Source organism: Neophocaena asiaeorientalis, unplaced genomic scaffold, assembly GCF_003031525.2.
Source record: "Neophocaena asiaeorientalis asiaeorientalis breed wild unplaced genomic scaffold, Neophocaena_asiaeorientalis_V1.1 scaffold118, whole genome shotgun sequence".
NCBI classification, from domain to species: Eukaryota; Metazoa; Chordata; class Mammalia; order Artiodactyla; family Phocoenidae; genus Neophocaena; species Neophocaena asiaeorientalis.
Genome location: NW_020175528.1, coordinates 6,426,255 through 6,498,343, shown reverse-complemented (window position 1 = coordinate 6,498,343; position 72,089 = coordinate 6,426,255). Strand labels below are relative to the sequence as shown.

Below are 72,089 nucleotides of genomic sequence, written 5' to 3'. Positions count from 1 at the left end.
AGCTTCCAGAGAATGCCAAGATGTAAATCTTTTGGCAGGATGGAATACTTCAATGATTCAAACAGCAAATGGGACAGTGGAGAGGGCTGAGGAGGCATCAAGGATCACCACATTGGTGGCAGATTTTAGTTCCTGCCCTTCATAAATTTGTGGACATTACAAAAACACAAAAACGAAACCAAACAAGCCTGCACATCTATTAGCCTCACAAGGGCTGGAAGCAGTGAAATCTCACTGTTAAAAAGTTAAAACATCATAATGAAGCTTTTCAAGATGAATTTTGAAGCAAAAAGCATGAAAATATCCAGATTTTACATAATCTTAGGCGATATGCTACATTCAAATTCAGCTATGCTCTAAGCACTTCTATTTCCCTACATTTATTTACACTTGTCCCCCCCAAGCACATTTTCATATTTTTCTGCCTATCCAAACAGGCCTGTCATCTTTTTAATGCCAAAATTGCTTCTGCCTCAAAATTCTTTTCTGATTTTTGTTCAGTTTATATTACTTTCTTCATTCTCTTTGTGTCAAAATATAACGTTATTATGGAAGTTAGCATGTTCTATTGTACATTAGAGGTATTTATCTTCTGTTTATGAGTCATCATTTTTATTTTTAATTTTTTTCATTTTTTCATTTCTCTTTTTTTATTGAAGTATAGTTGACATACAAGATTACATTAGTTCCAGGAGTGCTACATAGTGATTTTACATTTATATACATTACCAATTTATCACCATGATAAGTCTAGTAACCATCTGTCACCATGCAAAGTTATTGCAGTATTATTGACTATATTCCCTATCCTGTGTATTATATCCCTGTGACATATTTATAACTGTAAGTTTGTACCTATTAACCCCCTTAACCTGTTTATCCCAACCCCCGATCTGCTCCTCTCTGGCAACTACCCATTTATGCTCTGTATCTATGTGTTTGTTTGTTTTTGAGTTTGTTTTTAGATTCTACATATAAGTGAAACCATAGGGTATGTATATTTATAGTCTTAGTATAATAGCTTCTAGGTTCATCAGTGTTGTCACAAATGGCAAGATTTCTTTTTTTTTTATGGCTAATATTCCATTGTATAAATATGCCCTATCTTCTTTATCAATTCATCCATCAATGGACATTTAAGTTGCTTCCATGTCTTGGCTATTGTAAATAGTGCTACAATGAACATAGAGGTGCATATATTTTTTGAATTAGTGTTTTCATTTTATTCAGATAAATCCAGAAGTAGAATTGTTAGATTGTACAGAAGTTCTATCTTTCATTGTTTGAAGAATCTCCATATGCTTTCCATAGGGGCTACACCAATTTATAATCCCACCAACAGTGCATGAGGGATTCCTTTTCTCCACGTCCTCGCCAACATGTTTTTTCCTGTACTGTTCATAATAACCATTCTAACAGGTGTGAGGTGATTTCTCATTGTGGTTTTAACTTGCATTTCCCCAATGATTAGTGACATTGAGCATCTTTTTGAGCATCTTTTCATGTATCTGTTGGTCATCTGTATGTATTCCTTGGAAATTCAAGTCCTCTGCTTGTTTTTTAATCAAGATTGTTTGGGGGATTTTTTGATATTGAAATGTGTGAGTTCTTTATATATTTTGGATATTAACCCCCGATCAGATATATCATTTGCAAATATCTTTTCCCATTTAGTAGGTTGCCTTTTCATTTTGTTGGTTTCCTCCTCTCTGCAAAGGCTTTCTAGCTTGATTTAGTCCCACTTAATTTTGCTCTTGTTGCCCTTGTCTGAGGAGACAGATCAAAAAAATATTACTAAGACTGACGTCAGAGAACATACTGCCGATTTTTTCTTCTAGGAGTTTTATGGTTCCAGGGCTTACATTTGACTCTTTAATATACATTTTGAGTTAATTTTTGTATATGGTACAAGAAAGTAGTCAACTTTCATTCTTTTGCATGTAGCTATACGGTTTTCCCAAAATTATTTATTGAAGAGACTGTCTTTTCCCCACTGTACATTCTTCAATCCTTTGTTGTAAATTAATTGACCATACAAATATGGGTTTATTTCTGGGCTCTCTATTCTGTTCCATTGATCCACATGTCTGTTTACTGTGCCAGTACCAAACAGTTTTTGATTAGTATAGCTTTGTAGTATATTTTGAAATCAGGGGCCGTGATAACTCTAGCTTTGTTCTTTCTTAAGAGTGCTTTGGCTGTTTGGGGTCTTTTGTGGTTTCATACAAATTTTGGTATTATTTGATCCAGTTCCTTGAAGAATGCCATTGGTATTTTGATAGAGATCATGTTGAATCTGTAGAATGCTTTGGGTAGTATGGACATTTTAACAATATCAATTCGTCCAATCCATAAGCATGGTATATCATTGCATTTTTTGTATCATCTTCAGTTTTGTTCATCAGTTTCTTATAGTTTTCAGAGTATAGGTCTCTCATTTTCTTTTTTTTTTATGGCTAATATTCCATTGTATAAATATGCCCTATCTTCTTTATCAATTCATCCATCAATGGACATTTAAGTTGCTTCCATGTCTTGGCTATTGTAAATAGTGCTACAATGAACATAGAGGTGCATATATTTTTTGAATTAGTGTTTTCATTTTATTCAGATAAATCCAGAAGTAGAATTGTTAGATTGTACAGAAGTTCTATCTTTCATTGTTTGAAGAATCTCCATATGCTTTCCATAGGGGCTACACCAATTTATAATCCCACCAACAGTGCATGAGGGATTCCTTTTCTCCACGTCCTCGCCAACATGTTTTTTCCTGTACTGTTCATAATAACCATTCTAACAGGTGTGAGGTGATTTCTCATTGTGGTTTTAACTTGCATTTCCCCAATGATTAGTGACATTGAGCATCTTTTTGAGCATCTTTTCATGTATCTGTTGGTCATCTGTATGTATTCCTTGGAAATTCAAGTCCTCTGCTTGTTTTTTAATCAAGATTGTTTGGGGGATTTTTTGATATTGAAATGTGTGAGTTCTTTATATATTTTGGATATTAACCCCCGATCAGATATATCATTTGCAAATATCTTTTCCCATTTAGTAGGTTGCCTTTTCATTTTGTTGGTTTCCTCCTCTCTGCAAAGGCTTTCTAGCTTGATTTAGTCCCACTTAATTTTGCTCTTGTTGCCCTTGTCTGAGGAGACAGATCAAAAAAATATTACTAAGACTGACGTCAGAGAACATACTGCCGATTTTTTCTTCTAGGAGTTTTATGGTTCCAGGGCTTACATTTGACTCTTTAATATACATTTTGAGTTAATTTTTGTATATGGTACAAGAAAGTAGTCAACTTTCATTCTTTTGCATGTAGCTATACGGTTTTCCCAAAATTATTTATTGAAGAGACTGTCTTTTCCCCACTGTACATTCTTCAATCCTTTGTTGTAAATTAATTGACCATACAAATATGGGTTTATTTCTGGGCTCTCTATTCTGTTCCATTGATCCACATGTCTGTTTACTGTGCCAGTACCAAACAGTTTTTGATTAGTATAGCTTTGTAGTATATTTTGAAATCAGGGGCCGTGATAACTCTAGCTTTGTTCTTTCTTAAGAGTGCTTTGGCTGTTTGGGGTCTTTTGTGGTTTCATACAAATTTTGGTATTATTTGATCCAGTTCCTTGAAGAATGCCATTGGTATTTTGATAGAGATCATGTTGAATCTGTAGAATGCTTTGGGTAGTATGGACATTTTAACAATATCAATTCGTCCAATCCATAAGCATGGTATATCATTGCATTTTTTGTATCATCTTCAGTTTTGTTCATCAGTTTCTTATAGTTTTCAGAGTATAGGTCTCTCATTTCCTTGGTTAAATTTATTTCCAGTATTTTATTCTTTTGGATGAAATCGTGACTGGGGCTGTTTTCTTAATTTATCTTTCTCATAGTTTGTTATTAGTGTATAGAAACACAGCAGATTTCTGTATAATGACTTTGTGTCCTGAAACTTCACTAATTCATTTATTAGTTCTAACAGATTTTTGGTAGCATCTTTAGGATTTTCTATATATAGTATCATGTCATTTGCAAAGAGTGACAGTTTTACCTCTTTTCAATTTGTATTCCTTTTATTTCTTTTTCTTGTCTGATCTCTGGCTAGGACTTCCAGTACTATGTTGAATAAAAGTGGCAAGAGTAAACATCCTTGTTTTGTTCCTGGTTTTAGGGAAACTGCTTTCAGCTCTTCACCACTGAGTATGATATTGGCTGTGGGTTTGTCATATATATGGCCTTTATTTGTTGAGATATGTTCCCTCTATACCCACTTTATTGAGAGTTTTTATCATAAATGATGTTGAATTTTGTCAAATACTTTTTCTGCATCTATTGAAATAATCATATGATTTTTAGTCTTCATTTTGTTAATGTGGTATATCACACTGACTGATTTGCAGATGTTGAACCATCTTTGCATCCCTGTAATAAATCCCACTTGATCATGGTGTATTATCCTTTTAATGTATTGTTGAATTCTGTTTGCTAATATTTTGTTAAGGATTTTTGCATCTATGTTCATCAAGGATATTGGCCTGTAAATTTCTTTTATTGTAGTGTCTTTATCTGGTTTGGGCATCAAGGTAAAGCTTGCCTCACATAATAAGTTTGGAAGTGTTCCTACCTCTTTCTTATTTTGGAATAGTTTGAGAAGATAGTTGTTAACTCTTCTTTAAATGTTTGGTAGAATTTTCCTGTGAAGCCATCTGGTCTTGGATTTTTGTTTGTGGGAAGTTTTTTTTTTTATTACTGATTCTATTTCATTGCTAGTGATCAGTCTGTTTAGATTTTCTATTTCTTCTTGATTTGGTCTTGGAAGATTATATGTTTCTAAGAGTTTATTCATTTCTTCTAGATTGTCCAATCTGTTGGAATATAATTGTTCATAGTAATCTCTTATGATTCTTTGAATTTCTGTGGTGTTGGTTGTAACTTCTCCTGTTTTATTTCTGATTTTATTTATTTGGGCCTCTTTCCTTTTTTTTCCTGATGAACGTGGCTAAAGGTTTATCAATTTTGTTTATCTATTCAAGGAACCAGCTCTTGGTCTCATTGATCTATTCTGTTGTTATTTTAATCTCTAGTTCATTTACTTCCTCTCCAATCTTTATTATTTCCATACTTCTACTAACTTTGGACTTTGTTAGTTCTTCTTTTTTCAGTTCCCTTAGGTGTAAGGTAAGATTGCTTGTTTGAGATTTTTGTTTCCTGAGATAGGACTATATTGCTACAAACTTCCCCCTTAGAAGTGCTTTTGTTGCATCCCATTAATTTTGGAACATTATTTTTTTTCATTTTTATTTACCTCAAGGTATTTTTTTATTTCCTCTTGGATTTCTTTGTTGACTCATTGGTTGTTTATTAGCAAATCATTTAGTCTACACACATTTGTCATTTTTTCCAGTTTTCTTCTTGTAATTGATTTCTGGTTTTACAAGATTGTGGTCAGAAAAGATTCTTGATGTGATTTCAATTTTCTTAAATTTATTGAGACTTGTTTTGTGGCCTAACATCTGATCTATCCTGGAGGATGTGCCATGTCCACTTGAAAAGAATGCGTGCTCTGCTGTTTTTGAGTGGAATGTTTTGTATATATCTACTAAGTCAATCTGGTCTAATATGTCCTTTAAGGACAATGTTTCCTTACTGATTTTCTCTCTGCATGATCCATTATTTGATGTAAGTAGGGAGTCAGACTCCCCTAACATTATTGTATTACTGTCATTTTCTCTCTTTCGGTCTGTTAATATTTGCTCTATATATTTAGGAGCTTCTATGTTGGCTGCATATATATTTACAAGTGTTATATTATTCTCTTGTGATTTAATACCTTTATTTAGTGCTATGTTTGTATTTCTTTCTCTTTTTTTGTGTGTAGCTATCATAGATTTGGTTTGTGGTTATAATGAGGTTTATATATAGCAACCTATATATATAGCATACATATATCTACTTTAAGTTGATGGTTGCTTACATTTAAGCGCATTCTAAAAGCATTACACTTTTACTGCTCCCCCCATGTTTTATGTTTATGATGTCATATTTTACATCTTTTTATTTTGTGTATTCCTTAATTATTTTAAATATAGACGATTTTTACTACTTTTGTCTTTTAATCTTCATAGAAGCTTTATAGGTAGTTGATTGACTACCTTTACTATATGTTTGCCTTTACCAGTGAGTTTTTTCCTTTCAGTTTTCTCCTTTCTAGTTATGGTCTTTTCTTTTCCATCTAAAGAAATCCCTTTAACATTTCTTTTAAGTCCAGTTTAGGGATGATGAACTCCTTTAGCCTTTGCTTGCCTGGGAAACACTTTATCTCTCCTTTGATTCTAAATAATAACCTTGCTGTGTAGCATATTATTGGCTGTAAATTTTTCCTTTCAGTACTTTGAATATATCATCTCACTCCCTTCTGACCTGAGACGTTTCTGCTAAAAAATCAGCTGATAGTCTTATGAGGGTTCCCCTGTATATAACTAATTGTTTTTCTCTTGCTGCTTTTGAGATCCTCTTTTTAACTTTTGACATTTTAATCATAATGTGTCTTGGTGTGGGTCTCTTTGGGTTCATCTTGTTTGAGATGTTCCGTGCTTCCTGGACTTGGATGTCTGCTTCCTTCAACCAATTAGGGAAGTTTTCAACAATAATTTCTTCAAATAGTTTTTCTGTCATTTTCTCTCTTGCTTCTCCTTCTGGGAGCTCTATAATGCAAACGTTTAGTACTCTTAATGTTGTTCCACAGGTCCCTTAAACTATCCTTATTTAAAATTTTTTTTAAATTTTTTGCTATTTTGATAAATGATTTCCTACCTTGTCATCCAGATCACTGATCCATTTTTCTGCATTCTCTAATGTGCTTTTGATTGCCTCCAGTGTATTTTTCTTTTCAGTTATTGTATTCTCTCATTCTAATTGGTTACTTTTTATATTTTATACCTCTTTGTTGAAGTTTTCACTGAGTTTATCCATTTTTCCCCTGAGTTTGGTGGCATTTTTATGACTATTTGAACACTTTATCTGGTAAATTGCTTGCCTCCATTTCATTTAGTTCTTTTTCTGAGGTTTTATTATTTTGTTTAGAAGTTATTCCTTTGTCTCATTTTGCCTCTCTGTCTTTGTTTCTATGTATTAGGTATATCAACTACATCTTGGAAGAGTGGCCTTAAGTAGGGACCCAATGATACACTTGACACACTTCCCCCTGCTCACCAGATCCAGGTGCCCCAGGGGTGCCCCCCATGTAGGCTGTATGGGCCTCTTGTGATTGGGTTACAATTGCTGCAGGCACATTGTTAGGCAGGGCTGACCCCTGGCTCAGTTGGATGTGTGGCTCAGCCATGACTACTGTTAATGTCCTAGTGGACAGGTCTGATCCCCAGCCCAGCTGTCTGTGAGACCTAGCTGTGAGTGTTGTGGGCATGCTGGTGTGTAGGGCTGGCTCCCCAGAGCAGAAACCTCTTTAGTGGGGTGCCAGTGCAGGCCAAGCTCAGCTACTGAGTTGGTGAGGCTACTTCCTCTGGAGGGATCCTGCTCCTTGCTGGGTGGGGCAGGAAGGGAGCCATTTCAGAGGGGGCCAGCCAGGGCAGGCAGGTTGCACAGGGCTGATCCTCAGGGGAATGTCAGGGTGGGGTGCATGGTATTATCTGTGTTCATAGAGAATGATAAAAATGGCTCTTGTCAGCACCAGGACAGATAGGTGAAAGGAGAGTTTAAAAAAAAAAAAAAAAGGAAGAAGGAACCTGCCAGTGCTTTCGTCCTTGGAGAAAATTCCCATCAGACCTCTCCCATACACACCCTAAAATTAGTCAGTGAGTTTCCTTCTTGCATGACCCAGCAGTTTTCAAGCTGCTGCCTCAGCACTAGGACTCAGAGTGAGTTTGTATGTGAGTTTTCCTAGAGTGGAGCCTCACTTTCCCACAGCCCTCTGGCTTTCCTGAATATAAGCACCACTGGTTTTCAAAGTGAGGTGTTTCGGGCTTCCCTGGTGGCGCAGTGGTTGAGAGTCCGCCTGCCGATGCAGGGGACACGGGTTCGTTAACAAAAAAAAAAAAAAAAAAAAAAAAAAAAGTGAGGTGTTTTGGGGGTTCATCTTCCAGTACAGGTTCCCTGGACTGGGGAGCCCAACATGGGGCTTGGACCCCTTGCTCCACAGGGGGTACCTCCACGGTTGTTATATCACTCCCACTTACAGGTCACCACACTGCTGGTATGGATTCTGAGTAGACTGTGTTTCTGCCTCTCTTATCCTTCTTGATGTGGCCTTTTAAAAATATCCTTAGTTGTGGAAAATCTGTTCTACTAATCTTCAGAATGTGCTCAGAGATAGTTTCTCTCTAAGTGGTTGTAGTTTTGGTGTGTCCATGGGAGGAGGTTAACTCAGGATCTTCCTACTCCACCATCTTGGTCTGGATCCTCTGTGATTCATCTTCTTTCCTAGACTATGAGCTCCTTGTTGGAAGGGTCTGCCTCTGAACCATTTTTGTACCTATCCTCAGTGATACCAAGAACACTGCCTTGCATATAGTTAATTTCAATAAGTATTTTTTTTCTTGTGGTGGAATAACTGAAAAATTTAAACAGATAAATCTTCATTCTCAGACCTGACTACAAATCATCTTCAAATTTTCAGAATGGAAAGTGTGCCAACATTTCATGTAAATGAAGAACAAGAGTTTTATTTAACTACATGCTCAAGTAACTACTAAAAAGTCAGAATCTTACTAAGATGATTTGACAGAAGTACAATGTCTATAACAAAGGTGGTAGCTATGGCACTGTGTCAATAATCCTCTCTCTTGGGTTTTATAAACACTACAGTAATGTATTTCAAACTTCAAGAACACTGGAGGACATTTGAAATAGAATGATTAAAAAGATGAAGATGAGGGGTTCCAGTTCAAGGTAATGATGTAGGAGACCCTTGAACTTATGTTCTCCTACACACACACCAAATCTACAGCTATAAATGTGAAAACTCCCTCTGAAAGAAATACAGAAACTAGGTGAGTGACTCTTACATATCAGGCAAACAAGAAAATACCCAAATCAAAACAGGCAGGAGATACTGAGACACATAAACCTGACCCGCATCCTGGCTACACACAACTGGGAGGGAACTCACAACTCCTTGTATCTTCTTGAGTAGCAAAGTGTTTGACCCCACATCTGATACCCCACCTTTTAATACTTTCACCAGAGAGATGGGTCCCCAAAACATCCAGCTTTGAAAGCCAATGTGGCTTTCATGCACGATACCCACATGGCTATAGCAAACACAGAGAAAGATCTTAAAATGTTAGTGTGGACTCACTGTGGTTATAACCCTAGGGCCCAGAGCAGAGACAGCAGACTAAAACACAACCACTCTTTTCATGAAAGAGGCCTATTTTCTTATCTTAATAGCTATAGCCTGAGGAGCAGACTTCTATTTTAGCACATATAAACAGACTAACTGCAATACTCTCCAGAGACCAGGAGGAAAGCAGCCCCTTCTTCATGCTGTCTCTCCACCTTGCTCCAGGTTGCTGATATGTCTCAGAGAAGCTCGTGTATGTGTCTGAAGCCCTGGTTTTTGTCTATACTTACATCAGGAAAAACAGACTTTAAGCCAAGGACTGTAATAAGAGACAAAGAAGGTCATTATATAAAGATAAAAGGTCAATTCAACAAGAGGATATAACATTTGCAAATATTTGTGCACCTAACATAGTAGCAGCTAAATATATAAAGCAAATATTAGCAGACCTAAGGAGAAAAGTAGACAGGAATACAATAATAGTAGGAGACTTCAATACCCCGCTTTCATCAATGGATAGATCATCCAGATAGAAAACCAGTGAGGAAACACTGGACTTAAATGACATGCTAGACCAGCAGGACTTAACATTTACAGAATATCCCACCCAAAAGCAGCTGAATATACATTCTTCTCAAATGCACAAGGAGCATTCTCCACAATAGATCATGTCAGGCCATGAAACAAGTCTTAATAAATTTAAGAAGACTGAAATCATATCAAGCAACTTTTCTAACTACAAGGGTATGAAACTAGAAATGAATGAAAAGAAGAAAACTGGAAAATTCACAAATATGTGACGATTAAACAACATGTTACTAAATAACCAATATATCAAAGAAGAAATCAAAAAAGAAATCAAAAAATATCTTGAGACAAATTAAAAAGGAAATACAGCATTCCAAAGCTTATTGGATGCAGCAAAAGCACTTCTAAATGGAAAGTTTAGCCTACATTAAAAAATGAGAAAGATCTGAAATAAATAACACAACTTTACACCTCAAGGAACTAGGAAAAGCAGCACAAACTAAGTACAAAATTAGTATAAGGAAGGAAATAAGAAAGATCAGAGTGGAAATAAATGAAATAGAGACTAAAAAAATCAAAATGATTAATGGAATTAACAGCTGGTTTTTGAAAAGATACAAAATAGACAAACTTTTAGCTAGACTCACCAAAAAACAAGAGAGGACTCAAATAAGTAAAATCAGAAATCATAAGAGGATACTATGAACATTTATAGACCCCCAAATTGTATAACCTAGAAGAAATGGAAAAACCCTAGAAACATACAACCTACCAAGAAAGAATCATGAAGAAACAGAAAATCTGAACAGATCAATAACAAGAAAGTAGACTGAATCAGTGATCAAAACTTCCTAACAAACAAAAGCCCAGAATCAGCTGGCTTCACTGATGAAATCCACCAAACATTTAAAGAATTAATAACAATACTTCTCACACTCTTCACCCCCAAAAAAGAATAGAAGGAAATACTTCCAAACTCGTTTTATGAGGCCAGCATCATCCTCATACCAAAGCCAGACAATGACACCACAAGAAGAAAAAAGTACAGGCCAATATACCTGAGGTACATGGATGCAAAAATATTCAACAAAATATTAGCCAAACCAAATTCAACAGCACATTGAAAGGATCATACACCATGACCAAGTGGAATCCATCCCTGAGATGCAAGGATGTTTCAATATATGCAAATCAATCAAGGTGACAGAACACCTTAACAGGATAAGGGATGAAAATCAGGATCATCTCAGTTGATGCAGAAAAATCATTTGACAAAAATCAACATCCTTCGATGGTAAAAGCTTTTGACAATTTAGGTATAGCAAGAACTTACTTCAACTCAGTAAAGGCCATTTATGACAAGCCTACAGGTAACATCATATGTAAAGGTGAAAAACTGAAAGCTTTTCTTCTAAGATCTAGAAAAATAGAAGGATGCCCACTCTCACCACTTTTATTCAACACAGCATTGGAAGTTAGCCAGAATAAGTAGGCAAGCAAAAGAAATAAAGGGCATCCAAACTGGAAAGGAAGAATAAAACTGTCTCTACTTGCAGGTGATATGATATACATAGAAAAAACCCCAGAGACTTCACCAAAAACATTTTTAAAACCAATAAACCAATGCATTAGAGTTGCAGGTTACAAAATCAATATACAAAAATCAGTTGTTTCTATACACTAATAATAAACTATCAGGAGGAGAAATTAAAAAGGCAATCCCATTCACAATTGTGTCAAAAAATAATACGTTTAGAAAAGAATAAGTTTAACCAAGGAGGTGAAAGATCTGTACATTGAAACTATAAGACAGTGATAAAAGAAATTGAAGAAGACACAAATAAATGGAAAAATAATCCATGCTCATGGATTGGACAAATTAATATTATTAGAAAGTTTATACTACCCAAAGTAATCTACAGATTCAAAATTCCAATGGCATTTTTCACAAAAATAAAACAAACAATCCTATAATTTGTATGGAACCAAAAAGACCCCGAAGAGCCAAAGTAATTTTGAGAAAGATAAATAAAGCTTTCTCAAGGCTTTATGAGAGGAGTTATGCTTCATACTGTATTACAAATATATAATAATCAAGCTAAGGTGGTATTGGTATAAAAATAGACACAATTGATCAGTGGAGCAGAATAAAGAGCCCAGAAATAAACTCATGGATGATCTATTCATTCACAACAAAGGAGCCAACAATACACAATGGGCAAAGGATAGTCTTTTCAATAAATGATGTTGAAAAGACTGCACAGCCACCTGCAAAAGAATGAAATTGAACCCCTGTGTTATACCATTCACAAAAATCAACTCACAATAAATTAAATGCTTGAATGTAAGACCTGAAACAATAAAACTTCTGGAAGAAAACAGTAAACTCCTTGACATTAATCTTGGTGGTGATTTTTTTAGATTTGACACCAAAAGCAAAGGCAACAAGAGCAAGATTCAGCAAGTATGACTACACTAAAGTAAAAAAGTTTCTGTACAGGAAAAGAAACCATTGATAAAATGAAAAGGAAACCTACAGAATGGGAGAAAATATTTTCAAATCATATATCTGGTAAGGGGTTAATATCCAATATATATAAAGAACTCTTACAACTCAATAGCTAAATAAATAAATAAACCAATTAAAAAATGTGCAGAGGATTGGAACAGACATTGTTCCAAAGAAGAATTTCAAATGGTCAACAAGTAAATGAAAAGGTGTTGAACATCATTAATCATCAGGAAATGTAAATCAAAACTAAAATGAGCTATACCTTAACATTCTGTTAGAATGGTTATCATCAAACAGAGAAGAGATAACAAATGTTGGCAAGGATATGGAGAAAAGGAAACCCTTGTGCACTGTTGGTGAAAGTGTAAAATGGTGCAGCTACTACAGAAAAGAGTATGGAGATTTTCAACAAAATGAAAAATAGAACTACCATATGATCCAGCAATTCCACTTCTGTGCATTTATCCTAAAGAAAATTACTGTCTGAAAAACGTAACTTCTCTCCCATGTTCACTGCAGTATTATTTACAATAGCCAAGACATGGAAGCAACCTAAGTGTCCATAGATGGATGGATAAAGAAAATGTGGTATTTATATGCAATGGAATACTATTCAGCCATAAAAAGGAAGGAATTCCTGTCATTTGCAACAACATGGATGGACCTTGAGGGCATTATACTAAGTGAAATAAGTCAGACTAGAAAGACAAACACTATGATCTCACTTATATGTGGAATCTAAAACAAAAACAAAACCTCTAAACTCATACATACAGAGAAAAGATTGGTGGTTGCTAGTAGGGGATGAAGGTGTCAAAATAGGTCAAAGTGGTGAAAAGGTACAAACTTCCCTTGGGATGTAATGTACAGCATGGTGACTATAGCTAACAATACTGTATTGTATATTTGAAAGCTACCAAGAGAGTAAATGTTCAAAGTTCTCATCACAAGGAAAAAAAAGTTTGTAACTATGTGTAGTGATGGATGTTACTAAACTTATTGTGGTAACCATTTTGCACTATATACATATATCAAATGAACATGTTGTACACCTAAACTAATACAATGCTATATATCAGTTATACCTGAAAAAAAAAAAAGATGAAGATTGTGGAGATCATGCTCTATGAAGAATGATTAGTGGTATATAGTCTCAGGAAGGGAAAATGTGAGTGCTGAACTATGGAAGTGGGAATAAGCTTACTCTGAATTGCTCTGTAATACCCTGGATTTCTCACCTGCAAAACTTATGTAACAATTGTATATTTCTCATAGGGTTGTTGTGAAGATTAAGTAAGTCATTGCATATTAAACACTTAGAATAGTTCCTGGAAAATAGTAAGCACTATAAAAATGTTAGTTACTACTATTGTTATTATTCCTCCAAGAGTTGAACAAGGACCAATGATACAAATAGACAAATTTTCCTCTGTATAAGAAAGAGCGTCGTGATCATTAGAATTTTCTAACCTCTCAAAATAGTAAAATAGTTCAACATTCAACTTAAATGCCTTTAAGTCAGAAACTTAGAGTATTTCAGTCTTGGGAAGAAGTCAGACTGCATAACCTCCCAGACTCTATGTAGGGACTACTGATGGGCTGAACAAGGCTTTAGCCATAAATGACAAGTATTTTGGAAAGGCGCTCTGCACATGTTTGCAAGACGTTAAGGAACATTCTGCATCCTCTTCCCATGGCATTTGGATGGAATTATTTATTCATTCACAGTCAGTAAAGTCTCACATCAGTCAGTATATGTGCATGGTGAGATTTATGACCATACATACAGAACTCTAAAATTAGGATTCTTTAGACATAAAGAACAATGAGGGTATGGGTTCAGGAGAAAGCCACAGGAAAGAAGTCAGGCATTGACAAAGTGCCCACTTCACAATGGTGTCCAAAATACACTTTTTTTTTTATAGAGGCTAATCAAGGATGCTAGTTGGTGAATATGTCATTGAAAGCCTAATGTCCCTAACCTGACTATAGTGTTATCATCCATAGGAGAAAGCCAAGAGCAAACAATGATGTTTTATTTCCACCTAGAAAATCCATAAAGGCTTATATAGGACTGGCTATGCGTTGTTGTACTTCATTTTGTGTGTGTATATATTTGGGTAAGTATGAAGAACTATGCAGAGAATATGTCAATTTTCATATAAAAATAATTATCTTATATTAAAAGAAATGACATCAGAGACACCAGGATTCTACACAGCAGTAAGAAAGTGAGCCCAAATAATTCTTCATAAAGGAAAAGTCCATGTCATAGGCTCAGCAGTTACACTAAAGCTATTAATTTGAACTTAAGTTTTCATAAATTCTACTGTCTCAAACTAATAAATCACTTGCACATGGAAAGATGTCAAACAAGTTCTCTCTCATCCTACATTTGGCAAACACCACAACTTCTTAACCCAATTGTTGGTCTCAACCTGTAACACCTGTAAATTTTCACCTAATTAAACATCTACTATATGTTGAATGATGGGGCAGGATTCTTGATTTCAAAAAAATAAAACCTACTCTGGATAGTTGAAACATAAAATAAATGTATTAAAGGATATTAGTTTGCAGGTTCTTGGGGAAGGGCCAGAGAGTCTGGCATGCAGTAAGAAACAATGCCCAAACGCTTCGAGGAATTCTCCAGAACGCAGGACTCGTGTGGAATTGCAGAAGGAGAAAAGTAGGAATGAAGAAATTAGGAATTCATGAAAAAGATGAAAAGGTGTAGCAGATTTGTTAGAGAGCACACTGAAGTATCAACATATGGAAAATGCAAGCTCTTACAAAATATTCTTCTTCCACATTTTTCATTCCTAAACTCAACTGATACGACTGGTGCCTTTGGGGATAATTAAGTTGGGGAAAAAATGTGGACACACAACAGTGAAAGCAACATGTAAAGAGAAGCCACAGCTCCAAGAATGCAGATACAGCTACACTATGAGAGTATCTGAAGACTTCAAGTTTTGATTCAATCAAGTTAATTAGAAATGGCTGTGAACACAGGGTCCATAAAACAAATTATGGTGGTTACTGGAGTTCAAATGATCCCAGCTATATAGAGACTGGAGAATTGCTGTCATTCGACTGAGAAACTGGCAAAGCCTGCTGCGAACAAGTACTCAGAGCTTGGGGCTTGAGACGTTTAGGACCAGACTGAGTAAATGCCCTAGTAATACAGATGATAAGTAATATGGATGTTGTCATATAACAATGAAGATGAGGGAAGTCTTGTCATGATTACCTTCCATTATTAGTTTCCCAGTTTTCTACAGAAGCTATTTAACGCAAAAGATAAATCAATTTTAGGATAAAATTAAAATACTAGGTTTCTGTTTTGTTCCACCAGGAGACGTGAGTCTTGTTATGTGATATTTGCTGAAAACAGGGATAAATTCATTTTTATATAGAGAAAACAACATTCTTTCAAAAAATAGCATTAGCTCTTAACTTTGAGGAGACTAGGCAGAGACTGAGAGGGGGGAGGAATGAAACAGAACATGATTTGTACTTTAATTTGGAAGAAAGCTGGAAATGCTGAAAAGCTCTTTCTAATGTCCTAAAATAGGTCCCTGTCCTTATTCCTATCCAACACCCTCCAAACTATTAAATTAATGACTCTGAAGTTTAACCCTAACCTCAAAGAACGCAAAATAGGACAATATTTATAACCACCACACTCTGGATCTCCTTTGAAGCAGGAAGACTGCAGAGAATCGTATTCTTACCTTTTTTTTCTGCAAAAAGCTTTACTGTTTCCATTTGGTCCACAGCTTGGGGGAGGGCTCCTGGGTGTTAGAAAAGCTGCCTAGTGCCTGCAGTGAGAGGCTCAGGCAGAAGCCCTGACACGAAGGGAGAGCAGAGGAGCCCCTCAAAGGCCGCTGGGCTCTGGAGGCTCTAGTCGTGCTTGAGGGTGAGCCTTTGGAAGAAGAGATACTCGCTCACCCCTGCCTGGGGCCGCCAGCCTGCAGAGGGAGGTCAAGTGATTGCCATCTTCTTGATGAGTTTCACCTGCTCATCCAGAAAGTGGTTCTGCAGGAAGTCACAGAGATATAGGGGTCTATGCAGGCAGAATGCAGGGCATGCAGAACCCAAACAGCCTGGTTCAGGTTCTTTTCCAAGGCCACTGTGGCTTCCATGGTGTCCAGGGCTTTACCTCACTTACTGTGAATGGCTTCTGCATGTCCCAGAAGTGAGTGTGGCCTCCACGCTGGTTTTGCATCTTCAAGAGATGCTGGGCGACCTCAAGCTTCTCCTTGGCCAACTCGAGGAAGAGGTGAGTGGCCCAAGCCCTGTGGAGCCACAATATCTCCATCGAAATCGAAGCCCTGAGAGAAATTTTGTTAATGAGGAATGGTATCCGAAGCTACTGCTATTGTCCTGCAGGAAAACAAAGGCACAGCTCCACTCATCCATTTTTAGCTACCAAGCGTATTTCTTCATGAGGAAGCAGAAAGGCATGTCTATCACCCTTTCTTGGCCAAGCACAAGCCTCATCTTGCAGGATTGTATATCCCTCAAAGAGAGTAGCAGCACCAAAGGACAGCTTGTTGGGAGGTATAGGCAGCACCTTCATCTCCATTAACTCTGTCTAAACTGCAGTGAAGGAAAGCAGTGTGTGTGTCTGGCAATGCAGCTTTGAAACAAGTCACAGCCTAGTTCCTCCCTCCACGCTCCTATCACAGAGACATTCTGCAACTTCTGCCTACCACTCCCACCCCAACTTCTCGCCCATGAACTCTACTGTACAAAGTCTACAGCGTGTGGTTTTGTCCTTATTAAATGCTGCCTGCTGTTGTTTGACGTCTTCTCCCCTAAATGGCTACACGTGGAGGGCAGAGGACTTGCTCTCAACACTTTTGTATCTGACCCAGAGCCCAGTGCAGTAGGTAAGCCACCATGCTTGCTGGACTTCCCACCAGTGCCCATCTTCTCCATTTCTACCTTCCACCACTTGCTTTTGGTCTACAACAGCAGCTTGCTGGCAAAATGCTCACTTCCAGCAAGGCTGTTTCAACCCAAGTTGGAGAGGTTTGATCTGAGGAACAGAAAGACCTACCTGAGGGGAAAACTTGATCAAGAAAATGTTAATGACCAGCTGAGTCGCATCACACAGCGTTGCATTGTGACAGCATGAGGGATCCTACTGGGGGACCTGCAGAAATAATCTTTATATTTGAAGGCACTGTGGGAAGGAAGGTAAGTGAGCTGAGGAGGTACCCTGAGTTTGGGACAAGCTGGCCCTTTAAAGGCCATGAAAGGCCAATCAGAAAGGCTCAGAATCACCAGAGGTTGAAATCAAACCATCCCCTCCAAACTGGAGTTCCCTGAGGGCATCTCAGAAGAAAGGTTGCATTAGGAGGTTTGGAGAGGGAGCAAAGGTGCTAATGAAGCATAAACTGGTTGCTTTCTGCAGAGCCTTCTGGGTAGCAGGCCACCCTCTCCCCCTTTCCTACCCATTTATTTATTTATATTCTTAATTAATGGAAATTTCAAACCCCATTAGTTCAGGAGGAGTCAGTAATAAACAGTTGGGGTGTTAGGTAGGCAGCACTACTGGGGAAGGGCAGAGGCTCTTCTTCCTGTTCCTAGATTCTGGTCACATGGCTAGCTTGGGCTGGGGAGAGAAGATCCATTTTCTGGTTCTATGCAGGAGGGCTGGAGCCTGTTTTGATGGGCCACTGACCTCCACAGTATCTGAGTTTCTTTTTTTTTTTTTCTTATTGAAGTATAGTTGATTTTCAATATTATATTAGTTTCAGGTGTACAACATAGTGAATCAATATCCTTATAGGTTATACTCCATTTAACATTATTACAAAACAGTGGCTATATTTCCCTATGCTGTACAATATATCCTTGTTGCGTATCTATTTTTAAAAAATAGCATTTGTGGTAACTGATGACTGTATGTTTTTGTTAAAGTATTTTTTAATAAAAGTAGTTATATGGATGGAGAAAGTAATTATTAGAAAAGGAAAACAGTTTATCTTATAGTCTAAGTGCCAAGAAGTCTATGGGAAAAAGGAAAGTCCTATTGTCCACTGCCCAATTTCCTGAGTACACAATAGTGTCTGCTGAAGCCAAACTTTGTTACATGAGAAAAAAATAGGAGTCCTATATTTGGAAGTAATTTGAATTTTCCATTAATAACATAAATAATCAAGTAACATGTTACCATTTAAGAGAATTATAACTTAGATCCTCTCACTTGGTAAAGTTTCCCAGGAAGAAATTTTAGAAAATTACAAAAATCTATAGAAAAGTATCATACATGACTGTAAAACACTAGAAACATACATGTCTTTTAAAGTTAAGAATAAAATACGGATGCACCTGGGCTTCCCTGGTGGTGCAGTGGTTGAGAATCTGCCTGCTAATGCAGTGGACACGGGCTCGAGCCCTGGTCTGGGAGGATCCCACATGCCGCGGAGCAACTGGGCCCGTGAGCCACAACTACTGAGCCTGCGCGTCTGGAGCCTGTGTTCCGCAACAAGAGAGGCCGTGATAGTGAGAGGCCCGTGCACCGCGATGAAGAGTGGCCCCCGCTTGCCACAACTAGAGAAAGCCCTCGCACAGAAACGAAGACCCAACACAGCAAAAATAATTTAATTAATTAATAAACTCCTACCCCCAACATCCTCTTTAAAAAAATATATATATAGATGCACCTTCAATTACTGATGCTATCCAACAATGTCTTTGAAGTTCTAGCCAATGAATAAGGCATGAAAAAAGTAAACTTATGAATATTAGAGAGAAAAAAATTGCCAGAACTTTAAGAGTATATTATTTTATTTTTAGAAAACACTAAATAATCAACTGAAAAACAATAAGGTATTTAATAAAGTATTAATTATTTTCCTGCAAACCAACAATAACAAATTTGGAAGGTTAATGGCAAAATGTCCCATTTAAAATTAATCACAAATACTGTAAAATGTCTGAGAATATATACAAAGATAAATGTGCAAGAGCTAAACTTCAAAACAATTATAAAACTTTGCTGAGGGTCATAAAAGAAGATGTGGGTAACTGGAGTGATGTTTTAGTGTATTGTCTACTTGATAAGCTGATTCTAAAGCTTATCTGTAGGAATGTATAAGAAAAAATATTCAATATATAACATTGAGAAAGAACAGTGAGGGAGAACTATTCTAGGTATCAAAATATACTGTAAAGCTAAATCATTAAATCAGAGTAGTACTGTACACAGTACTTGAGGAAAAAGGTAAATAAAGATCAATGGATTAAACTAGAGAAGCCATGTACACATAGAATTACACATATGATAAAACTGGCACCTTTAAAGCAGTGGAGAAGAATTAACTATTTTTCAAATGGCATTAGGGTAATTTGACAATATTTAGAAAAAGGAAGAAAAAGCTAGGACCCTTTTATATGTCATATACAAAAGTCATTATCAGATGAAATGAAAAACAAAATGCAAAAAACAAAACTATAAAAAGATTAGAAAAACCAGAAGAGATTATTTGCATAATCATTGTTTGAGGAAGGTGTCCCAGTGAAAATCTCAGGAAAATATTTTCAAACTTCACCCATTTAAAAATTTAGAATCTTTACATTTTGGGGATAAAAACCTTAAAATAAAAATTAAAAGTCTCAAAAAATATTAACATCAGTGAGCGATTTAAAGTTTCTATAAATCTATAAAAAGTAAATTCATTAAGTCAAAGTAAATGAACAGGAAATGTAATATAAATACTCACAAGTATCCAATGTATCTACAAATAGACATTCGATCTCAGTAGCAATCAAAATCATAAAGATTATGAATTTTGTCACTTTGAAGTCAACACTCATGCATATTCGTTATTTCAAACAATAGTGTTAAAAGAGGTTGTTTCTTTTAGATGTTTCAGCAATGAAAGTTTTATATACTTATTCAAGTTCCTTAACTGTCTACTTTTGCAAAAATGTAATCATCTTTGAAAAGTTGTGTTTTAAACATTAAAAACTCAATTAAATCACAATACATTTACACAATTTTAAACCTCTAAAGATATAGGCATTTTAGAATGCTAAATTTCTCATATTTAAAAACACACAAGAAACAAAAAGAATAATGTATACACAGTTTTTAAAAGTTACTAAGAGTTTAAAATGGTAATACACATATTGTCAGCATAGCTATGCAACCTGTGTGTCCCTGCCACTAGAGTCTGCATACTTTCAAGCAAACAGAGTCTTCTTCAATTTTTATTTTCTAGTGCACAGCACAGTTCTTTATATCATAGAAGAAGCCTAATAAATATTTTCTGAATGAAAGTCAATCTTTATCCTCTTTCCCAGAATGTATGTATGCCAAGTTTTTCTTTGTTTACCCCCATGAATATAAATGAAATATGTCCCACACATAGATTTACTTGAATTATCTAATAGTGAATATATATATGTATATATCCTGTAATCTTCATCTGCTTCTGAATACTTGTAAAAAAATCATGATATCATGATTTAACAGAGCTGCAACTATTGGGCTTTGTGGATATATTACCTCAAGTTAATTCTTCAGGACTTCATTGAATAGAAAGAGGCAATTTGGAAGATTCTAGGCTGTTAGACTAGCTTCATTAAAGTTAGTACCTTTCCTAGCAGTTGATTTCTACATCACAGTAACAACATGAATGAATGAATGGAATGTGTTCATGTTTGTCTTCTACATTGGCCAGATTTAATACATCCAGTATATCAACAAAGAAAACCCAGAGGAATAGGCAGAAACTAAACAGAGACAGATAACCACCAAGAGCAAGCCAATTTCATACATGTTTCTCAATCTTTTACATTTCTAGCCGGTAGAAATGAATAAGCATTTTTCAATTATAAATATGAACTTTCAACCATAAAGATTGCAGGGAGTATAATTCAAGTTATATGTAAGGAATGTGGCTGGTTTAGTGCATTGCGTTCATTGTTCCAAGGCAGTAGATCCACCTCCAATTTGTCTAGTTAGTTGTACTTTCTCCCACTAATACACACTGCTCACTTAATGTGGAAATCCCTATTCCAAAATAGGGCTAAAAGAAAATGAGAAAGACTTAGAAACAAAGAATAGGTTAGCAATAAAATAAAGTACATTTCCTACCACTAGTGGGTAATAATGATGATGATAGCTAAAATGTACTGGGTTAGCTCGATATCTAGTTTTCACTGAATATCAGGCAATATACCAAGTGCTATATATTAACTGATTTGACTCTAATATCTTTAAAATATTATTATCTTCACTTAAGAGAAGAGACAAAAGAAGAGGAAACTGAGGCAGAGAGGTGTGCTGGTATACAGTATCTTTTTTGAAGAGTTTACACTTGAGTCTGCACTGCGTCTGTAATGCTCGTGTCTCATATTTAGATGTACATGAACAACTAGTAATGAATGTTAAGGAGTTTGAAATTTTGTCATGGCCCATTGGCCAATTAGCTCAGTGAACGTAGCTGTAAATATACATCCATCCATACATATATTTGACTCTGTGTGTGTGTGTGTGTGTGTACCTATACCCATATACACATGAGGTTGTCAGCTTAGAAAGGTTTTTCTTTTTGAGAATGAGAAGCGCTGATGATTCCATCTAGTTGCTGGGACCATAGCAGTGATTAAGGCTGACTGATCTGCCCTCATCCTTTCTTTTCCTTTCCTGTGTGACGTGCCCCATGTGGCTAAGGAAAAGGTAAAGCAGTTGTGCTGAGATGGCGGACATTTATCTCATGTAGAAATTATTTTCCCTGAGTGGCACCGTGAAAGAGGACTTCTTATATTTTGTTTCAGAATGAGCCTTTCAAAGGAACACATCCTGAAACTCAATTAAATCAAGAGATTTATAGATTGGAAACATGGTTACATACTTCAGTAAAACAAGGGGAAAGTTCAACTGCTAAGTCTCATAAATGAATATATTTGATGTCATTTGAACCAAGAAGCAACATATAACGTTTAAGAATACTGACCCTGGAGGTAGAGTGCCTAGCTTCAATTCTACCAGCTGTGGTCACATTCCTTAACTCTCTACACACATCCACCATCTGTAAAACTGCGGAAAATTTAACCTTAAATACAGAGAATCAAATAAGTGTGTGTATATGTATGCGTGTGTGTATATATATATATATATTTAAATTTATTCCCAATATAGTGTTCAAATCAAGGCCTGGTATATAATAAGTGCTCAACTGCTATTTTATTTATAAAAATATGCAGATTTGTTCACTTATGGCATTTTTAATCTCTTAAGCCTTGTAAGGGCTCTGACTGTTCTGGATCCAATCACCTACTATATCTGGAGATTTATAAGAGTAAAGCATTAGTAGAAAAATATGAAGTGGCATATTATTTCTATTGTGTCTGTTATTAACATTCCAAGTACATCCTGAGGTAATTAAAGTTTAGTCTTAAAAGAGAATCTATGAATTCATATAGTTTGATATCTAGTTGATACCTAAGATTGAATATCATAATTTACAATTTAATTTTTACTAAAATGATATAATTGCATTGCATTTTTTCCATTTGGGGGCTTATAGAAAGGACATCTTCATATATGAACTTTAAATAGTATTTCCATCAAGGAGCTCCTCAGAAATACTGCTTAGGAAACCTGAAGTTTACTGGGAAACAAATTTGAAATATTTTAGAATTAATCCAATAGGTTCCCTGTATCCCTTCTCTCTTCATACGTAATTTGCATACCAAAAATGATTATCAAATTGCCTACAAATGTCAAATATTTAACAGCTGTAATTAATCCTGATTAAATACCTCACATGATGTACAGTTCATAATGTTCATACATATATGAACATAAATATATACATGATATACAGTATAACACAAAAAAATAGGGGAATTAAAAAAATATCCAACAATTCTAGATCTGGGTAAGATGGAATAAGCACACTGCTCCCTGACTACTCTCCCACTTAACATAGCTACAAACCTGGATTGCACATAGACCTGCTATTTAAGGACTCCAAAAATTTAATAGTAAAATGCAGATTAAGTGAAGACCCCCAAGAGCTTTTCTTTATGTGGGTTTTATCTACTGATACTTACTATATTAGAAATTTAAACTAAGAAATTGTTAAAACACAAGCTCATCTTCCATTAGCTAACAGAGTGGTGATGTCATCACCACATAACACAAGCCTCTGGAAATTTTCACTGTGCATTCATATGAGAAAGAGTGAAAAGTACAAATAACATCTTAGTGATATAGGAAATACTTTTGACCACACTTTGAGAACTCTGTCTTGTGTGCAATGAATAAAGAATAAATATTGTTTTGATGCATACATGAAGTGTTCACCCAACTGTGAAACAAAGATTCACAAATATTTTAAACACTAATTTCATACTGAAAAATTTTTTTAAAAGAATACTCTATCAAAAAGCTAAAAAAATGTTTAGAAAAAAGACATTTCTAAATAATACAGACACATGTCATTTGATGTCTTTTCCCCAGCTCTGGTTCCCAGCAGTACCTCCTAAGGCTCTCCATTCACAGAGGATCATGGTAGAGTTAAGAAAGACACCAGGTTCATGCTCCACCACTAGCCTTTTACAATTAGGATTACATTGCCATTGAGAAAGAACTCACTTGAATAAGTTAGATATTTATATATAAAGACTCTTTATATCAAGCTCTCCTAATTTGGGGACCAAACTCAACACTAGCAAGGCCATAGCTGGGATAGTAGAGATGACCTGAATCAGTATTCAAAAATCTGTGAACGGTCAAAATTTTTCCAGACTTCCAGAGAGGAAACCTGTCTGTTAAATTTCTTGTTATCCAAGAATTACTCTGAAAAAGATAAATGGTTCAGCATTCATTAACGAACATGTGTAAGAAATTATCAGATACTATACCTATTAAAAATTATGGACTTAAGATGACCTATCTAGAGTAATATTCTTGAACCTGTAGGAAAAAAATATTATATAGATTACCTTTCATTTTACAAGGTAGCATTAATTTCTAATATTTAAAAGAATTTCCAGTAAAAATAATTTTCCTTACTTGGCTTTAAAAATCTCAGGGGCTGGGAATTTTCAGAACTCAAATAACTTATTTGATTTTTTCAAAAAAATTTTAACCTCAGTAGAAAAATATATATAAATTATGTTTTAGAAGTTTAGAAGTATAAACAAATACAACACACATAATAGAATATAAAACAGGTTTGAGCAATGTTAAAATATAAATGTTTAATCTGTGACTTTAAAAGGTCTTAAGATATTTTAGACCTGGCTATGGACTCTGGCACCAAGGGAAAGGATAGTCTCTTCAATAAATGATGCTAGGAAAACTGGATACCCACATGCAAAAGGATGAAATGGGACCCTTATACTGTACACAAAAATCAATACAAAACGGATCAAAGAGTTGAACAAAAGACCTGTAACCATAAAACTACTAGAAGAAAACATAAGGGAAAGCTTCTTGAGGTTGGTCTTGGCAATAATTTCTTGGATATGTCACCAAAAGCACAGGAAACAGCAGGAAAAATTAAAAAGTGGGACTGTATCACACTGAAAGACTTTTGCAAAGCAAAGAAACAACAAGATGAAATGGCAACCTACAAAATGGGAGAAAATATTTGCAAAACATATATCTGATAAAGAAAGGGTTAATATCCAAAATATATTTTTAAATTATACAACTCAGTTAAAAAACAATCCAATTTAAAATATGGACAGAGGAAATGAATTAGTATTTCTACAAAGAAAACATACAACAAACAAGCCTATGAAAAGATGCTCAACATCACTAATCATCAGGGAAATGCAAATGAAAACCACAATGAGCTATCACCTCACACCTGTTAGAATGGCTAATATGAAAAAACCAGAAGAGAACAAGGTTGGCAGGTTGTAAAGAAAAGGAAACCCTTGTACACTGTCAGTTGGAATGTAAATTAATGCAACCACTATGAAAAACAGTATGAAAACTCCTCAGAAAATTAAAAATAGAAGTGCCATATGATCCAGCAATTCCACTTCTGGGTATATACCCAAAGGAATGAAATCAGGATCTAAAAAGGTATCTGCACTCCCATGTTCATTGCAGCACTATTCCCAACAGCCAAAAATGGAATCAGCCTAAATGTCCCTTGATGAACAAACTGATAAAGAAAACGTGGCATATACATACAGTGGAATATTATTCACCTTTAAGAAGGAATTCCTGCCATTTGCAACAATATGGATGAACCTAGAGAACATTATGGTAAGTGAAATAAGTCAGATACAGGTGGATAAATACTATGTGATACCACTTATATGAGAAATCTAAATAGTGAAACTGATAAAAGCACAGAGTAGAATGATGGTTGCCAGGTGCTGGGGAGAGGGGAAATGGGGAGGTGTTAGTCAAGGAGCACAAGTTTCAGTTATGAAAGATGACTAAGCCCTAGAGATCTACTGTAAAATATAGTGCTTATAGTAAACAGTACTGTAGTGTATATTAAAAATTCACTGAGAGTAGTACTTATATTAGGTGCTCTTATCAAAAAAATAATAACGATGATAAATAAAGAGGGCAAGAGTGAGATATTGGAGGTGATGGATATGTTTCTGATTGTGGTGGTCTTTTCACAAATGTATACTCATGTCCAAACTTATCCAGTTGTATACATTAAATGGACAGCTTTATGAATGTCGATCATACCTCAATCAAGTGGTTTAAAAAACATATTTCAACTGCCCAATTTTGTTTCTACTTGAGCAGATAATATTGGTTCACTGTCATATGGGAGGACTAAATGATATGAACTCACTAATCTGATAATAATTTCAGAGGGCAGGAAAAAACAAAACTGGTAATATGACCATGGTCCTGTTCTGACAGGTGAGTAGTAGAAAGAGGGAAGAAAGGAATTAAAGCCCAACTACAAATTACATTTCTTATCTTCGCTATCTTTGTTATCCTCAGTAAAGCGAGTCATGTGATTTTTGGCATCTTTTCTCCAATCTGTTATTAACAATTTCCACAAAGCCAAATGCAGACACCCCCAAGATAATCTAGCTTGCTTGCAAACACTTTGAAATTGAAAAGGGACCAATCTAGCTTGAGGCTGTCATGGTCAGAAAATTGTTTCCTGGAGAAATTGAATAGTCAAAGGAAAATAAAAAACCTCTAGATTTTTGGGATATCTGAAAGAAAAAAATTCAGTTTCAACCCATTAACCCTACAGTTAGGCACACCAATCAACAAGGTCTGCTGCTGAAATCTTTTACTGAATATTTTACCGCCTCTGGCATATATATAAATAGGCTATCTAAGGATCACCAGACACCTAAGGCAGGAATCAGACAAGAGAGACAAAAACAAACAAAAGAAAAGCAAAACTTGGGAAAAAAAGATACATTGCTGAAAAAAATAGGAAAAAAAAATCCAAACCCATAATTAATATCCTCTGAGACATAAAAATCAATTTATAAAACAAGAATACAAAACTACAAGGAAGAGTGTTTGGGGTGGTGGGCAGGAGTTGAAAACATAATAGCAAAAGTTTTAAATTAAGTTTGGGTATGAAAGATAAATTGAGAAAAATCCCTCAGAAATTTTAACAAACAAAAAGTACCAAGAAGGAAAATAGGGAAGAAAAGGTATGAGAGGGTAGAGGGGAAGGAAAAGGGAGAGAATTGAAAGAGAAAGGTGAATTGAACACCCTATTAGGAAAGGAATTCTGGTTTACTTTGGATGTTGTCAAAAGTTCAGAAATAACAGAAGTGAAACCAATTAATCACCAGAGTAGTAAAAGTTTTCTGTGCACACACCAGAAAGACAGTTTGAGAATTGGGAACACTCAAATTAAATATTGAATGAGCCTCTGGGTAAATTATTAAAAGTAATGACTAATTTTTCTTCACAGTGATTGGTTATAACCTTAGAATTTTCTTAAATAATAGAGAATTGGTTAGTTGCTACCTCATATCCATTTTGGGAACCAGTTTTAAGTTGTGCTTATGACTCCCAGACACATAAGCAAGAAACGACCGAAGTCAATATCATGAACAAGCTAAATTAAGCTTTGTTTGTATGACTAAACTGATTTTTGTCCCTCAGGGAATTTTCAAGGCTGCTTGTCAATTTGCGTGTGATTTTAACACCAATTAAAATGAGAAGTTAGGGCTTCCCTGGTGGCACAGTGGTTGAGAATCTGCCTGCTAATGCAGGGAACACGGGTTCGAGCCCTGGTCTGGGAGGATCCCACATGCCGCGGAGCAACTAGGCCCGTGAGCCACAACTACTGAGCCTGCGCGTCTGGAGCCTGTGCTCCGCAGCAAGAGGGGCCGTGATAGTGAGAGGCCCGCACACCGCGATGAAGAGTGGCCCCCGCTTGCCACAACTAGAGAAAGCCCTCGCACAGAAACGAAGACCCAACACAGCAAAAATAAATTAATTAATTAATAAACTCCTACCCCCAACATCTTCTTAAAAAATAATAATAATAAATTAATAAAATAAAATGAGAAGTTATATGTGCAACCAGTGTTGGACTCACTGAAACACCAGGCGTCTCTGGTCCAGAGGAAACTAACCTAGGAGGTCATTTTTTATTTTCCAAGAATGAAGGAAGGATAGAGGGAAGGGGATAATTGAAGCATGTCTACTGAATCTCTACGTTCAGTTTCACAGCTCCTGAGTACTCTTCTGTAGAAAAAATGGTCATCTCTGCTATGAAGAATTACAGACAATTTGTGAGACAGTCCTCTAAGTATTATTTGCAAAGCATGGCTCAGCTTTAATTATAAATGGAGATAACGCTCTTATTTTGAGAGATCTTTCTGTATCCCAAAGTAACTGAACCAACTCTATGGTTATTCCAGGCCTCAAAACTTCTCTAAAGAATGGATTCTGAATTTTCACAAACTCTAATCCGAAACAGGTCTCTTCATAACACACCATACTGAGACCTATTCATATCATTTGTAGCTAGAGCAGACCTGTATTTTTTAATTTTCTATGATCCCAAGGATAATACCAAATAAACAAGCATCTTTCTTCCAAATCTCAAAGCTTAAAGTATTTTTTTACAGGCACAACAGATGATAAAGTTTAATTTTATTGATCTCTGAGAATTTGGCCTCTCAGTGAGGGAGTTAGCCTTGCAGAACTTCTGAGAGAGTGCTAAGGTGGGGATCAAGACCGGTCCACATGATCAATCAGCGGCAGCTACTTGATTTGGACTCCCTTATGATACCCAACCACGGCAGAGGAATAAGTGGTGCTTCCTCAGCCAAGACGAGTGAGAAAAGGAATAGGGCTGACTGCCAAGGCTATGACACATCTCACTGCCACCAGCATTAGATTTTATTCAGGAATGACAATCAAACGTGTAACTGGGATGGCACGAGACCAGCGTAATCAGAATGGTAGCTGGGATAGATTGTAAGGATTTCTCCCCCAGTTTTCCATTCCCTGGCTAGTTGATCAAACACTTATCTAGGTACTGCTATGAAAGTTATTAAGTTTGCTAATCAGCTGACCTTAAGATAGGGATAGTCTCTTGGATTATCCAGGTGAGCCCAATGCAATCACACAAGCATAAAAAGCAAAACAGGAAGATAGAAGACGCAGTACGAAAGATGCAGCAGAAATGGAGGTCAGACAGATTTCAAGCATGAGGAAGATTCAACACACAATTGCTGGTTTTGTGATGTATGGACCCATGTGGAGCTAAGGGTAGGCCCTAAGCTGACAGCCAACAAGGAAATGAGGACCACGCTCTATAACCACAATGAAAGGGATTCTGCCAACAACCCAAATGAGTTTGGAAGTGGGTTCGTTCCAGAGCTTCCAGTTAAGAGCCCTTGATTCAGCCTTTGAGACCCAAATCAGAGAACCCAGTGAAGCCAACACAGACTTCTGACCTACAGAACTGTGAAATGACAAAATTGTGTTATTTTAAGCTATTAAATTTGTGGTAATTTGTTACAGCAGCAATAAAAATCTAATATAAATGCCCAACCTATCAGTAGAACTTGCACACAGGCTACACACAGTAACTGCTAACTATCACCCCTGGCTATGCCATGTAATGTTTTACCTGAAACTATTGTTGCTGCCTATCTAACTACTGAAATACAAAATGTTTGTTGCTGCATATTTCCTCCTACATTCTATTTACAGTCAAATAATGCATAAATTAGATACCTGAATATTCATTATCCACGTACACTAGCCCCATTTGTACAGGTATTTAGTGGCAAGGGCCAATGGTACTGATACCTGTAATAGTAATGATTTCATACCTAGGATTACCTGTAATAGTAATGATTTCATACCTAGGATTCTAATCCATTTAAAACATTCTAGAGGCTCACAGGTTTCATGTAGGAGACTGCTCACAGCATTTTATATAACAATAAAGAATAAATAGAATACATCATGGCACAATTATTACATGAAATATTATGTAACCCTTGAATAGATTTTTGAAGGAAATGATCTCCAGTTGCTAAATGAAAGCAGGATACTAAATTGTATCAACTATCTGAGTCTAATTTTATTAAAATTACAAGTACACTTGCACACACAATGAAGACTGGAAAGAAATACATTATGTTATAGTAGTCATTAATGTGTGGTAGGTTATTAGTAATTTTTACATATTTTTTCAAATTTTTATATATTATTACTTTGCAATTTGATTTTTTTTAAAAACACTGAATATTAATCTGTAGAATTAGTTTGCTACTTATACATATGGCACTAATTCTATATACTACTTTGCCAAATTGACCTTTTAGCACATTGGTTCCCTCATCTTCAAAAATAAATTGACCCAAAGAACCTAACATCTCTTTGAACACAAAAATTCTAAGAATATCTAAGTATAGAAATGCCATGAAAACCCTAGGTTTATAATGTATAGCCCTAGAATCATCACTTGGTCTTCGGCATTTTGCTATATTTCTCCTTCATGTCATCGTTGCCAAAGGTCCTTTATGAGCACTTTGTGAACTCTGAACATGAATCATCTCTTAAACCACAATAAATGATCTTCTTATCATCCTATCACTACATGAGTTTTGAAGGCAATTAAGAAAGTACAAACAAGAGCACAAACTATTGGGAAGTTGCTATCTTAATTTTTCTTTATATTTTTAAAGTAATCTTCTTACATGAATGACAACTACATAGAAGTATTTGTGATTTTCCTTTTCAAAATATTTATGCTCTTATCATTGCCTTATATTAACATTATGCATACCAAAATAAGGTTTGCATATATGTTTGTTTGTAAGAGTTTTTAATTGAATTCATTATTTTAAAAATTATCAAATCTATTTTGTATCATTAAAATTATATTTCAGCCATCTAGTTTAAAACTTAATAAACTCTATGCATATCTGTTTTCATTTTTTAAAAATCCTGTCTTTCATATATTTCATTGTATATGTAGGAGTATAAATAAAATTTCAGGTGGAAGCAAACTTGGTACAATTCTTTTGGAAAGCATTTTAGCAAGATACACAAAGAGAATTAAAATGATTAAGCAATCTGACCTCAAAATCCACCTGGAAATTTATCCTTATGAAATGATTCAAAAGAAATAAAAGATCAATGATAGATATTTACTTCCATTTAAAAAGCTTTCATTCAATTATGAGCTTAAAAAATCTATTAGCATTCATCCTGAATTATTTGAATTTCTCATCTACACAACCCAGATTAAACCTAATTTCTTAATGTACTAATTTGCATTAACCCTCTAAGCCTAAAGAATGCATTAGAAATTCGGTACTCAGTGAAGGAATGGTTTGGAATCTATTTACCAGACTAATAAGTGCAAATAACATTCCTTGAAATATCACTATATTTAAGTTATTACAAATGGCTATGAAACTTTTTTCTTCACTATTATCTCTTCAGAAATGAATATAAAACCATATAAATAAATGCAATTCCTGTTCTGGTATGAATTTAAATGATATTACTTTGCAAATGAATTCAGTTCACCATCTGAGTTTGCAAATATGTGCTGTCAATACCAAGCAGTTTCTTTCTTGTACCACAAAACAAAACAAACAAAATAAAACAAAACAAACATAACAACATCATTATTGGAAAGATCAAGACTAAAGTTTTCTTTTTTGAAAAATGTAGATAAAATGTTGAATTACTAAACTGGTGAAAGAAGAGCTAACATTTAACAGAACCATGATTAGTTGTTGCCGTATGTTGTGGTTTGTTTTCAATGTTGATTCCACTGGTAACTTGATTGTAGGTGATACAAACAAGCAAAGACGTGATCAGAGGAGAAAGCAAGAAAAGGGCAAACATGATAAAGTGTAATTAAGTAACTGAAATTTTTATCTGTTGACCTTATATAATATACTATCTATACTGAACTCAGATTGACATATGACATTCTTAATATAATGACTTATTGAGGAAATGAAAGCATTATTGACCTGCTATGGGGTTTTGTTTGTAATGAGTTACTTTGTTTTGTTTAAATTTGGCATTCATAAAGGAGTATGACACTCAAACTCACCCTCTGACTCAGTAACCAGATATTTGTACTTCATAAGCAAGAACCCTTATAATCTGAATATGAATTCCTCAGTTAACAGGGTTTCAAATTGTTCTTAGAGTTTTATTAAAGTGTCTCTTCTCTTGTTTTCGCTTGTGATACATCCAAGAAAGTTAATGTTTTCAGTTAACAAAGGGTTAGTCCAATGAACTTGATCCCCTTTAGGATTTTTCATTACATCTTCATGGTTAGTAATCTTACAATTGCTTATAATTACTTTTAAGTAAGCTTAATTAGCAGTCATTTTATTTACTTTAAAAAAAATCCTAAAGTCGTCTATATTTCATTGTCTTCCTTTTTATTCCGTAAACCATTGAAATATGGTTTCCATTCCCACAATTCCAATAAAATTGTCCTTGCTAAGACTGGTAATGGCCTTTATACTTGTTAGACCATCTGGAAATTGTTAAATCTTTAACTGACAGCCAGGACAAATGTATATTAAAATATCTCTTGTGCTCAGATTCCTTGGATTTTTTTTTAACCTAATAATTATCTCTTTAGATGGTTATTTGGTATTGGCTAAATAAGTAGAAAATTTAGGCCCCAGATCTGACTATTTTGTTTTGCTGGTTTGGATTTGGGGTAAGTGAAAATTGTTTGACTTGTGCAAAGTGAAGAATCAAAACAGATAAGCTCATCAGATGGTGATTGATAAAGCTATAGCTACAACTTTAAACCTCAGGAAAAGATTCAGCCCTGCACCTCCTTGCAGGACAACCTGGTGCAGCAGCCTGGCCACTCCCACCCTGTTCACTGAAACACAGCTCTCTATCTCTGTCTCTGTCTAAAAAATATGGGAATTAGTACATTACAGGGACCTGAAACTGTAGAGCGAAATCTTACTTTCTTTCCACTCTGCTCATATCTACCTACTAAGGTTCCGATTGTGGATAAGATCGTGGGATATATTTTCTGTTTAGTAACTTCCCTTCCCTTCTAGAACTGGGGAAGTGGAGGGCACAATAAATTAGGCATTGTGTTTAACCAGAAGGTCTCTTTTTCTTGTCATCAGGTGCAAAAACAGGACATGATCTTATGACCTAAGTGCAAGACTCAGCCACCGCAACAATAATTTCTCTTATTTCTTGCAGTTGTGACACCATTAAAAGTTTCCCATTAAAATTTAAATTTAAAATTTTTTAAATTTAATAATGACACCATTAAATTTTCCTCATTAAAAGTCTCTTTCTCTGGGCTTCCCTGGTGGCGCAGTGGTTGAGAGTCCGCCTGCCGATGCAGGGGACACGGGTTCGTGCCCTGCTCCAGGAAGATCCCACATGCCGCGGTGCGGCTGGGCCTGTGAGCTCTGCAACAGAAGGGGCCACAACAGTGAGAGGCCCGCGTACCGCCAAAAAAAAAAAAAAAAAAAGTCTCTTCCTCCTTAGTTTCAGGAACATTACACTTCTGCTTTACATGGCGCTCCTTGTCCTTCCTCCCTTTCAGTTTCTTTAAGGGAAGGGTACAGTACCCACACTCATTAAATACCAGTGTCTCTCATTTCCATCCTTGACCCATTCCTCATGCTGCAAACTCAGTGGTGTGGGTGTTTCTATAACATCAATTACTGTGCATATTTCAAGTTCTCTCAACAGGTAGGGAGGAATATCTTAACTATCTATCTTAACTACCTACCCATTGTCTCCACTTTGATGTCCCACAGCCATCTCACACTCAACAAATCTAGCTAAACTCTACTCCTATTCTCATTCTCTGATGTCTATATGTATGCACTAGCATCTATTCAATTGTTCAAAATGGAGACATTCCCCATTCCCCTAAAGGGAACGGGAAATAATCCCCTTCCCTTTCTCTCCCCCAAATCTGTAGTCACCAAGCAGCACCTGCCCTTTTATTTTTTTTTCCCATCCTTGGAATTCATCTTCTCCTTTCCAACTTCACTAAACACCATCTCACTATTTTTTTCAGGATAGTATCTTTGTCACTAAGATGATCTCCTTTCTTCTCCTACTCTACAAATCATTCTTCTCTCTGTCACAATTCAGTCTTTCTAAAACAAGAGCCTAATAGTGTCTTTTTCATACTTAAAATTATATCATACTTCAATCCAGTCTCCAAGATCAAACCCAATCTCTTCCGCACAGTGTATGAACTTTTACTTATGCTTCCTGCCCAACCTTTCCAGAATTGATTAGTTTGGCTGATGATAGCTCCTATAACAAATTTTAATGGCTTTTATTAATACAACTTTCTTTTTCTTTCCCATAACTATCAAGGTGAGAATTTCTAGTCTCTGGGCAGCTTTCGTTCACACAGTGTTTCAGGGCCACGAAAGCCTCTGTTTTGTAGTTCTGTCATCCCTTAGGGTCTCAGCATCTTCTGCAACAAGCCAATGGGAAGGAAACAGTATGGTGAAGTAAGATCCTTAGTTTGGAAGTAATACCTTGGTTTCTTCTCACACTCTGTTGGCTGAAATTCAGTCATATGGCCAAATAGTAGCTGGACACTTGTCAGCAGTAGTTCTATACCAAGGAAGAAGGAACACAAATTTTGGCGAACAGTTCATTTTCTCTGCGTCAACATCAAAAGTCTCCTTCCGTTCCCTATCTTGCTCCCTGTTGCATGGCAGCCATACTTAACCCTCGTACTCCTGAAATACACTATGGCATCCCTTGGCATATGTTGCTGCCTTCTGCTCACGGCTATCTTCTATTCACCTTTAAAAATGCAGCTGAGAAATCTTTTTGTGTAGAAAGCCATTACAGAACTCTTATTTCTGGATTAATAGCCTCCCTATGTGTTCTATATTTTTTTGTTGCAATAGGTGCTTGGAAAATCTTGATAGACTCAGTTATGTACATCTTAAGTTCAAAAATGTTCATCTCTCTTCTCAGTAAGACCTAAAAAATATGAGTGTTGAAAATGAAACCTGTCATTTGGAGCGATTCTTATTACAAATTTATGAAAATATTTTTGGTAAAGTAAAAGGATTTATGATTTTATAAATAGCTGTTATCATACAACTGGTAATATACATTTTCTAAAAAGGATTTTTTTTTTTTTTTTTTTTTTTTCCGGTACGCGGGCCTCTCACTGTTGTGGCCTCTCCCATTGTGGAGCACAGGCTCCGGACACGCAGGCTCAGCGACCATGGCTCACGGGCACAGCCGCTCCGTGTCATGTGGGATCTTCCCAGACCGGGGCACGAACCCGTGTCCCCTGCATTGGCAGGTGGACTCTCAACCACTGCGCCACCAGGGAAGCCCAAACAGGAGCTTTTTGTGTGTTTTTCATCTTAAGTGAAAACCTGTAGAAGATGGTATAAAAATCTTTTGCTTAATAACACTCACTTCCTTATTTTTCTGAAGAGACACCAGACAGCATCTCTCAGCTTCCTTTGCAGTTAGGTGTGGCCATACATTTGAGTTCTGACCAAGGAAATGTGGACAGAAATGATGTGTCTCAATTTCAGATCTGGCCCATATAAACCTCTCATATGCAACCAACTTCTTTCCCCTGCAGACTTAGTGTCAAAGTCCAGAAAAATCTCGAAAGCCATATGTTAAAGATGTCAGTGTTTCCATGAGCCTGGGTCCTTGAGTGATGCTGTAAAGCAGAGCCCCCGGCCTACCAAAAGGGAACACTTCCATTTGGCTGTTATGTCGTGAAAAAAAAAAAAAAAACTACTTTTATTATGTTATGTCATTGAAGTTTTGAGGTTGATAATGCCACCAGCATTATCCCAAATTATACAGCCCAGTGTTGATGACTAGAGAATTCATGTTTGGTGATCTCCTGGAAAATTAAAAATCTTTGCTAACATTAATATTTCAAAATAGATAAATTTGCCTGACCAATGGTGAGCCTGAGGCACTCAGATGTCAGGACCTTCTGCTGCTTCCCTATTGTACCAATTTCACCTTGGGGCTGCGGGACTCTCTTGGAGCTATCGGCTGCGGGACTCTCTTGGAGCTATCGGCTACAGCAGTTGGCCTAAACAAGAAAACAAAGAGCAAAAAAGAGGATTTTGGAAAGAATATATTAAGATTCTCGGTGGTACAATGCTAAGATTATTTTTAAAATAACTTTAAACAGCTTAAACAAAAAGAATCATGAAGAGCTATAACCATGGTGTAAAATTATAAAGACATAAACCCCACCATGCAGAAAAGGACAGCAGTACAGAATCCTGTTTATTTTTAGTATGCAATCAGATGAAAAACAAAAATAAATATTCTTGGTGAGTCCATAACCACAGCCAGCTTACACATAACAAATCATCTGGAACTATGTAAGTCAGGGTCAGTGCTGTGGCTCAAAGGGTCATTATGCTCCTGAGATCGTTCCACAATTCCTATATGTATGTGTGTGTGCATGTGTGTGTATGTAAGTGTGTATACATGTATGTGTGTAGGTATGTACATTTGTATGTGTGTATATACAGAAATATATATATATATACACATACATATATAAAATTAGGCAGGAATGCTTTTCTCAAAGTCCTCAAGAAGATTTTTCCTCAGCCAAATCTGAGAAATATGCCCATGTGTGCACCAATCACAGGCAAAGGAGACAGGCCGGTGTCAATACAATTGTCTACCAATGAAAATTCATACTTCGGGTTAGGACACTTGTTCCATGAACACATTGCTCCCCAATACGTAACCAAAATAGGATTCCCTTACCAAGTGGTTCTCAAAGTGAAGTCCATGGACCAACATTATCAGCATCACATGTGAACTTATCAGAAAAGCACATTCTCAGGCTCCATCCCAAACCTACTGATTCTGAAAAATTGAAGATAGGGCTTCACAAATTGAGTTTTAACAAGAATTTCTGGTGCTTCTGATGCACATTAAAATTTGAGACCCACTACTTTACCATATAAAAGCAGATACTGAGTTTGGGGTAGGCAACTAATTGTTTATGCTATGCCTGGACATTTTCTAATTAAAGATATTTTCTAATTAAAAGTACTTTTCTTTAGAGATCATAACAAAATGAAAGCAAATACAGTTAAAACAAAACGAACAAAAAACCAAAGACATAAAAAGCACAAGAAGAACAAGAAAATGTTAATGTACAGAGGGGAATAAAATCTTAACATGTTTGAGAAAATGGAAAGAGGCAGATGTGGTAACTATTTTATAACAGGAAGTTACAACGTGTGTATAGACAGATGTAAGAATAAAGAGATCCAACTTACTACCACAGAATCCCAGAGAGACTGAGGACTTAGTGACTTCAAGTAAAAGAGAGAATAAAGTTGAAAATTAAAGATCAAAATGAGAAATGCTTGAAAGTCTATATTCACAGATCTATTCACCAGCCCTCATTCACTATCGCCATGGAGAGAATGTGGTAATGGTATATACCACCCTAAGCAAGGTGTAGGAGCTTTCTTCTGTTTAAAAGATAACAGAAACTTCTAGAGAGTCAAAAACAATATTCATGGAGGAGGAGAGGTTGAAAAAAAAACATTGAAAATGGAAGGTACTGGATCTCTCCAGTTTTCCTATTCCTTCTGCAGCAGATATCAGCAGTCAGAAAGCTAAATGGCAAGGTACATATCACTTCTTTTCTCCATATCCAGCTTTGTTTGGAAGATCACGTGTTACTTTGGTAAGTAAAAATTTTACTAGAAAAACAACAACAATGAATCCTTCAGGTCAACAAATATTTTCTTACTGCGCCAGTTTGCCAGTAGTGACGCTGGAAATAGTAAACATTCTAAACACATCTGGTTGATTGGACTCTCTAAAGGAGTTAACATCATTTAGCGGAAAGAGAGAGACAGAGAGAGAGCGAGAGAGAAACAGAAAAGACACCATAAAGAAAAACAAGTTTGACTCGCCCTATTTGTATTCTGTACCGCTTCCTGCTTCCTGGCGAGGCCACCCCGGGGGCGGCCACTCCCCTGTTAATGACCAAGTTCCAGCTGGTTTCGACCTCCCAGTTCCTCGCGGCCCTGAATCTCAGAACCAACGTTTTTGGAGCCTCTCCACGGGTCAGAAAGGGAGCTGACAATCTCTCCGCGCTGCACTGGGGCGGCGGTCCCGCCTCCGGGTCTCAAGTCTCCCGCAGCTACGCGGAAGCGCCAGTCCCGGGACGAGGGCGGGAAGCCCCTTTGGAACTCACGATCTAGGAAACGAAACCAGAGGCCACGGGTTTCGTCACCGTCACCACGGTCTCTCGGAGGTCTCTTTCCTGGTAACTTCAGGGAAGGTTGTGTAAGGAGCACTCTTGACTGCGAAGGGTCGGAAGCCGAGCATCGGCTCCGCGCCCGGGTTCCCCGAGCTCGTCTCACCGCAGGCAGCGCCGGAGCTGCGGCGGCCACAGGTTGGTGGGCGGCGTGCTCGGTCTCCTCCCGCGGGTGCCGGGCGCGGGGCTGGCGCGGGTTCCCAGGCCGGGCGGGGGGCACTGGGGGCTGCTTCGGAGCGAGGGGCGCGAGGGCCGGCGGGTTACGTTTGCGCTGAGGTTGGGGGCGGGGGGCTCGGGCCCCAGCGGCCTCGGGAAGCGACCGCAGAAGCCGACCAGGGACTCAGCAGGGAGCCCGGCTGACCTAGTCCTATCCCGGCCCGTCCCAGGACCTTTCCAAGGCCAAGGTGTTTTCTGCCTGAAACCGCCTTGTAGGTTCGAATGCGCTTAGTCCATCTCTTAATAGCGCGGAAGTGCGCTGGATCATGGCCAGAACCTGGGCTTAGCGGTATCTGCGAGCACTTAGGGGTATTCAGAGGGACGATTAATAGATCCTGCTAGCTGTCGTTGAACAGTCAGTATTAATGAGGAGTGTGGCTGCGGCCAAAACTATACTAGGCACCCTGGGACACCAGACGAATTGGGAAGACAGGCGGTTTATCACATAGAGGCTAAAGCCAGTAGCTCAGGAGTCCACCTGCCTGACTTGAACCTGCCTCTACTACTTAGTATCTGTGGACTCCCAGACAGTTTCTTCCTACATGTTCCTTCCTTGGCTCATCTCTGAAACTGGGTAATGATCAAAAGTTACAAGAGTTAGAGTGTGACGTATAACTTTGGCACTGCAGAGTGTACTCAGTAAACATTAGATTTATTACTTTAAATATTTGAGCAAGTCCTTGATCCTCCAAGCTCACTGTCTGGTTCCCATGTGGTTTTATTTAGACAGCTATTGCAGCAAATCCTGGAATGGCCACTTCCCAGTTCCCGGAACAGGCAGTCAGTGTTTCTCCTAGTTGAGCAATTTGAGATACATGGTTAGTGCAAGTGTTACTTGCTTAGTGTGAAGTATCAGGAGATTCAGGGTCCCCTTGTTCTTCCTGGAGCTTTCTTAACAATGGAACTTTCTCTTAATACCACCCTGGCGAGTATGACAATTGTAGGGCTTTGAACACTGAACAAACACAAGGAAATGAAAAATAAATGAAAAGGGAAGTGAGTGGGTTTCTGCAGTTGGATAGAAGTGTCACATGAAACAGCTGAGTCACAGATTAGCCAGCCTTCACATCTGTAAGGTAACTGTCCTTTCTGACTGAAGGAAGTGAAATAATACTGTACACAACTATTGAATCAGCAAGCACCAATTAAGCGTCTTGTCCTGACAGGCCATGCTCTGGCCTTTGGGAGCTTCGACAGGAAACCTGTAAGAACTGTTCCCTGTTCACCTCTCCATCCTCTGGTCCAGTGATCTCTCTCCTTCTATGCTCTGTGACCCACAGATCTTTATTCCCTTGAATGAGCCAAGCTCCCTCCCTCCAGCCTCAGGACTGCTACCTATGCAGTTCCCCCTGCCTCTAATGCCTCACCCCATCCAAATACACACCTCCATAGCCTAGTTGATTTTAAACTGCCTTTGGCTCTCAGATGTGACTTTCTGACAACCCCACTACACTATCTAAGTTAGTGCCTCTATAACTCTTTTTATAGAACCATTATTTTTATTCATAGCGCTAGTATTTGTAATAATATATTGTTAATTGTCTGCCATTTTGTTCTAGTGATTGTTATAGTGCCTTACATGCTCTGTGCCTTCAAGCAATATTCCTTAGAAAGAGGCACAAACTTTATAGTGAGTGACTATTTACAGACATGTTTATATGTGTATATGTGCATTTATATATGTGTACATGAGTGTGTATACTGCATTTTCTGTAATAGTGCTAAATTTTAAAAAACCAAAGCATTATAGTTAAGCAGTGCTAACTATTGTGCTTTCCATTTTTCAAATTTTGAAAATACTAAGTACTTACAAAAAACTCTTGCCTGGCCTAGTAAAAAAAACAAATAGGCAGCAGTAAATTTGAAATTCCTGCTCTCTGCCTTACATAAGAAAAACACCATAAAGATAGTCTATTAACAAATTTCACTGAAAATTGGTAATTTGGGATAATGTTTTTTGGTTTTTTTTTCCAGTGAATCAAGGACATGACTGCAAAGGAAATGAATCGTGAATCATTCCTATGAGCTAGTTACTGAGCTGTATGACATTAAGTAACCATTAACCTCTCTGGCCTTAGTTTCCTCATTTTTAAGGAGGAAAGGAAACAACACAAATTTGTGAGGGAGCTCTCAGTTGTCAGGAAAGGCTCTTCAGGAGTAATAAAGCAACCAAACTAGGATAGCTGACATAAAGATTAGTTTATGTGTCTTTGGTCTCTTTGGTTTAGTTGCTAGTTTTGTACAACACTTGACTACCTCTCTCTCAGTTGGTCCCAGCTGATGAAATGTCTACGTTGTTCTTCAAGGTTTACTATGAAATGCTATCCCAATGTGGTTCTGAGCATATTTGTTTTGATTTCTTGAATCTAAAATACAGAAGTGGTATTTTATAGGCAGAGTCTCTCTTATCAGGTTCCTTGCACTGATGATGGCCTCAGCCACCCCACTTCGGTCCCCTGTCTTGGACATACGTGTACTGGTATACTCAAATCCTCACCAACATCTTGGCCACCTGTTTGTGTGAACCCATCTGTTTTTGCTCTGCTTGTGTTTTACCAAAACCACAGTTCAACAGATGAAGTGCTTTTGACCTTAGGTGTTAACCTTTCTAAATGCATAAAATTTACCTACAAACATAAGCTGAACAACATGGAAATTGCTTGATTTGTGACTTACCTCAGCAAGGGTTGGGTTCTCCACTAGCTCTAATTCCTCCTCTCCCCCTAGTCTAGTATCTCATTTTCATTTATTCATAGGAAGTTAGGGATATAGAATTCTGGGATTGTGTTTAGAGCAGTAAAGTTTTGTTAAAATAATTAAGGACACATATCTCCATCTTGGGACTCTGAGAAGAATGTCAACTGGCTTGGTTTTTGGCAGTTAAGTAAAATTGGATAAGTAACCCAAATCTAGTTTATGCCTAGTTCATAGGCTTAGTAGTTTCAGGATCTTTCAGAATTAGGGATGTTTCCCCTTTGGGTTGCAGGTTTACTTTAATATTTTTGACGAAATAAGATAGAAATTTCAGGACCCCAAGAGATGGGTCAAAGGGTTTCCTGTAATATGAATTGTGGAGCCACAACTGGATATCACGTGCACTATTTCCCCTTCTCCCGGGTGGTAGAGGTTTATGATTATCTAGTATCCCATAGCACCAATAGAATAGGTCTTAATGGTGTCTGATAGAATAAATTTAACAGATACATGCTTATATGTATAGTATATGATGCCTTAATTTCCTCAGAAGCTCTCATTTAACAAGTTAGGATAAGTGTGTAGTAATCAGATTATAATTTGGAATTCTGTATTTGTCCTGAAGTAATTATGATTCCAGTGGTACAATGTATAATATGACTTCATTAGAGTTCTTTTTCTTTTAGTACAGGATAAGTATGATTTTCTTGCAAGTCTTGCTGCGATTTGTTTCTTACTAGGAGTAGTGGAAGACATTATTTAAAAGTTATAATATTAAATTAATTAACTAATAAATTAATTCATCCAGGACACACAGCCCGATCATTCCCAAAACTGAGTGATGTTATGTCTTGTAATAGAACCATTAAGTTTGAGAAAACCAGAACATCCTTAAAACAGCAAAGGAGAGCAGACAGGGATGAACATGGGGGATGTCTTTAGTCCACAAGTGCGTTATTCTGCCTGTGGCACACATACAGGTTCAACTGTCACTTCACATTTTGCACCAGAGCTTATGATGTAACATTTTTCATGCTTGAGATATTAGGAACTTGTGAAAATTCTAAAAACTACAGGAAAATGAGGACCCAGATTATATACTGCAGTAGTTTTGCCAACAGGTACTCATCCTCACAAAACTATAGTTTAAGACTCAAAATATTGTGACCAAGTAGGAAGGAAAGAGTAAATATGAACAAATGAGCTCTGTTTGAGTCTGTTTCACTTCCTCTCCTTTGATTTCTGTGCAAGGAGAGAATTATCTCTGGCTTCAGGAAAAGTAAATACTCATATTCATAGTTGGTACTCATTCTGCAAGGACTTGGGTACTTATTGCTCCATTGCTTAAGAGCCTCCACCTGTTCCTAATGTGATGCATAGCACTCGTGTATGAATTCCCTCTCTTTCTAGCACATTCTTTATTTCTGACTGGCACTGAATTTCCTAGGCTCAGACAACTAAATGCTAAGAAGAAATATATTTTAAATTAAAACTAAATTTTTTTTCCTTTCAGATGTATAGACTTGCCCTCCAGAAACTATGGAATTTTTTTTGCCAATTCAGTGATTTGTTCACAAAAATAAATTGTTTAATTCTAAAAATTAGACCTCCAGGTATTATTTAGGATTTTTCCTTGAACTGAGTGCCCTTCTGACATTTTAGGCAAGGCAGGAATGACTGAAACAGTAGTCCCTTAAAATTGCTAAGTTGATTGAAGGGCCATATAACATTTTTTTAAAAAACTAATCATATTATGAAGTGATCCTATGAGAAACAGTAGTTAAGTAAAATCTTGAGCTGTTTAGTCCAGTTTGTTAACTAAGGGATACTATGCATTTCTACTCCAGAAATGGAGTAGTTTTTAAATGTTTTATGTATGTTAGGGTATTGAAGATAATGGGTATGAATTTTAATATAGTCTTTGATCACAGAACTGCATGTTGACAAAAGTAATCATGGTCTATTGTATATAAGAATTTAGTCTCCTTTCTTAGTTGTCCTTCATATGATAGAACATAAAACACAATAATGGCCTTTGAAAACTTTTGGTATGCTTTTGTTACATGTGTTTATTAGCTATTGTTCACCTTGAATAACTGAAGAAAAACATAAATCTTAATCTTTTTGTTCTTTTGTCCTGAGGAGGTCCATAGCACTTGGTTTCTGACCAGTTAATGCTAACAGGGTAGTATTGTTCTAAGAAAATCCAGGAAGTCAAATTTGTAACAAAAAACATATTTTTAAATTTATTCCAGGGCCAAGAAAACCCATTACTGAACTCTTTGAGTATATATAATTAAGAGGTGACCGTAATTGGAATATTCTTAAAAGTTTTACTATATTATTAAATTTTATGCTTATAACAGGCAATGATAAATCGATAACTTTGAAAAGGAGAAGAGGGATATGGTTTCTTCTTGGGAACATTGGATTTTAGTTAAGGATATGGAAGGATCAGTTGACTTTTATTTACCGTTTAGGATAACACAGTAGAAGGAGCTAGTAAAGGGGCAGCAAAAACTGGAGAAGGCCTGGGAAGGGTAGAGCCAATTCATATTAGTGTGTGGGTCCCAGGTAAAACAACTGAGTGGCAAGTTTTTGCCTAATGTGTTAATTGTAATTAACAGGCAGATAGGGGTTGGGATTTAAGGTGGAGAGATAGGAAAAGTAGTGACTGGATAATTGTGGGAAAGACTAGGATGGGATCAAGGCAGTAGAAGGCAGAAGTATTGAGTATAATGTTTTTTATCATTATATTTCTGTAGAAATAAGCAAGACAAAGTTTCAGTTGGATTATCATGGTGTTACAGCTACTATAACCCCTGAGTATATGTTTTTAGGCTAAAATCATGTATTGATACACAAACAGGGGGTCAGGCCTTCTCAAATTTGTTGCTGAAGCTGGGCAGAACATGTCCTCAGGACCTGGAATTTCCAGAGCTATTTACAGCAGTGTGACCTGATAGCTAACCTTTTTCCTTCTCCTGCTGGACCACACCTGCAGCCCAGCCCTACAGCTGGATGCTGGATTGCATGCTCCCTGTAGATTGTGTAGGTTGGAAGCCTCCAGTTTTTAACTGGAGGGCCTTGGGTTCACAGTGTTTCTGTCTTTCTGCCTCATTGAACCCTCTCTTCCCAAGATTTTTAGAAATTGTTCACCATCCTGGACTGACCTACAACTTGTAAAATCCTACTCAGAAACATAGCAGCAGGGAATACAGTCAAGACTGAAGGGTTTAAATGACCAGATTCTGGAAGACTAGATGAATAGAGGAATATCTCATGTGTATATAGTTTCAGAGTATCTTGTTTCAACTGTCATATTTGAATTATATATTTATATCAGGTCTTCTTTTTCAGAACTGTTTAAATCATGGACAAACAAAGTAAGTAATTTAAGTGTTTACTTTCCACCTATAATGTTAAATCTCTTGTTAATGTGTTATTTGTCATAATGTTCTATTCAGTTTCTGAAAGGATATAATTTGCTTTGTGTTGTTTATGTTCCAGAATCCTAAGTCTGGGCCAGTGTTTTGGCTATAGAGAAGATGTACACAAATATCCATAACCACTAATTTTTCCTTTAAAAATAAAGAAGCCTTAGATAAACCTAAGAAATTTTAGGCTTACTGGGAAATATGTTGTATAATTTATATTACATTTCATCTGAATCAAGTTTCCCTTTTCTTTGTGCATTTTATATACAAAAAGACTGTTCCCATCATATTGTTTAACAAACAATGACTTTAATATGCCAGGACATTGTAATAAAATGCTCAGATACATCCCCAATATATATCTCATAAAATACACATGTGAATAGGTTTAAATAAATACAACTTTATTTTATGGCTTTTTTTTTTCAAGAAAATTCTAAATAAGATGAGTATTAACCAAACATGTAAAAAAAGACTTTGTCTTTTAAAAAATTCAAGTTTCTGAAGAGAAAAAAAATCCTATGGGAAAAATAGGGAAAACAAAATCCTGTTTTCTGAAGGCTCTCTATTCTCTATGTTTGTTTAGATAGCTAAAGAGATGTTTATCTCTACCACAATGCCAGCCTTGCTACATATACTAGATACTCTTTAGGACCAGAAACCTTGACTTTTCCTTCACGAAGTTTCATGATTTTTCTTAATGCTTGCTATACTAATTTAATTTTATTAACAATACTTACTTTACTTTTTAAACGTAAATTTACATAGTATTAAGCTATTTTCTTTGCTACAAAAATAGGATGCTTCAAATCACTTAAAAAAAATCATTGGGTCATGGTGACAATTACCTTTTAACTCTTCAACTTCCTATATACAAATGCATGTGTTTGTATGTATATGTGTGCATAAATTGAAATAGAATGGATGGATGTATATAAATATAGAGAGAAATAACAATAACTTGTTGACAATATGAAAGTCCTGTGATTTTTGTAAGTTATTCTAAGTTGCATTTCACAAATGCAGAAATCCATCCATAATTCATATGCTCTGTGATCTACTTGAGCACTCGCCCATGCATTTATTTTCTCTTTGTATAAATTCCCCTGGAATTCCTGAAACCAGGATCATTGCTCTAGTACCAAAACCCCAGGGATTATGAGCTCCTAATTTCTTGAATATGTCAACTCCTTGATATGTGTGTATATTTACTCTTGTTTAAACAGTGGTACCTGTTAAGAGGTGCCAAAATGTGACATATCATTTAAGGATGGGTCTTTAAGTCTTTCAGGACCCATGATACATACAGGAAATGTGTCAGATTAAAAGTTTGGTCAACTTTTTCTTCTGCACCGTTGCCATGTCCCCATTATTCAAAAATAAACTATTTTGAATTTACAGTTAATAAGCCATAGGGAAGAGACGAGAATATGGTGTAAGTGTAGTGTCCACTAGACCATAAATTCCATGAAGGCAGAGCCAGTGTAGCCAGAGAGCCTAACTGAGGGTGACACAGGGGATGCTAGTACTGAATATTTATTTTCTGGCCAGGGTGCTTGCTAAAGGAATGATTAGATAAACACAAATATGAAGAACTAGGAAACTGAACCATTTGTACATATGTATTAAAGATTATTCAAACTACATTGATTAGCAGATAACAAAAGTTAATGTTTATTTATTGTAACTAAGTCAGTTATGATTTTTGTAGTTCAAAATCAGTCAAATACTGGGAATTTCCTATAGTTCAAACTTAATGGGGTAGTTCCAGAGTAAGCATAAAAAGGATATTTAAATACTGAATTGCATGTATTATTTTAAATATTTAAAACATAATTCTTATAGCAACAATTATAGATATCTTTAAAATCACCTATTATCCTTCTATTACCAAACCCACATCCAACTAGGTTCATTTATCTCCTTCTTCACAGTCTATGTAGTTGTTTTTTTTTAACATCTTTATTGGAGTATAATTGCTTTACAATGGTGTGTTAGTTTCTGCTTTATAACAAATTGAATCAGTTATACATACACATATGTCCCCATATCTCTTCCCTCTTACGTCTCCCTCCCTCCCACCCTCCCTATCCCTGAGAAAACCATAATTCAAAAAGAGTCTATGTAGTTTTGAAACAATCTATTTTTCCTAGTAACAACAAAATCAGTGTATGGGAGAGAACACTCATCAGGCATATTTGAAAACTAGAAATTCAGCCCCAGTAATTAGCTGCCTATTTTATCAGAAGGGAATTTGTTTGAAACAAGATTCTACTGCAGACTAACCCTGATAACAGGCATAGCTTTTGTTAAGTGAAGAATTCACTTTGTTTCAGTACAACACAGGAGCATATAAATGAAATTATCTAAGAACAATGCATTTTTTTTCTGATATGTATTTTTTTAAGAAGATATATGTTTACCTCTCCTTGAATTGCAGATGTGCAAATGAATGATCCTCACCCAGGAACACAGTTGCCAGGTGGGTATCTCCCTGAATATCCTCCGGCAGCTTTCCCAGGTAAGACACTGGCTTAAAGAATAAAAAAACAAAATTTATGAGTTATTGATATTCCCCAAAGGGTGTGTGTGTGTGTGTGTGTGTGTGTGTGTGTGTGTCTGTCTGTCTGTCTGTCTGTCTGTCTCTCTCTGTATTTTAGTAGTGTCTTTTACTACAAGTTCAATAATGAAATTTGTAGCCTAGTTCTGGATTTTTTTCTTTGACTATACGTTATCATAAATATCATTAAAATATTTTTTATTTATACAGAATAGTAAAAGTGTTGTGTTAATAAAAACAGTAATGAATTGACATTTAGCAAATAAGATATAAGGTTGCACATAAATTAAACCCCAAAATACACATATTAAGTAACAGATTTTATCGATTCTCCATTCGTTCTGAAAATTATGGTCATGCAGTCACATTTAGGAGATTTATCTCTGGGTGTTTTTGAGTCATTTATTATCTAGGGTTAATTATGTTAAGTGATTGTCATGCAAAAGAGATGACTGCTTAAGCCTGGAAGCTTCAAGCAATAGAAACATAGCTACCTGGGATAATTCTCATTTTTATTTTGTAACATACAAAAATGTGAAACCTTTGCTTTTATATACATGCCTTGCCTTTCTAAGAAAAGTAACTGAGTCATATCACGACATACCAAGTAATATATTATTTCTTTTGAACCGCTGCATAGAAGACTTCAGAGATTTTCATTTAGACAAATGCAGTTATCAACATTACCAGAACTTGGGCTTCCCTGGTGACTCAGTGGTTAAGAATCCTCCTGCCAATGCAGGGGACATGGGTTCAGGCCCTGGTCCAGGAAGATCCCACATGCCGCGGAGCAACTAAGCCCGTCACACCCACTGAGCCTGCACTCTAGAGCCCGCGAGCCACAACTGCTGAGCCCGTGTGCCACAACTACTGAAGCCCATGCGCCTAGAGCCCGTGCTTCATAACAAGAGAAGCCACCACAGTGAGAAACCCACACACCGCAACGGAGAGTAGCCCCCGCTTTCCGCAACTAGGGAAAAGCCCGTGCGCGGCAGCAAAGACCCAACGCAGCCAGAAATAAAATAAAATAAAATAAAAAACGTTACCAGAACTTTACCAAATGGCAGAGTTCATGGTGCACCTACATTTGCAAGTAGGCCGGCTACCCACATCTCAAGAGACCATCCTGAGGACTTAGGATCAAAAGGAGTCTTGTTTGGCCAGAAGGGTGTCTGCATTTTTTATTCTACTCTGAGCAAACAAATCTGTTTAGGAGCTGAATGGCTTGTTTAGTTGTCTAGCCAGAAACCTCAGTGGAACCTGGATCTCATCCAGATGTTTGCATTTAAACGAATGCGAGGTAGAAAGACTACCAAGGCTCTAAGATGATAGTTCTCAAAGGTGCCTATACTTAAGTATTACTTGTAAACTGCTGAAAACACTAGTACCAGGGCACTATCCCAGGAAAACTGAAACAGAAGCTCTGGTTGTGGGACCCCAGGATTGGTAATTTTTTAATTTCGCAGGTGATTCTAATGTGCAGCCAGGGCTGAGAACTGCTACTCTCAATTTTTAAATGGTTGGTGTTTGAAGAATTATTAGCAAGTCTATAGTATGCACCCAAGGCACTTGGAGGATATTTTAATCCACCCATGGCTAAATAATAGTAGGCGATACATAATTAAGTTATAATGAGACTTGAGAGTTTGTGAGAAAAATAGCTCAAATTTATTTCTCAAGTCGAAGGCCAGTATAGCACAGGTCTTTTATGACAGTGATGCTAACAATAGCAATAGATTAAAACTGAGAGTTTATTGTGCCTAATGTGAATTAACTCATTGAATTCTCAGACAATATTATGGGGTAAATACTATTAATTATCACCATTATGCAAGTGGGAAAACTGGCATAGAGAGGCTGGATCAGGCTTCAAGTTCTGGCTTCTGTACTTAATAGTTGTGTTGTGGTTTTAAGCAAGTTGCTGTACCTCCAAGCCTCAGTTCTTATCTATAAAATGGGCATAATATTTTCTAATTCAGGCGTTTTGGAGATTAAATGAGAGTATGTGTAAAGCAACTAGCACAATGCTTTACAATTAATAAATGACAAATATTTGCTATTATATTAATAATATATTAAATCAATTGGGCTTTAGGTAGGTGAAATATTACCTAAATTTCAGGTAATTCTATATGCTTAATCCATTGATTTGGGAAATAATTATCCTCTCTAAGAATCTCGTGAAGGTTTAATAATGTAACCAATTAATTCACATCTCCTCCCCCTCACTGGCTTGCCTGTGGTTTCGTCTTTGCACTGTAGTCAGTGATGTTTAAAAATAGTTATCTGTTAATATTACAGACAGTACCCACTGGGTACATCATTGGCTTCCTTTTGCTTTCAGGATAAAGACCAAAATGCTTAGTTTGGTCCACCAAACCGAAGGGGCTCCCCTGCCTTCTCCTTATCTGTCTCTTAAGACTGTCTCTCCTGTTCAGGTAGACTGGCCTTTTTGCAGATTTTTAAATGCACTGTGTTTGTTACTATCCCAGGGCTTCTTTCTGAAATATTCATTCCCTGCTGCCCACCTACTCAACTCCTTTGTATCCCTCAGATCTCAGCTGAGGGTGGTCCTCAGGGAGGCTGTCCCAACTCCCTCCCTCTGTCTCTCCCCATCTAAACGCCTTCCTTTGGCACATAAAACCCTGGTCCCTCCCTTCAAAGCGCCTGTCTCTGATTTTAGTTAATCACTTACTGACACTGGTGTTGTAGATCCCTAGAGTAAGGGTGAGTGTAAAATTCTCTCTCCCATTAGGCAATGAGGGCAGGGGTTGCATTTGCATTTCCCATTTTAAATCCCAGTGCTTGGTACTCCTAAAAACTTTGCAAGATATCACACAGATCATGGAACTCAGTCTTCTGTTTAAAATCCCTAAAGCCTGTCAATCACACTTGGAATAAAATCCACACTCCTTATTAAGGGGCTCTCAAGATGAATTGATCCTACTTCTTTACTGACAGCTGTTTCTGTTCTTCCTCTCCCTTATAACATCCCTCTCTTTCTCAAACATGTCAGATTTATTCCTAAAGTCAGAGATTTTGTATTTGGTATTCCTGCCTCCTGGAATACTTCTTACCATATCTTCACACACACTTTTTCCCTTCTCAACTTTTAGGTGTCAACCATAAATTTTATCTATCTAAAGTAATTGGTTGATACCTTGCCCTTTTCCCCATGTATTTTCTCCATCAGGTCAATTTGAAATCTTTTTTTAAAATTTATCTTCTGTCTCCTAGAAGTTGCCTCTAAACTGCCTGAGAGCAGGTTGCCTTGTTGATAGCTGTATCCTCTGATTCTAGACCCAATCACATTATAGATCATCTGTAAATATTTATTCATTTAAGAGGGAATAAGTTATAAAACTATACTTAAAAGACATTGCTATGAGGTTTAGTCTGTCTTCTGAGTCATACTTTTTATTGGTGTATGTATTTTGTTGTCAGTATTCCACTTAAAAGTATTTACAATTTTCCTGCTCTAAGTGTTAAATTTTGCATAGCCTTAACTGTTAAAATATTGTGGGACACAGTTCTTTGCAACTACATCCTCCATTCCTATGGAACAGCTACTCTGCAGACTATTCATTTAAGTTATAAAGTTATGAAGCTTCATATTTGTAATCACAAATTCATGTGGAATAGAGTATATACTCATTTCTTCCTCTACTGTGCTTAATAAGTACTTGAGACAATTTTGCCTCCTATAAGGTTTTACCTTCCTTGCTTCTCAAACTGTATTTTCCAGAGAGCTTAGGGTGCCAAACTGTGAAATTTACATTTGTAACCTAATATCATAACTTTTTTTTTTTTTCACGTGGAGGGTTTTAGGAATGGGATACACCATGGGTTAAAACTTCAGGCAAATTGTTAACCCAGAGGAGTATCTGGGCAGTACTGGAAGGAATGACATACCCTTACCACTATACTAGGGTTTCTCAACAAAGATACTACAGTATTTCAGGATGGATAGTTCTTTTTTTTTTTTCAAGGCACTGTTCTGGTCCTTGTAGGATATTTAGCAGCATCCCTGGCTTCTACCCACCAGATGCCAGTATCCCCTTCCCTTCAATTATGACAGCCAGAAGGGTCTCCAGACCTTGCCAAATATGCCATGAAGGGACAAAACCACTATCAGTTCTATACAGATAAGAAATGTCACATGTTGGAATTCTAGAATTATCATTTTTTACAAGGTGGTTTGGTCCTAGAAATGCTGACTCAAAGCCTTTATTCTGGGCTTTCTACTCAATGCCATCCCTCTTTTCCTGGAAGCCATTCCAGAATTTTTATGTACCCGACTCTAGATCGTTGCTGACTTTCTTTCACTTTATTAGATTTCAAGCATATTTTCACCTGAGTTTTGAATGATAAGGGTAAGGCTGTGGGGCAACTCTAAACACAGCCTAAAACCCTCAGAATAGGAGTGGACCTGAAACCACAGGTATTTCATTGAAAAATCACTGAGAGAGAAAAACACAAACCTTAAGCTTTTAGAAACAGGATTTCTAAGTAGAAATTGTAGTTTGTAGATAGCTGGGGTGATCCTAAAAGAGTTGAAGTTTGCATTTTTCTCTGCAGTTACAAATAATTTCACATGTTCATATTTCAGGACCTCCAGGATATACTGGCTATCCTGGCACCCAGGCTGGCTATCCAGTCCCGCCAGCTGGCTATTCAGGTGCTGGCCCAGTCGGCTTTCCTGTCCCATACCAACCAGTGACTAGTCAGCCAGGCGCACCTGCAGGGGTACCATGGATGCCAGCACCATCACCTCCATTAAACTGTCCACCCGGATTGGAATATTTGACTCAGGTAATTCAATGCATCAATGTGAGATTTAGTATTTGTCTGCCATTAGAAATCTGGTAGGTTAGTTTTCAGTAAATGAATTGTCTCTCTTGCACTCTCTGCACTAATTTAATTTACCACAATGCACTTGGGCAGCCTATAATATAAGAATTTTGCTCTGTTGGTGGGAATGTAAATTGGTCCAGCCACTATGGAGAACAGTATGGAGGTTCCTTAAAAAACTAAAAATAGAACTACCATACAACCCAGCAGTCCCACTACTGGGCATATACCCTGAGAAAACCATAATTCGAAAAGAGTCATGTACCACAATGTTCATTGCAGCACTATTTACAATAACCAGGATTTGAAAGCAACCTAAGTGTCCATCAACAGATGAATGGATAAAGAAGATGTGACACATACATACAATGGAATATTACTCAGCCATGAAAAGAAACAAAATTGAGTTATTTGTAGTGAGGTGGATGGACCTATAGTCTGTCATACAGAGTGAAGTAAGTCAGAAAGAGAAAAACAAATACCATATGCTAACATATATATATGGAATCTAAAAAAAAAAAAAATATGGTTCTGACGAACCTAGGGGAAGGACAGAATAAAGACGCAGACGTAGAGAATGGACTTGAGGACACGGGGAGTGGGAAGGTTAAGTGAGAGAGTGGCATTGACATATACACACTACCAAATGTAAAATAGCTAGCTAGTGGGAAGCAGCTGCATAGCACAGGGAAATCATCTCGGTGCTTTGTGTCTACCTAGAGGGGTGGGATAGGGAGGGTGGGAGGGAGACGCAAGAGGGAGCAGATATGGGGATATATGTATACATATGGCTGCTTCACTTTGTTATATAGCAGAAACTAACACACCATTGTAAAGCAATTATACTCCAATAAAGATGTTTAAAAAAAAGAAGAATTTTGGTAGCTCCTAAGTTCTCTAAGAAATACCCTAAGCAGATTTTTTTTTAAATTAGGTCCTTACAAAATATTTGGGGAAGTTATCACCTACTACCAATGATGATATCAAAAGAAAGAAAAAATGTTTAGATTTGTAGAATAAAGCTCTTTAAATGGATGAAAAGGTCTTAATATGTCTTAGGCCCTTCTGGAAGGAACATATTAACTTTAATTTTATATCTAGAAGTAATATAAACAATTATTAAATATGGATAAATGTTGATAATTGATTACATACATTCTTCTAAAATATAAGAACACTAATGTTAATTTGTTTGGCTTAATAACATATGGTTACAGCTTAATTTTTTTTATTATAATAGATAGATCAACTATTGATTCATCAGCAAATTGAACTTCTGGAAGGTATGTATTCATTGTATTTATCATATTTCTAGGAAGAGAGGACATTTATGCAGATAAAGGCATATCACCAACCACAGGTATAACACCTTCAGTGATGCTGGATATTAAAACTGGTTATTTACAAATGTCTCTCTTCGTGATAATGAATTGATAAGGATTATCAGCAGCTCATTTCTTGAATTAGGAGCCAAGTGGTAAACTACTATTATGCTGGACATCTCTCCTCATGATACAGACCCTACCTTAGAAGGAAACCAGTCAAAACTTACTGTTGTTCCCCCTTCTCTCTAGAAATCATTTCAGTGATGCTATCACTTTGCCTAACCTCTGTCCCTTCAACCGTTTTTTTCCCCAGTTTGTGATGTCCTTGCAGTTGTCACAGAGCCACATGCAATAGTTCAGTTACCTTAGTAAATATATTTCCAAAGCAAGTGAACTCTGAATTTGGATGGATGGGGATGTTTTGAAAAATTGCATTACTGCCCAGTTTCTCTTGGGAGTTCAGAGGAACCCTATAAAACCCTTTTTTCCACGGGCTGTGGATTATCACCTTGGGCACAGGGACACTGCACTGGAGGGTGTTGACCAGCCGGCCAAGAGGCCTGACTTCCTAGAATGCCACTGGTGCTCCTATGAACGGGGCCCGACTCCTACAGCTGTTTCCTTAGGTCCAGCGCTCGTCAGGTGCAAAGTAAACTTAAGAAGCCACTAGATGTTTCAGGACTGCTGCCGGGGGAAAGGGAATCTGGGTAGATTCATGCACTACAGTATCTTCCTTATAGGTATAAAGAGGTCAGTGAAAACTCTAATAGATTTTAGAATATATCTATTAACTCTTTCTTCACATCTTTGCAAAGTTCTTTTCCACTGGTAGAAATTATAATGAACTGTACTACTGTAGAAATATGGTGGATATTTGGTTAGAATATATAATTGTTGCTTATTACACTTAAATTACTTGTAATGTACACTTAGATAGTTAGAATGTTCTCATTTTTATTAGTTTGTTTGTATTACATTTTCTCTGGAAAGGAACTCTTCATAGTATGATAATTTATATTCTTAACTTTTTTAATGATTCATTTTAGGGAATTTATTCTTGATATTATAAAAAACAAAAAAACAGACACTATACATTATATAGCACTCCATTTATAGTTTTAAGATTTATAAGTTTTATGTATATATTTGGAAATATGTATGTATTAATCATGAAATATAAATTTCAAATTTAGTAGTTATAAATTCTTCAGTTTTTTAAAGAAGGATGTCTAATTTTCTTTTCTTTTTGTCTCCAACTGAAAGTTTATATTTTAACATTATGAGCAGTATAAAGAAATAAAGATTACTCAGTTCATTTTTAGCACCTGAGACTATGACAGGCACTTATACATTTCCCAATTCAAAACTTAATAGGCAATAAAGACATAACCATAGAATTCTCTTGTTTTATTTGTTTTCATTTTTTAAGTAACTAGAAGGAAGCTTAGATTGTGTAAGCCCACTGATCTCATTACACAGATAAACAAGCTGAAGAATTTTCAGATTAAGCTACTTAATGAAACAGTTAGGTAATAGATCCCATTTCATGAATCAGTTTAATTTTTTCACATGAAATATTTGACTGGCCGATATTGAGGTAAAGTGTGGTTCTATTAAAGGCAGGGTCAGGGCCTGTCTGAGTCAGAGCAGAGATACTTAAGGGAGGTCCTGGTGATAAAATTTGTGAAGAACATCTCTATCTGACTAAAAGTCCATCTACACCAATATGAGAGAGTGATTTTTGTCTCTATGTTTCTTTTAATTGCTCATTCTGTTGGGGGCTTCTAATACCCTATGACCCACGTTAATCAGGGCTATGGACAAGTGGCACCATGAATTGCTCCCTCCTGGCTTTAAGCAAGGAGAGGTTTCCAAAGTGTGGTTCAATGTGGGAAGCCCTTTGGTAAGATACCACGTGGGTGTCAGATGTCAGCACATCTCTGTTTCCCCATGAAGAGATTAGCCCCTGCTAAGGTGCAGAGTTCATTTAGGATGCCAGTGGTCTAGATATCCTCCGACTTGCAGCCTTGGTTGCCAAGCACCTTTCCCCTTGTCTAATACCCATTTCCCACTTCTGAACAACCACTGCTGAGCTAAACAAGGGTGCCCTGGGCCCAGGGTGACGTTCTACCTCACCTTGCATTTTCACTCTCTCCCTCTTCACATGTGTGCATTGAGAGAAAGCCCTCTCACACCTTCCTCACACAGTGCAGAAAGAGAAGCCATGACTGTGGTTTATAAAACTAAATCTCAAGCCAATTTACTTAATATAATACTATACGGTGCATAAACATAGCAGTCATCCTATATTCCCCTCCATAGCTGAATACATGAACAAGTAGACATTTTCTGCATTCACTTAAAAGGACTGTCGCCATCGGCAGCACTGCACCATCCTTCACAGCAAAGTCTCCCTTTCTGACATGGGTCTATGGAATTAGGAAGATACGAGTTGTTTTCTCTTTCATGTCTCATACAGGAATTCCTAATTTCTTTGTACTTTAATACCCTCTCATCCATTCCCTTTGCCTTTTTTTCTCTGTTTAGATCATCTCTAAACAACTTTTCTTTTCTTCCTCCTGTATTATATGAAGTATCATCTTAAAATGGTATAACTAGATATTGTAGTATCTTAGGATAGATTGATTATTCTCTTAACACAATAGTCATAGTGAATCCCTCTTTTATGTTTTTAGTCTTAACAGGTTTTGAAACTTGTAACAAGTATGAAATTAAGAACAGCCTTGGACAGAGAATTTACTTTGCAGCAGAGGACACTGATTGCTGTACCCGAAATTGCTGTGGGCCTTCTAGGCCTTTTACAATGAGGATTCTTGATAATACGGGCCGAGAAGTCATAACTCTGGAGAGACCACTAAGGTGTACCAGCTGTTGTTTTCCCTGCTGCCTGCAGGAGGTCAGTGAGCAATGACCAGGGTAATTTTTACAAATACTTTGCAAAGTAGTTCTGCAAGAATTTTCACCTTATTGGTGAATTTATATAATCACATGAGATTTAAAGGAAAAGTGGTCCACCAGCTATTGGTTTATGCTTGAGGGTAAATGGTAGGAAGGAAGGCAGGTGGAAAAGAGTGAGCAGTTAGCCCCATGTCCCTGAGCAGTGTGCCCTCTGGGGGTGAGATCAGGGATCTCAGAGACCAGACTTCTTGATCTTCAGGGGGAGCTGAGAACGTAGGTCACCTTGGTCAAGTCCCTTACCTGAAATGACCATGAGGGCCTGGCCAAAGCCAGAGGAGGGCCCAATAGAGAATATCGTCGAATGCCATCCCAGAGGCAAGTGGACAGAAGAGTGAGGAAAAGAACACATATGTTCAGTTCATCTCATTATTTTAGCCAACCTACAAGGAGCAAACCTAGGAGAGACCCCCTCTGAGAAATCTCAACTCCTGTGTTTTTCAGTTCTCCATTTGAAAAAAACAAGTAATATATTTGAGTCCCTGTAATAGGGGTATGTGAATTGTGAACACCTTCAGCTCCATAATGACCAGGTGTCTCTTTCATAGTACTTGACAGCCCTCTGATAAAGAACATGGATCTCAGGGGAGACTCCAGGGCACAGAGTGTTTATAGGAAGTTGGCCTTTGCTTGTATCTCCACTGGCCTGAGACCAGAGCTGCCTGGGTCACTCAGTCATCCACATGGGTAGCTGTGAGAGCAGGGCACACAAAGATACAAGCACATAGAGATTTGATGTCTAATACTGCTCTTATTTTGAAAGGATAAATGAAGTTGTTCATACTGAATTATTTTGTTTTCCATGTCAGTTAGTTTAGATGTAATAATATTCATTGGAATAGCTGAGGGAAAACTGAGTGTGATGGAATATGCTCTATAATTTATAGAGCACATTAGCATACATTATACAATTGGTCTCAATAAAGAGATCTAGGAAGTCCTCAGTTACAGATAAACATGTTGAGATGCTGTCAAGGTCACCCAGCTAATGTTCAGAGCCAAGATTCCAGGCCCCATTTTCTTTCCATGCTAGCACTATTGCCAATCATATTTGAAAACTGCCCCAGTGATCAGGGCTCTGTCCATATACTTAAACCACTGTTTTTAAAGGAATTTGAGGAAATAGCTATTAATAATATAGACATTTTTTGTAAGTATGGAAATTTTAAAATATACAAGACCAGTAGAGCAGTGCTTCAGAATGGAGACAGTACATGCAGCCTCCCCGAGTTTGTGTCTCATCTCTTCCACTTTGCAGCTGGGGAATCTGATACAAGTTAATTAACCTCTCTGTTCCTCAGTTACTTCCTGTATAAACAGGGATAATAGTACCAACTTGGTAAGGATGTGGAGTGAGTTAAGTGGTGCTTAGAACAGTGTCTGACACTTAGAAAGTATTCAGTAAATGAGAGTTCTTATTAGACATTGTTATGATTACAGTTTATATATTCTTTTGCTTTTGTAGATAGAAATCCAAGCTCCTCCTGGTGTACCAGTAGGTTATGTTACTCAGACCTGGCACCCATGCCTGCCAAAGTTTACACTTCAAAATGAGAGGAGAGAGGATGTACTAAGACTTACTGGTCCATGTATTGTCTGCAGCTGTTGTGCAGATGTTGATTTTGAGGTAAGAGGTGTGATAACATTTATGGGTTTTGCTTTCCTAGTATAAGAATAACATAAGCTGGGAGGATGTTACAAATATAGTAAATGAATATGTGTGTCCTGATATCTCAAGAGGGTCTCAGCGTCCTTCATATTTATCTTTGGTCAGAGAGATGGTTATTGCTCTGATTAAGCATCAGTGTTGATTGTGCTAAATGGAAAAAAGAGAAGCCAGAGATTTGTAGTCATATAAATATAAACAAAGCATCTAACATTGGTGGTTTTTGTATAGAAGTACTGTATGTTATCCATTTTAAGTGGAACATTAACCTTGTCATCAAAGTCTGATTGCCAAAGCATATGGTTCCTCCTTAGCATGAAACACAGGCTGCCAGTGCTCTAGGCCCTTTTCAAAATCTCCGACATCTTTGAGTTCCTACAAAAAGCCCAATTATGCAAAGAGAATTTTAACAAATATATGATGTACTACCCAATCATGCTTCTCTATGATCTCTCCTTTATCTTTGTATTAAATTCATTCATTAGAAATCACAATATATCTGTGTATTTACTACCTGGAGGAATTGCATCACAGCAGTTTTTCAACAAATGGGGCCCAGACTTATGGCCCAAATTATTTAGTTGCAAATGCTTAAAAGCTGAGAGATTATAAAACTTAATCTTGATACCATGATTCTCTTGTATAAGCATAAAATCTGGTAACCTGGACAATTTTCACAGAAGGGACAAAAATCTAAAACTGAGCAGGACTGCCCCCTTATGATAAATAAGTGGGAACTCTGCCACTGCTCCTGACTTGACAAGGTTTTCCACTATCCAGCTTCATTCTTTTATATTATCTGCCTGGCTCTGCTAGTCATATGATTTTTAATTCCTCTGTTATATAAAGATGGATCAGTCCTCTCATTGACTTCAGTGTAGACAGGCAATTCTAAGAAAAGTACATATGATGTAATTAGAGACTTTATAAAGACTCTTACAAAGAATGCATAGTGTGACGGGGGATATAAACTATGTATGTTTGAAGATTTTATAGGTTTGTGTATAATAATAGTTCTCTATGTAGGGGTTATCATTCCCATAAAAGATCCAGAGGATTGAAAGGTAATTGTTGTTTCAGGGAATATTAATGGAAGTTTTGCTGACATATGCTTTATCTATGTAAAATAAGTAAAAATACTGGTGAATTAAGTCATACTGGAGTGTGAAACTCTTATATTTAATGATAAGAAAGTTGGAAATCATTCAGCAACCCTTCTCAGTGGATACCTTAAAGCATCTATTATAGGCAATGAATTAACTTCTCTCCTGTGCATCTAGAATGGTGCTAACTAGATAACATCTTTGAGGGAATTGAGAAAATAGTACCTTGAATCACTTTCTATATACTAGATAATAGAAATTTTGAAAGCAGGAATTATCAGTATGAGGGACCATTATGGAACATGGAGAAGAGTCATTCTAAAGGAAAAAATAATTCAGAGGCATTTATAAGTGTACCCAGTGGTACTGATTCATAGATTTGATGTCAGTGGAGGAAGAAAGAAAATTTAGACATGATTCTAAAGTCTTATTGGTCTGATGTCTGATGTTTAAGAAGCTGAATGATGATGCCATTGACCAGGGTAAGAATCCTGAAGGAGAAACAGTTGATTTGTGGGAAGCTAATGATTTGTTTTTGAGTCATGTTGGTTTTTAGGTGTGTAAGGGAAAATGTTAGAGTTTCTGGCATACGGATGGTAGTTGAAGCCATGAGATTATCCCACAGGTGAGTAGAAGAAGGACAAGTAGACTTTGTAACCCTTAGAGATAATGAGGGAATCTGTCTTATTCCAGGGCTATTAGGAGTAGGAAAAAAATATGCCTACATGAAACTGATATCCCAATCTAGCCCCCTCTATGATTTTGAGGTCTGAATTTATAACACCAGTATGGGGCTTCCCTGGTGGCGCAGTGGTTGAGAGTCCGCCTGCCGATGCAGAGGACACAGGTTCATGCCCCGGTCTGGGAGGATCCCGCGTGCCACGGAGCGGCTGGGCCCGTGAGCCATGGCCACTGGGCCTGCACGTCCGGAGCCTGTGCTCCGCAGCAGGAGAGGCCACAGCAGTGAGAGGCCCACGTACTGCCAAAAAAAAACAAAAACAAAATTTATAACACCAGTATGATTCATGAATCTTAAGACATGGAAACTGATCTTGAGTGGTGATACACATGGGAGAACTGAATGCAAAAACATACTAGATGGAGATTGATCACCAAAGTCACCCTCTATCCCTACAGAACAAACCTATCTCCACATGAGCAGATTCAAAAATTAACATACTGTTCTAGGAACTAATCTACCAAAACCAAACCGCATATAATAGAACAGTCTGTTATCAGTCATACAAAAAATACCTAAATAGACATTAAAGAGCCTAACAAAGAAACAAAAAGGGTCATAAGGGGAGGATGAAACAAATAATAAAGGCCAGGAGGATATAAAAACAAGCCAAATAGAACCTCCAGAAATGAGGAACAGTCATTGATAAAACCTCATTTGAAAGGATGAGCTACAGATTAGACACAGGTAAAGAGAGAGTTAGTGAACTGGATCACCCATATTAGGAATATAAAGAGGTTGGTGGGCAAAAGATATAAACTTGAAGGGACATGGAAGCTAGAATAAACTACTGCATATGCCAAAGAGGAGTTAAATAAAAAGAGGAGACAGAATGTTTTGATATAATATTCAAAGAGATACATAGCTAAGAATCTTGCAGACTTGATGCCATTGGTTCTCAGATTCAGAAATTGCAAGGAGTTCTGGTAAGAAATAACACCCAGATACAGCTTAGATAAACTGCAAACTGCAAACTAAAATAGGAAATCTAAAATCATCAAATGGGAGTGGGGAAGATTATTTCTAATATGTAATTCTCTGACCATTAGGGATTATGAACATTTCTCTAAGTTTACTAGCTACTTGTATTTGCTCTTTGAATTATCTTTTAATATCGGTTGCCTGTATTTTCTATTGGGTTGTTTGTTTTTTTCTTGTCAATTCATAAATGTAGTTTGTGTGTTGAAGACATTGACCCTGCATCTGTATTTCTGTCCTCTGATCTGCAAATATTTTCCACAAATCTACCCCTTTTGTACTTTGTTTTATAAATATATCTCAGTTGGCTGGACAACTGTGTCATCACAATTTATTAAGTAAACTTTTCATTTCTTGCTAAGCTGAAATGACATACATTAAATTTCCACAAGCAATTTCTAGATTCATTCTTCTATTGCATTGTTACCACTTTTCTTACAGTGGTGCCTTATAATTCAATTATGGTAACAGTGATGGATCCTGTATTTAGTCATAGCCACACAGTCACTAATCATTCTATTTTATCATATTTTCTTGCTATTGTCAGATGTTTCCTTTCATGTGAACCTTAAGATCATTTCATTAAATTTTTCAGAAGTTAGAATCCAATTAGTATTGTATTGTCTATGATTTTTTTAAAACTAATATATTTATGATGCTAAACATGTCTCATCCCAAAAGTGTAATATATTTTAATTCATTTATATCTAATTTTATACTCTTCATAAGACCATATAGAACTTCTATCTCTTTTTTTAAATTTTTGTAAGTAATTTATAGGCATTATCACTACTAATCAGGAATATTTCTATTTGTAGGTACTTATTGTTAATATTGAAAAAAGCTATTTATTTTTGTTTACCTCTTATTCAGCCTTGTGACTATATTCTAGTATTTAATTTGGAAGGCATTTTTGCTATATTTACTTGGTTTATCTAGGTATAAAATCATATAGCAAATGAAATCATGGAAGCTCTTCTAATTTGCCAATTAACTTATTTTCTTTTCCAGCCTACTTCTTACAGCAAAACTGAATAATATTTGCCAATTTTGTGTATACCTACTAAGTTGATGATTTCAATTGAAATAGCAGCAAATGTTTCATGATTTAGAAAGATACTGGCTATTTTTCATAGTATTTTTCTATTCCTCTTTTACCTAGAGCAAGAATCAACATACTTTTTTTTTTTTTTTTTTGGTAAAGGAAGAGATAGAAAACATTTTAGAGTTTTGGGCCATATGGTCATTGTTACAACTACTCAGGTCTGCCATTTTAGCATGAAAGTAGTCATACACAATACACAAATATTGGGTGTAACTGTGTCCGAATAAAACTTACAAAAACAGGGTGCAGACTAAATTTGGCTCATTGACCCTTGCCTGCTGACCCTGACCTAGATTTTTATTAAGAATTGATACTTAACTTTCTAAACAGCAGAGCATCATAACAGTCATGAATACAGACTCTGGAGAAGAACACCTGGGTTTGAAATCCATTTCCATGACTTCTTATTTGTGTGAACTTGGACAAGTGACTCACCTCTCTTTGCTTTGGTTTATTCATATGAAAATTGTGTGTAATAATACTATATATCCTATAGAGAAATCATGAGGAAAAAATTACCTAAGACTTGTAAAGCATTTATATGCCTAGCATATACTAAATGTTATATAAATGCTTAATTAGTAAGTAAATAAAATACCTTTTCAGGACGTATGGATACACTCATATTTTTGAATTATATGATTTTTTTAGTATTTTTTATACTTTATTATAGTATTTTTTATACTGGGCTCTGTGTGCTAATGTACTATTTGGATTTTTGTATTTATATTTATGTTGTGAGATGAACCTATAGATTTCTTTTTAGAATACCTTTATCAATTATTTGTATTAAATTTATAGGTTTATAAATTTAATAGTAATATAATACCAGTTTATTACTTCCAGAAGTTGCAATCATTTTATTATGTAGATTTTCTGTTTTTAAAATATTTTCTAGAATTTAGCTAAAAATTATCTAGTCCTGTTGACTTTTCAGGTGTAGATCCTTATTCACTTTTCTGTTCCTTTCCTTTAAAACATTATATGTCTACCTCTTACATAAATTTTTGGTGAATTTTTAAATTTCTTGCTATACTAATCAAAATGGGGAAGTGTTAATATCTGGTAAGTGTAGTAGTAGGATTATGACGGCTGATTATCTTTTGTATATTTTGTTAAAATTTTTTTTTCAAAAATTAAAAATAATTGAATTAAAAAATAAAATATAAGGTTTTATTACTAGCTTCAAATCCTTACATGACAGCTATGAGCAGATAAAACATGAAGGTCTGCAATAGGGAATTTGTGTTAGTTTGTTTTGCCACAGGAGCGTAACAAATAATCCTTAAAGCTCAGTGGCTTAAGAAAACATGCTTATGGGTCTGAAGGTCAAATGATATACCTAGGCTCAGACAGATGGCTCTGATTTAGGCTGCCAGTTGGTCTCAGGTCTGCTCCAGGTATGTTCATCCTGGAGCTTCAGCAACAGCAGCTGCCTGGATCATGCTTTCTAGTGGCTGATCACTGGAGAGCAAGACCAAGGCAAAACCACTCAGCCATGTTTAAGGTCTCTGCTGGTGTCACATCCACTAACACTCCACTGGTCAAACAAGGCACAAGGCCAAGCCTAATTTCAATGTGCAGGAAAGTATACTGGGCTTACAGAGGGAGGGGACTGAAATGACTATTTGATGAACAGTAATCCATGCTATCACAGTTTTTTTCATATTAGAGGTTTCAAGTTTTTAAAGAACTTAACCACCCACATCCAAATAAAATGAGTCAACTGTTTCTAATTTGCCCACATTTATGTAGCTGTCCCAACCTAAGCTAGGTCTTCAGAGGTTGTTGCCAGCACGTGTGGTACCTTGTGCCTATTTGAAAAGGACACTTCTCTTACTGGTTTGACACAACTCTGCCTATATATATACCCTGGCAAGTGTGGACTACATTCAGCCTCCACATGCCCACTTGGCGGGGTGCATTTCTCTGGCTATAAGCTGTTCAACTCTTTATCGTGGCCCTGAGCTTTCCTCAGGCAGAACTGTAAAATTAGAAGAACTTTACTTTGGAGCTTTTTTTGTTCCATACACATTTCCTCTTTTGTTGTTCATCCTCCTCCTGTTGTCGAGTCGTACCCCAACCTTTGACCTGAGGCATCTCATCAAGTTACTATTGGTTACTTACCTTCACTCAAAACTGCCAGTCCTTTTTACCAGGCTCTTGGCATTTCATGTTTTCCTACTGACAGTGGGTGATAATGGGGCCTCCCATCACCTTCAAAACTGCCTATATCAACTCTCTGTGCTTGTGTTAAAGCAGAAGTCAGATAGGAGTTTCACTTACTACCTTCCTGATGGCTTCTAGAAATTTCATCAAAGAAATATTTCCTGCTTAAATTTTATTTTGGCTCAATTCAACTAACTTATTACTGTATGTCTTAATGGAGAATAGAAAATGTTAAATATTTCAGCTAAACTACTTTCATATTAGTTCTCTGTACCAAAGAAACAGTTTTTTTTAAATGAATCTATAAATGGATATAGGAATCTACATGCATGTAATGAGTGATACAATGTTCATAGTTATGAATGGCATATAATTTTAATATAATATTTGTTTTATTTTACTCCTACTTGGAAAGCAGCTTTATTATTAGTTTTCTAGAATTCTTTGTCTTTTTTTAAAATTAGATTAAATCTCTTGACGATAGATATGTGGTTGGCAAGATTTCCAAGCAGTGGACTGGCCTTGTGAGAGAGTTATTTACAGATGTCGATAACTTTGGCATCCAGTTCCCTTTAGACCTTGATGTGAAAATGAAAGCTGTGATGCTCGGCGCATGTTTCCTCATTGTAAGTTTATTCTTGCTAATCTGGGGTATAGATGGTTTCTCTAGGATCATTCTGAAATAATTTGGTACATTTTACATTTTTAAATGACTTTAAATTTGTAGGTTTTATTGAAAGTGGTCCTATTTAATTTTAGCTTTGAAATTCCATTTTCTTATGCTACTCTGGGTTCACAAATGACTAGCTTCTCTCTGGAGGGTCTATGCAGTTTCACATTGTAACAAGAGGATCTTATATATTAAGGAGAGGCTCTGGTTTTAGTAAAAAAAAAAAAAAAAAATTGGTGATTTGGAAAAGAGTCTGAATCTTCCAGTGTGTTTAAATGGAATAAGTCTCAGTGAAACAAAGAGATTTCTGCCTGATTCATTATTAAATGAAACCATCTAATACAGAAATACAAATTGTAGTAAGAATCTACATTCAATCAAGCCTTAGACAGAACTACCAATTAAGAGGAAATATATGAGATACAGCAATGACTTTGAACTTGTCTTCACATTAAATTACCTAGGGAGCTTTTAGTAGTAGGCCATATTCCAGTTTAACTAAATCAGAAGCTCAGAATTAAAAGTTTGTGTAGCTCCTCAGATGATTCCATATACAGCCGATGTCAAGGACTCCTGGGACAGAGCAGTGGTTTTCAACCTTAGCTGTACAGTAGAAACACCTGGGTAGCTTTCGCACTCCCTGCGTCAAGACTATGTACCCAGATCTAGTAAACCAAATCCTGAGGTGGATCCAAGCCTTCAGGCTGTTCGAGCTATCATATGATTCCAAAGCAAGCAAGGTTTGGAGTCACTAGATTAATACCTTAAATATTGGCATATGGATGCAATCAGAAAAAAAATAAAAAGTAAAAGAACATACAGAAAAAGGATCCAGTTACTTCAACAAATAAATATCAGGAAAATAAAATAAAAATAAAATAAAAAGAGAGAAACATCAGCTTAATGTAGTTTGTAGACCATGTTTGGAAACTGATTTAAACAAACCAATATAAAAAGACATTTACAAGACTCTCAGGGAAATGTGAACATTGGCAATTTGATATTAATGAATTATTAAGGTTTTTAAAAAAAATATGATGTTATTGTGGTTATACAAAAACAGTCCATTTTCTTCAAGGGCACATACTGAATTATTTTTGGTATAAAATGATATGGTATCACAGATTTGCTTTTAAATAATGGGGGTGAGGGAAAAGGGACACAGCGGATGGAGTAACTGGTGAACCAAGCTGGGTGAGTGGTCATTGGGACTTTATTATACTATTCTATCTACTTTGGGACAGGCTCAGTATTTTCTATATAAACTTTTAAATATAACCACAGTTCTATCTAAAAACTATGTTTTCAGTAAGTGTTTATTTCACATGAGAAGAAAATTTTAACCTTAACTTGGGGAACTGTTTAACCAAAGGTTTACACACCATAACCAAAGATACGGTGTGTACAGGGTGGAGAGAGTAGTCTGGGGTGTTTGGATAGGTGAGAAATGGGATTGGGGTGGTGGTGGTGCGGTTATTAGGAAGTGAATATGGGGTAGATTGGGCAGTCTTCCCAATCTTATAGACCTTGGGAAGATACTGAAAATTGTTTAGTTAACTGGTTAATTTTAAGCTACGTATAAATAAAAGAGTTATAAGCCCAAATTTTAGAAAGATAAATCCTGGTGACTGTGTACCAAATGGATTGAAGAGAGGTGAAATTGTAATAGTGTAATTGCAAGTGAATGGTGATAAAGATTCAATTATTTCTTTGTAAAGAGAAAAAGGAAAATGATAGATGTGAGAGAGGTACAATCCACAGGATCTGACGGAAGTTGTAGGGGAGAGGGTCTGGTTAGAAATTGATGGAGTAAGACAAGCTGAGGAACACAGTGGACAACAAGTTTGGAAGAGAAATCGTAAAACTGGGCCAAAAAATTCTAAGATGTTATTCTAACTCTAAGATGGCTGTCATTCTCCAGAAACAATCTAAAAATTGTACATGGAACTCCAGTCACAACACAAGTTATATTACTAGAGAAGGAGTACAAAAAGTTGAGGAACAAAGATTGAAAGAGGAACATTCTAAGAGGCATGAAAAAAGTGAAATTTAGAGAAATTACCAGAGGATTAATTAAGTTCATACAGGTATCAATAAGTTAATAGAATTACAGGACTTAATTGCCATTAAAATGGAAAGCTGAAGCTATCAACCTTTCCCAGATCTACCTATTAGTTGATTTTTCTTGTTTAGCAGATATGTTATTGTGTTTCATCAGATCCCTTAGCATTTATGCATCTGAGAGCTGATCTCTGTTTTGTTGCTGAAAACCCATTTCCGTATTTTGTTTTTATCTAGGACTTCATGTTTTTTGAAATGACTAGAAATGAACAGAGAGCAGGAGTGTGGTAATGCATTCATTGACATCTCCTCAGAAAATCTGAAGTCCCTATATCGATTGGGACTATGTAAAAGAAAAACTGGTGGATTTTTCTCTTAATGTAAATGACTTATTGTAGCATATGTGAATTATACTGTGTTGCCTAAAGCTCCAGATATATGATTTTACTTTTCAAATTAAAGAGTTTATTTTTAATATCACTTACTTATAAATGTTTTTATACATTTTCTTTTATACATTTTCTGTTTCATTGTGTATTTTGGAGGAAGGATATAGAAATTTTTACATTTAAACATAACTTCCTATGATTAATTACTTTGAACTACAGTCTCTGCTTTATTTTCAATTTGTATTGCAAAATTAATTAAGGACTTTTTAAAGTAATTTTAATGTAAACTTACACATTATTTTATTAAATCTAGTTACAATTTATTTCATATGTAACAACTGTTATTTTGCAAATACGTATATTCAAAAGAATTCAAAATGAACATAATTTCAGTGTTTTTTTACAATTACATTCAAATAATACTCAATATTCATATGTCAAGGGAAAGTAAAATTATTTTTTTGATCAGAAAATCACACTACGTTTAACTTCTCCTATAAGCTAATCTGCAACTATAAATAACATTTTCATTTTGACAAGACTATAAATTACCAATTTTTGATAATGATTTTTCGTGAAAAAAGAATGATTCTGTCCCCAAGAAAGACACATTTAAAGACTCACTCACTCTAAAACTGGGATATTGTTATAATTTTTGAAGTAATTATTTATATATGGAATGGTTAGCTCCTGTTCTGTATTCTGTCATTCATGGAACATAATAGTTTTCAGATCACTCAGGTGTTAATTAAATAGAACATATATATTCTGAGTATAAATGTCTACAATGGTCTATTAGATTATTTTTACCAACAATCAAATAACTAAAATAAAAAATTGCTGATATATTTCTTTGCATATTTGATTTTTGTTTTTAAACAAACTGTGAACAGTCAACTCACATGATATTCTGAACTTTACACATTTACCTCCCCTTCCCTTTCGAATCTCCTTTAAAAGAGCAAAAGGATATGATAATCTTTAGCAAAATATATACCTGTGCTGGAAACTAAGTTTTCTTCCTGTCAGAAAGTTAAAGGAATTTTTATACCCTGTTTTGTAGGGAAAACTGAATCAAGTGAGAGGAGATGTCCAACCCACAATTTACCTCATGGAAAGGAAAAGTGTGTTTAGGAAATAAGAACTTAGGGGAGAGATTCCCTTTCATCCTCAGCAGAACTCCAACACCATCAGCTCCTAATGTTGAGAACACTGGGATGGCAGGAAGCTGCAGAAAAGGTGATGTCCAGACCGCCTTTCATTAGCCTAAATAATTCACCAGATGCCAGATTCCTATGATGAGGTGTAACCGAGGCATTCACATTCAGTTTATAGTTGGTACAGACAGCATGCCAGTTAAGGCGAGGTACTTGCACAGCTGGACCTAGTGGCATTAGCTATGCCAGTTAGAGAAGGGAGGGTTTTCCAAGCCCACTGTCAGGTACCACAACCAACCCAAAATGAGGCTAAGAGACTGACATTAACCCCGTGACAGCTACGTCTTGCTTTCACTTCCCCCTCCTCCTCCCAATCTCCCCTACTCCTACTCCTTCTTTGCATAGGACTCAAGATCTCCGGTTAAGCAAAGTAAAACTGCAACTTATCTGAACAGCTCCTTCCTTCTTCAACTATGCAAAGAAGATCTGAGCAGAAACCCACACACTATCAGCAGAATCTATTTAAGTTCAAATACTAGAAAAATGTGCTCTCATTAAATATTTACAAAGAAAAGACTCATCATACATGGAAAATGAGAAATTTAAGTGAGAAAAATATCAGGACTTGAAACAAATGTCTTCATTTGTAATCTCAATGAGATTTGAGGAAATGTTGCATATTTATTTCTGGAACTGTTGCATATTTATTTCTGGAACAGGCAGTAGAGAAAAAGGAACATTCTGGGCTTCCCTGGTGGCCCAGTGGTTGAGAGTCTGCCTGCTGATGCAGGGGACACGGGTTCGTGCCCCGGTCCAGGAAGATCCCACATGCCCGCGGAGCGGCTGGGCCCGTGAGCCATGGCCGCTGAGCCTGCGCGTCCGGAGCCTGTGCTCCACAATGGGAGAGACCACAACGGTGAGAGGCCCGCGTAAAAAAAAAAGGAACATTCTGATGACGCAAAATTTTAATAAAGTCGAAAAGTATGATAACCACACTTTAAAGTATGATGGTGGCACTGGTATGGTAGATTGATTTAGGTAGAAAAATAACACAATAAGATAAAAGAGATTTTTAAAAATTCTCCCAGAAGTCAGATAAACACAAAGTATAGAGAGGAAAAGGTGATTCCTGAGGAACAGATACATTCACTTCATGTTATGCACAACAGAAATTCCACAAGCAGAAATTAGATGAGGTCAAGAGAACACTTTATTTCCAAACAGGCTGTCATTGCTAGGTGAATGGATTTATCACATACCAGACAAAATTAATGAAAATGACCCATTTCTTTGTTACTTTTGAAGAATAATTTCACCATATACAGAATTCTGGGTGGTTGCGTTTTTTCTCTCACTCTAAATATTTCACTCCACTCTCCTCTTGCTTGCGTGGTTTCCAAACAGAAGTCAGGTATTATCTTTGTTCTTCTATAGGTATGGTGCTTTTTCCTCTGTCTCCTTTCACAGTTTTTTTTTATCTTTGATTTTATGTAGCTTGAAAATAATATGCCTAGTGTAGGTTTTTTCATTTTTTTCCTGCCTCATGTTTGCTAAGCTTTCTGAACCTGTGGGTAGGTGCCTGACAATATGAGGAAATTCTCAGTCATTATTGTTTCAAACATTTCTTCTGTTTGTTCCTCTCTTTCTCTTCCTTCTGGTATTCACATTACATTTATGTTACACGTTTGTATTTGTCCCATAGTCCCTGAATATTCTGTTCTGGTTTTTTTCAGTTTTTGTTCTATTTGCTTTTCAGTTTTGGAGGTTTCTATTGAGACATCCTCCTCAGAGATTCTTCAGTTGTGTCTAGCCTACTAATAAGCCCATCAAAGGCATTCTCCATTTCTGTCACAATGTTTTTTATCTATAGCATTTCCTTTTGGTTCCTTCTTAGGATTTCCATCGCTTTGTTACATTGCCCATCTATTTTTGCATGCTATTTTGTCCCTTAGAGACCTTAGCATATTAATCACGGTTGTTTTAAATTCCCAGTCTGGTAATTCCAACACCCCTTCCATGTCTATTTCTGATGCCTGTCTCTTCAAATTGTGTGGGTTTTGGCGGGGGAGTGGGGGGGCGGTGGTGGTGATGGTTTTTTTTTTTTAATTAATTAATTATTTATTTATTTATTTTGCGGTATGTGGGCCTCTCACTGTTGTGGCCTCTCCCGTTGCGGAGCACAGGCTCCGGACGTGCGGGCTCAGCGGCCATGGCTCACGGGCCCAGCCGCTCCGTGGCATGTGGGATCTTCCCGGACCGGGGCACGAACCCGTGTCCCCTGCATCAGCGGACTCTCAACCACTGTGCCACCAGGGAAGCCCTCAAATTGTGTTTTTTGACTTTTGGTATTCCCTGTAATTTTTTCCTGATAGCTGGGCATGATATATGGGATAAAAGGAATGCTGTAAATAGGGCTTTTCATAATGTAGTGGTGAGATGTAGGGGAGTGGGAAGTGTTCTGTACTCTGATGATTACATCTCAGTCTTTTACTGAGCTTTCCCTTCTGGACTGGGAACTACACAAGTGTTTTTTCAGTATTTTTTTTCTCCCCTCTTTGATGGAACAGGATGGCTATAGTGGGCTGGAGTTGGGTATTTCCCTTCTATATCACATGTAAGGCTAGAGCTGACGGGAGTTGGGTATTTCCTCTCCACCAGGTCATTTAGGCTGTGGTTAAGTACTTTTTCCTGAGGGCAGACCTTGTTAAGAACAGAGTGCTCTGGTGTGTTTCAAAATGATAACTTTTCCCCTTCCATGCAGGAAGCACAAGGGGATTTTATCTTTTTAATTTACTGTGAGAACTTGATTGAGCTTCTGAGGGAGAATCTCACAAAATTGTGTCCCCCATCTCCCCACACCCACCAATGACAGGGTCCTTGTAGAGTTTCTAACTCACTGACTTGTGCACACTGAGTGTCAGTACATTAATACATTTTCCTTTTCTGGCACTGGTTCTGTGGTGGTTTCCGCTCCTGAGCCTTAGCTCCAGTAAGCCGTGACTTCCTGTGTTCACCTGTCTCTCCAACCTTGGGGACAGCAGTTGGCCTTGTGTCCTCACTTCTGTTACAGATCCTAGAAGAGCTGTTAACTTTTCACTCAGTTCAGCTTTTTACTTGTTAGGATGGAGAGGCGACTTCCAAGCTCCTTACCTGTGGAACTAGAGTCAGAAGTGGCTCTTCATTTTTTTAATGTCAAAATTGGTGCTACATCAAAATTCTTCTCTGATTTTCGTTCAGTCTGTATTTCTTCTTTTCATGCCATAAATAAAATGGTAATTTTATTATGAATATGAGCACATTTTACCCTATATTATAGCTATGTATCTTCTGTTTATGATTTATTTTCTTTACTGCAGTGTGTACTCCTTCTGGGCAGACTCTGCCTCAAAATCATTTTTGTACCTGTCCCCAATGATGCCAAAACACTGTGACTTGCATATAGTTAATTTCAATAAATATTTCTCTTCTTGTTGCGGAACAAATGAAAATTTTAAACAGATACATGTAACATCTCAGACTTGACTGAAAATCATGAAAAATTTTGAAATGGAGAGATATCAACATTTCATGTAAAAGGAGAACAGGAGTTTATTTAATGACAAACCCAAGAAACCTCCAAAAAAACTACAGTTTTTAAGGATGAACTGACATAAATATAATGTGCAGAACAAGATTGGTAGCTATGGCACTGGATGTGTCTATAATCCTCATCCTGGGGGTTATAAATACTATAATAATACTATAATAAGAGTATCCAAACTCTTAGAACTCTGGCACCTGAGAAAATATGATTAAAAGGATGAAGAGCGTGGAAACCATGTTCTTTGAAGAATGACTAATGGTATACAGCCTCAAGAAGGGAAAATGTGGGTGCTGAACTATGGAAGTGGGATAAGTTTATTCT

At 36.7% G+C, this 72,089-nt stretch overlaps 1 protein-coding gene and 1 long non-coding RNA gene across 5 annotated transcripts; one reads left to right on the top strand and one right to left on the bottom strand.

The window, feature by feature from the left end:
• Positions 1-30,808: 30,808 nt before the first annotated feature.
• On the bottom strand, positions 30,809-37,863 carry LOC112415916 (uncharacterized). The gene is made up of 4 exons (XR_003006393.1): positions 37,761-37,863; positions 36,574-36,675; positions 35,740-35,878; positions 30,809-31,604 (listed from the first exon to the last, which is right to left on the bottom strand). It is a non-coding gene; the product is annotated as an uncharacterized LOC112415916 (long non-coding RNA).
• Positions 37,842-67,876, top strand: PLSCR1 (phospholipid scramblase 1). Of its 4 annotated transcripts, none has more exons than XR_003006392.1 (9): positions 37,843-38,227; positions 44,360-44,385; positions 46,877-46,957; positions 51,606-51,808; positions 53,088-53,130; positions 55,869-56,089; positions 57,614-57,775; positions 64,393-64,534; positions 66,877-67,876. XR_003006392.1 is itself a non-coding variant. In XM_024769118.1 (9 exons), the coding sequence occupies exons 2-9, from the start codon at positions 44,373-44,375 to the stop codon at positions 66,928-66,930; spliced, it is 900 nt and encodes a 299-aa protein (XP_024624886.1). In that variant the 5' UTR covers positions 37,844-38,227; positions 44,360-44,372; the 3' UTR covers positions 66,931-67,876. The 4 variants fall into 4 exon arrangements, 3 of the variants coding, with proteins under 3 accessions (XP_024624884.1, XP_024624886.1, XP_024624885.1); XM_024769118.1 differs by having other exon boundaries at positions 37,844-38,227; positions 46,877-46,918; positions 64,373-64,534; XM_024769117.1 differs by having other exon boundaries at positions 37,845-38,227; positions 64,373-64,534.
• Positions 67,877-72,089: the final 4,213 nt, after the last annotated feature.

Coding starts and splice junctions, on each gene's coding strand:
- PLSCR1 (XM_024769116.1), top strand. Junction 51,809..53,087: donor GATTGGAATATTTGACTCAG/GTAATTCAATGC, acceptor TTATTATAATAG/ATAGATCAACTATTGATTCA. Junction 56,090..57,613: donor TTCCCTGCTGCCTGCAGGAG/GTCAGTGAGCAA, acceptor TTGCTTTTGTAG/ATAGAAATCCAAGCTCCTCC.